At 41.2% G+C, this 72,089-nt stretch overlaps 2 protein-coding genes across 2 annotated transcripts in view; both read left to right on the top strand.

The window, feature by feature from the left end:
• The window catches only part of LOC139461740 (ankyrin homolog), a 3,591-nt gene extending 2,385 nt beyond the window's left edge, over positions 1-1,206 (top strand). The window contains exon 3 of the mRNA XM_071243197.1: positions 345-1,206. Coding sequence (XP_071099298.1) covers positions 345-1,165 — 821 coding nt within the window. The 3' untranslated portion in view covers positions 1,166-1,206. The remainder of the gene's footprint in view (positions 1-344) is intronic.
• A 24,447-nt stretch (positions 1,207-25,653) lies between these two features.
• LOC139462637 (pneumococcal serine-rich repeat protein-like) lies at positions 25,654-70,739 on the top strand. Its single transcript, XM_071244470.1, has 25 exons — positions 25,654-25,783; positions 29,045-29,144; positions 33,179-33,294; positions 33,592-33,667; positions 34,521-34,642; positions 36,312-36,384; positions 37,825-37,946; positions 39,008-39,080; positions 40,438-40,568; positions 41,386-41,458; positions 43,175-43,299; positions 50,691-50,702; positions 51,483-51,530; positions 51,784-51,789; positions 52,615-52,714; positions 55,315-55,430; positions 57,309-57,384; positions 58,084-58,205; positions 59,671-59,743; positions 61,470-61,591; positions 62,804-62,876; positions 65,228-65,358; positions 66,588-66,660; positions 67,971-68,083; positions 70,059-70,739. Exons 1-25 carry the CDS (start codon positions 25,750-25,752, stop codon positions 70,127-70,129), a joined length of 2,181 nt encoding a protein of 726 aa, XP_071100571.1. The 5' UTR covers positions 25,654-25,749; the 3' UTR covers positions 70,130-70,739.
• The last annotated feature ends 1,350 nt before the right edge of the window (positions 70,740-72,089 follow it).

Genomic DNA, 72,089 nt, shown 5'->3' with positions numbered 1-72,089 from the left:
GAGATACCACACGTGTACTTCAATTTGTTATCCTTTTAAAACTACTACTAGATTAACAACGTAACAAGCCATTTTGAGAATTAAAACTGTATTTGTGTGAATGCTAGTTTCTACGTACCATGGGAGGGATAGTGTAGGGGACATGCAGGTATTATAACATATTGTAGCTACGGGATACTATCTGAAGGCGATGATCTGGCAAACTCCTCTCTTTCTCGCCATTACATGATGTCCTGGTACTTCCATCTTGTACCTTTCACATGGTTTACTGATCTAAGAAAGCACTTAGAAAGATGTGTGAAGATGTTGTCCAGTATATGTAGAGAGTAAACCTTGTGTTACAGCAACATCGACTCCATCACCGTGTAAGCCAGGAGCAGACTCAGAACTCTCTGATGCCTGCCATACCGGGGACCTATCAGCTGTGCGACGCATCTTGTCAGAGGGTCGGGCGGACATTAACTGCTGGAAGAACCTTGGTAGTACACCTGTGATGAGGGCAGCAGCGGCGGGACATAGAGACGTGGTGGAGTTACTCGTGAGTAAAGGAGCTGATCTGTCAGTCATGAACAGAGCCGGATGCAACATCCTTCACGTGGCCTGTTGGAGAGGACAGGTGGAGGTGGTGAAGTATGTCCTCTCACAGGGCATGGTGAAAATCAACTGTAGAGGATGGAAGAAGATGACACCAGTGATGATGACAGCACACACGGGACGCAGGGAAGTGATGAAGTTACTCGTGGGTGAAGGAGCTGATGTGTCACTCGTGGATTCAAAAGGTGACAACATCCTTCACTTGGCCTGCTGGAGGGGTAAAATGGAGGTGGTGAAGTATGTCCTGTCACAGGGCTTGGTGAACATCGATGCTAGAGGATGGATGAAGCAGACAGCAGTGATGAGGGCAGCATGGAATAGGCATAGAGAAGTGATGAAGTTATTAGTGAGTAAAGGAGCTGATTTGACACTCGTGGATTCAAAAGGTGAAAACATCCTTCACTTGGCCTGTCGGAGGGGATATGTGGAGGTGGTGAAGTATGTCCTGTCACTGAACATGGTTGACATCAACGTCAGGAATTACAGAGGACATACAGCAACAATGATGGCGGTATTCAGGAAGCATAGAAATGTACATGATCTTCTTGTGTCACCTGGCGCTCGAGTCTAGTTCATGAAATGTTTGCGCAGACATCTCGTTCTTGCAGACATTGACGTGTTGAACACATCGTGTTTAAGTATCTCATGATAAACGTGAGGACATTTCTTCAAGGAAGAAAGAGAAATATAATTTCTTAAATTAGTTTGAATATCTTTGTCATTTGAAATAGTTGCTACTTTGTTCGATGAGGTAGAAATCTTGTAAATTACATCAATACATTATGATTAAAAGAGAAATATAACATCTCCCAATAACATTCTAGTTAATTGTCTGACATAATCATAAGGTCATTGGTGTTAGTTAAAAAGAAACTAGAAGTAATTGTTTACACCAGAGTTTAGCTCACCTGGTTTGAGGTGCTGATACGCTGGGACACATGAACTACTGCCACTCGCAGTGAAAAGTTATACATTCGTTCTGTAGATATAGCAATAAGTGTCGCATGTGTAGAAACTGGACCCAATAGTATAGACGGTATCTGACAGTGGACTACAATGTCTGGACGTCCGGGAGGTCATCACCTAACGACCACGCTGAGGACGCTATCTGACAGTGGACTACAATGCCAGGACGTCCGGAATGTCATCACTAACGACCACGCTGAGGACGCTATCTGACAGTAGACTACAATGCCTGGACGTCCGGGACGTCATCACCTAATGACCACGCTGAGGACGTCATCTGTCAGTAGACTACAATGCCTGGACGTCCGGGAGGTCATCAACAAACGACCACGCTGAGGACGTCATCTGTCTGTAGACTACAATGCCTGGACGTCCGGGAGGTCATCACCTAATGACCACGCTGAGGACGTCATCTGTCAGTAGACTACAATGCCTGGACGTCCGGGAGGTCATCAACAAACGACCACGCCGAGGACGTCATCTGTCAGGAGACTACAATGCCTGGACGTCCGGGAGGTCATCAACAAACGACCACGCTGAGGACGTCATCTGACAGTAGACTACAATGCCTGGACGTCCGGGAGGTCATCACCTAACGACCACGCTGAGGTCGTTTTTTGACAGTAGACTACAATGCCTAGACGTCCGGGAGGTCATCACCTAACGACCACGCCGAGGACGTCATCTGTCAGTAGACTACAATGCCTGGACGTCCGGTAGGTCATCAACAAACGAGTACGCCGAGGACGTCATCTGCCAATAGACTACAACGCCTGGACGTCCGGGAGGTCATCAACTAACGATCGCGTTGTTGACGCTATCTGACAAAGGACTACACTGCTGTATCGGCTATACTGTTGTGTCAGCTACCCATGGTATTGGCTATGCTGTTGCATAAATGATACTGTTGTTTCGGCTATATTGTTGTATCGGGGGGGGGGGGGGGGGGGGGCACGGGTGGCTCAGTCGCTGAAAGCGCCGCGATTCGCTGTGCAGAGTTGCGTCCCTTGGGCTTTCCTCCCACATTAAACTGACACGCCGCGATATAACTGGAATATTGTAAAAAGCGGCGTTAAACCCAACTCAGTCAGTCAAGCAGTGTATCGGCTATACTGTTGTATCGGCTATATTGTTGCATAGATTATACTGCTGTATCGGCTATACTGTTGCCTAGATTATACTGCTGTATCGGCTATATTGTTGCATAGATTATAATGCTGTATCGGCTATACTGTTGTGTCGGCTATATTTAGGAGATAATTATTTCGTTATGTAAGATTTGCGTGATGTTATACGTCGTGTTCAAATGAAATTTCCGTACATCCATTCAGAATAACATCACGCAAATCTTACAAAACGAAATATTTATCGACATTGTAACATGAACGTTAATTAAAATCGATATTTAGGAGGAACTAATTTACTGAGCGCATGACACAACAAGACTGTCGTTAGTAATACGTCTCCTCGTGCTAACCTTCGAAAAGATGCATGATATGGGGTGCCGCGAAACCGATCAATGGTTTCGAGGTACTCCAATAATGATGGTCCATTTTACGAAAGGGGTTGTCACATGTTCAAGCCCATTTCTCAGAAAATAAACAAACAACAGGAAATATCACAAATTCAATTCTTTATCACAGTTCCTTATCTTACTTGTAATTTGTAGTTATGCGTATCATAATACAAATAATCAAAATTAGAAAAGACGTACATACTGTTTGGCCCCTGTACAAGATAGTGTCAACTCGCCTGAAACTGAGGTGGTGACAAGAGACGTCAAACATGTGCGAAATTTCAGACATGCAGCTTAGCTGGGATGGAAAAAGTTGTTTACTGTTACAGTGGAATAACATATGTGAGAGAGACCGTGGGAATGAGCAGAAGAATTAACCTGGAAATTTTTCACGGGAGTAGTGGACAGTGGCAGTATATTTGTATCTTTGACAGGTACCAAATTACGTTCGTTAGCGAGCTGCTGCTGTCCCTGAAAAATGTTCGAATAATGTCGTTTTTGAGCCGAGCTCGAGTCAATGGAATACGACTTCAAAGATTCATCGGTTTTGTGGCCGGTAATTTTGCAAATCTCTCGATTTTCAATACCTGCGTTTGACAGCAAAGTGACGGCAGTTTGCAGTGTGACATTCCCGGTCTTGGATAATGTTTATGCTGCGCTCAAATGGCGGTCCCCTGATGTGCCTGTGTATGGCAGCACGCAACCCAACAAAACTCGATTTTGAGTAAAGGTCTTTCTGACTTCGGCATAAAAGAACCTCAGTCTCTCATTCAGTTGAAAAGCAGGAAGCTCTTCGAACGTGGGTTTAAAACCTCGGAAACCAAGCCATTCTGGAAGTGAAAAGATTTCCTTGTTCAGGGTACAAATGTGACGGTAAGTGGGAGTACTTCGTTATTATTACGGGGGTGTCGTGTTTAAATGAAATTTCTGTATATCCATTTAGTATAACATATCTCAAATCTTACAAAAGGAAATATTTAATTTATGTTAAGATTTTGGTCAAACTCGTTATATTATTGCCATTTTTTGCGATGACAGATTGGTCACGCTTTACATTGCTATCATGGCAATGGTGTAAGGGAGGTAATTCTCGCTCACGTTGATCGAATCTGCGTAGGAAATTTTGGTATGTGTTTCTGTATTCTTTTATGTTTCAATGGCTTACGTCGAAATATTTTAACTCCCTGTAGATTTGGGGAGGTTCCAATCCACGATGTCCTGTACTGCTTTTTCATCAAGGGATGCGAAGCGGTCACTGGACGCTTGAACTTTGGGCTCTACGGAAACGCTGGCTGTATTTCCTAGTTCAGGGGCCATCTCAGAACGGTTTTCAGCTTCAACAGCTGTTATGGGTTATAATAAGAACAAAATTAGATGGGTGTATGAAAGTCATAACTATTATAGAGTTGCAATAAATGTTTTTTACTCTGTTAAAAATTGATATTGTTTTGTTTTTTCCTTTGGCCAAGCCCAAGAAAATTACATTAATCATGATTATGATTTTGTAATTAATGGAAAAAGGTAAATTTCATTTACCTTCAAATTCTTGAATCATCTCAGAAAATCGCTCTTCGTCCCATTCACTCAATATTTCATCGAAATCTCCGGTGTGGAAGTCAGGGTAAATTTCCATCTGTTCTTCCATGTTGATGATTTCAAAAATAGTTCCATTAATTAATGTACACATACACGGTGATGAGACCCCCAAATTCAGCGATTGTTATGCTCATTCGACAACACTTTTTAACCAATGAGATCAGGGAACATACCTACTTTTATGTTACAATGTTGCATAGATTATACTGTTATATCGGCTATACTGTTGTATCGGCTTTATTGTTGTGTCGGCTATAATGTTGTATCGGCTATATTGTTGCATAGATTATACTGCTGTATCAGCTATACTGTTGCATTGGCTATATTGTTGCATAGATTATACTGTTGTATCGGCTGTATCTTGTATCAGCTAAAATGTTGTATCAGTTATACAGTAAGTGATATCGGCTTTTACTGTGGAAATAGATAGTTATTCATTATTTCCCCCAACTAAATGAAGACAATATGCAGAGATAAGAAAGCAACATGTTTAACATGATTTGGGGGTGTATTTAAACATGTTCATAAACATACAAGTTTTTAGCAGGTATCTCCTTATAAAGTGACTTACATTATTAATTATTACTTCTGCTCACATATCACTTTCTAATTCTGCAATACATTCTTTTGAACAACCACCAAGTACAAACGCAAGAGTCGCATGATCATTATATTTCTTCCAAACAAACAAAATTATTTACATCCAGAAAATCACATATGGTGTTGAAGAATAAATTTCGGTCGTTCATATTGATCGTACAAAACATAAACACCGCTGAGAACGCTAAACTGACAGTAGACGACAATGCCTGGATGTCCTGTCGGTCATCAATCAACGGCAACGCTGAGGACGCTATCTACTAATTGACTATAATGTCTGGATGTCGGGGCGGTCATCAACCAACGGCCACGCTGAGGACGCTATCTGACAGTGGACTATAATGTCTGGACGTCGGGGCGGTCATCAACCAACGCTGCGGACGCTATCTGACATTCTACCATGACACTGATGAATGGTTGATTCTGATTTGTTAAAAAGAGGTTTCCTTTTTGCTACGGAAACCCCTTTCAAATATATTAAGCCTTTTCACAAAAAAAACCGTGCGCATGAATACATAGAAAGCCTACATATCGAATCATAAAAAATGGCTGCCGATCGATCATCCCCATATAAACTGTAAAACGACTATATTTATTTCCTCTAATACACGCTGGGTCTCTAATACCAGCCAGGTCTCTAATACACGCCGAGTCAAGGGTTCTCGCGAAATTAATAGACGGCGTAGCGTCGAATAGGGGAAATACGGTAGTTTGATATCGGATGTTTGGAGCGTTCTAGGCCGCAACCCTGACTGTTTCGATGATAAAATTTAACGATTTAACGAAGATATATCTTTTGCATACAAATGACATGTTTATGAAACTGTTACAGAAATGTTCTATGGTGACCAGAATCGGAACACAATTTAAGCTATTTCCTCATTGAAACAACCGACAATGAAAGTAAAATATAACATCATAAAAATTGTTTGAAAAAACTTTATTCATGACAACATGTTGTTAACAAATCTTTATGTGATCGATATTCGTTGCCATCTCCGTCAACCACCACCGTTAGAATTTGGCAGGAGGGGATTTGAAAGTCCATCAGAAAACACCCCCCTTCGAAAGTCCACGAAAACAATGTCCCTGAAGTGACAGCTTATCAAACGTGATGAAATTCATTTGAGAACACGAACAATTAAGAAAATATCTGGGCCACAAATGTCTAAGTTCTGTCACTATCTGGCTTTGGATCCGTGAAATCTTGAAATTGACATCATGCGGATTCCTCGTTTCAAAATATCCGGCTCGTCTGCAGCCTATTAAGCGGCTGTTCAGTCATACTCAGTCACATTGGTCACTCCTACAATAGAAATGATGGCACGAAGGTACCAAATTACGTTCGTTAGCGAGCTGCTGCTGTCCCTGAAAAATGTTCGAATAATGTCGTTTTTGAGCCGAGCTCGAGTCAATGGAATACGACTTCAAAGATTCATCGGTTTTGTGGCCGGTAATTTTGCAAATCTCTCGATTTTCAATACCTGCGTTTGACAGCAAAGTGACGGCAGTTTGCAGTGTGACATTCCCGGTCTTGGATAATGTTTATGCTGCGCTCAAATGGCGGTCCCCTGATGTGCCTGTGTATGGCAGCACGCAACCCAACAAAACTCGATTTTGAGTAAAGGTCTTTCTGACTTCGGCATAAAAGAACCTCAGTCTCTCATTCAGTTGAAAAGCAGGAAGCTCTTCGAACGTGGGTTTAAAACCTCGGAAACCAAGCCATTCTGGAAGTGAAAAGATTTCCTTGTTCAGGGTACAAATGTGACGGTAAGTGGGAGTACTTCGTTATTATTACGGGGGTGTCGTGTTTAAATGAAATTTCTGTATATCCATTTAGTATAACATATCTCAAATCTTACAAAAGGAAATATTTAATTTATGTTAAGATTTTGGTCAAACTCGTTATATTATTGCCATTTTTTGCGATGACAGATTGGTCACGCTTTACATTGCTATCATGGCAATGGTGTAAGGGAGGTAATTCCCGCTCACGTTGATCGAATCTGCGTAGGAAATTTTGGTATGTGTTTCTGTATTCTTTTATGTTTCAATGGCTTACGTCGAAATATTTTAACTCCCTGTAGATTTGGGGAGGTTCCAATCCACGATGTCCTGTACTGCTTTTTCATCAAGGGATGCGAAGCGGTCACTGGACGCTTGAACTTTGGGCTCTACGGAAACGCTGGCTGTATTTCCTAGTTCAGGGGCCATCTCAGAACGGTTTTCAGCTTCAACAGCTGTTATGGGTTATAATAAGAACAAAATTAGATGGGTGTATGAAAGTCATAACTATTATAGAGTTGCAATAAATGTTTTTTACTCTGTTAAAAATTGATATTGTTTTGTTTTTTCCTTTGGCCAAGCCCAAGAAAATTACATTAATCATGATTATGATTTTGTAATTAATGGAAAAAGGTAAATTTCATTTACCTTCAAATTCTTGAATCATCTCAGAAAATCGCTCTTCGTCCCATTCACTCAATATTTCATCGAAATCTCCGGTGTGGAAGTCAGGGTAAATTTCCATCTGTTCTTCCATGTTGATGATTTCAAAAATAGTTCCATTAATTAATGTACACATACACGGTGATGAGACCCCCAAATTCAGCGATTGTTATGCTCATTCGACAACACTTTTTAACCAATGAGATCAGGGAACATACCTACTTTTATGTTACAATGTTGCATAGATTATACTGTTATATCGGCTATACTGTTGTATCGGCTTTATTGTTGTGTCGGCTATAATGTTGTATCGGCTATATTGTTGCATAGATTATACTGCTGTATCAGCTATACTGTTGCATTGGCTATATTGTTGCATAGATTATACTGTTGTATCGGCTGTATCTTGTATCAGCTAAAATGTTGTATCAGTTATACAGTAAGTGATATCGGCTTTTACTGTGGAAATAGATAGTTATTCATTATTTCCCCCAACTAAATGAAGACAATATGCAGAGATAAGAAAGCAACATGTTTAACATGATTTGGGGGTGTATTTAAACATGTTCATAAACATACAAGTTTTTAGCAGGTATCTCCTTATAAAGTGACTTACATTATTAATTATTACTTCTGCTCACATATCACTTTCTAATTCTGCAATACATTCTTTTGAACAACCACCAAGTACAAACGCAAGAGTCGCATGATCATTATATTTCTTCCAAACAAACAAAATTATTTACATCCAGAAAATCACATATGGTGTTGAAGAATAAATTTCGGTCGTTCATATTGATCGTACAAAACATAAACACCGCTGAGAACGCTAAACTGACAGTAGACGACAATGCCTGGATGTCCTGTCGGTCATCAATCAACGGCAACGCTGAGGACGCTATCTACTAATTGACTATAATGTCTGGATGTCGGGGCGGTCATCAACCAACGGCCACGCTGAGGACGCTATCTGACAGTGGACTATAATGTCTGGACGTCGGGGCGGTCATCAACCAACGCTGCGGACGCTATCTGACATTCTACCATGACACTGATGAATGGTTGATTCTGATTTGTTAAAAAGAGGTTTCCTTTTTGCTACGGAAACCCCTTTCAAATATATTAAGCCTTTTCACAAAAAAAAACGTGCGCATGAATACATAGAAAGCCTACATATCGAATCATAAAAAATGGCTGCCGATCGATCATCCCCATATAAACTGTAAAACGACTATATTTATTTCCTCTAATACACGCTGGGTCTCTAATACCAGCCAGGTCTCTAATACACGCCGAGTCAAGGGTTCTCGCGAAATTAATAGACGGCGTAGCGTCGAATAGGGGAAATACGGTAGTTTGATATCGGATGTTTGGAGCGTTCTAGGCCGCAACCCTGACTGTTTCGATGATAAAATTTAACGATTTAACGAAGATATATCTTTTGCATACAAATGACATGTTTATGAAACTGTTACAGAAATGTTCTATGGTGACCAGAATCGGAACACAATTTAAGCTATTTCCTCATTGAAACAACCGACAATGAAAGTAAAATATAACATCATAAAAATTGTTTGAAAAAACTTTATTCATGACAACATGTTGTTAACAAATCTTTATGTGATCGATATTCGTTGCCATCTCCGTCAACCACCACCGTTAGAATTTGGCAGGAGGGGATTTGAAAGTCCATCAGAAAACACCCCCCTTCGAAAGTCCACGAAAACAATGTCCCTGAAGTGACAGCTTATCAAACGTGATGAAATTCATTTGAGAACACGAACAATTAAGAAAATATCTGGGCCACAAATGTCTAAGTTCTGTCACTATCTGGCTTTGGATCCGTGAAATCTTGAAATTGACATCATGCGGATTCCTCGTTTCAAAATATCCGGCTCGTCTGCAGCCTATTAAGCGGCTGTTCAGTCATACTCAGTCACATTGGTCACTCCTACAATAGAAATGATGGCACGAAGGTACCAAATTACGTTCGTTAGCGAGCTGCTGCTGTCCCTGAAAAATGTTCGAATAATGTCGTTTTTGAGCCGAGCTCGAGTCAATGGAATACGACTTCAAAGATTCATCGGTTTTGTGGCCGGTAATTTTGCAAATCTCTCGATTTTCAATACCTGCGTTTGACAGCAAAGTGACGGCAGTTTGCAGTGTGACATTCCCGGTCTTGGATAATGTTTATGCTGCGCTCAAATGGCGGTCCCCTGATGTGCCTGTGTATGGCAGCACGCAACCCAACAAAACTCGATTTTGAGTAAAGGTCTTTCTGACTTCGGCATAAAAGAACCTCAGTCTCTCATTCAGTTGAAAAGCAGGAAGCTCTTCGAACGTGGGTTTAAAACCTCGGAAACCAAGCCATTCTGGAAGTGAAAAGATTTCCTTGTTCAGGGTACAAATGTGACGGTAAGTGGGAGTACTTCGTTATTATTACGGGGGTGTCGTGTTTAAATGAAATTTCTGTATATCCATTTAGTATAACATATCTCAAATCTTACAAAAGGAAATATTTAATTTATGTTAAGATTTTGGTCAAACTCGTTATATTATTGCCATTTTTTGCGATGACAGATTGGTCACGCTTTACATTGCTATCATGGCAATGGTGTAAGGGAGGTAATTCTCGCTCACGTTGATCGAATCTGCGTAGGAAATTTTGGTATGTGTTTCTGTATTCTTTTATGTTTCAATGGCTTACGTCGAAATATTTTAACTCCCTGTAGATTTGGGGAGGTTCCAATCCACGATGTCCTGTACTGCTTTTTCATCAAGGGATGCGAAGCGGTCACTGGACGCTTGAACTTTGGGCTCTACGGAAACGCTGGCTGTATTTCCTAGTTCAGGGGCCATCTCAGAACGGTTTTCAGCTTCAACAGCTGTTATGGGTTATAATAAGAACAAAATTAGATGGGTGTATGAAAGTCATAACTATTATAGAGTTGCAATAAATGTTTTTTACTCTGTTAAAAATTGATATTGTTTTGTTTTTTCCTTTGGCCAAGCCCAAGAAAATTACATTAATCATGATTATGATTTTGTAATTAATGGAAAAAGGTAAATTTCATTTACCTTCAAATTCTTGAATCATCTCAGAAAATCGCTCTTCGTCCCATTCACTCAATATTTCATCGAAATCTCCGGTGTGGAAGTCAGGGTAAATTTCCATCTGTTCTTCCATGTTGATGATTTCAAAAATAGTTCCATTAATTAATGTACACATACACGGTGATGAGACCCCCAAATTCAGCGATTGTTATGCTCATTCGACAACACTTTTTAACCAATGAGATCAGGGAACATACCTACTTTTATGTTACAATGTTGCATAGATTATACTGTTATATCGGCTATACTGTTGTATCGGCTTTATTGTTGTGTCGGCTATAATGTTGTATCGGCTATATTGTTGCATAGATTATACTGCTGTATCAGCTATACTGTTGCATTGGCTATATTGTTGCATAGATTATACTGTTGTATCGGCTGTATCTTGTATCAGCTAAAATGTTGTATCAGTTATACAGTAAGTGATATCGGCTTTTACTGTGGAAATAGATAGTTATTCATTATTTCCCCCAACTAAATGAAGACAATATGCAGAGATAAGAAAGCAACATGTTTAACATGATTTGGGGGTGTATTTAAACATGTTCATAAACATACAAGTTTTTAGCAGGTATCTCCTTATAAAGTGACTTACATTATTAATTATTACTTCTGCTCACATATCACTTTCTAATTCTGCAATACATTCTTTTGAACAACCACCAAGTACAAACGCAAGAGTCGCATGATCATTATATTTCTTCCAAACAAACAAAATTATTTACATCCAGAAAATCACATATGGTGTTGAAGAATAAATTTCGGTCGTTCATATTGATCGTACAAAACATAAACACCGCTGAGAACGCTAAACTGACAGTAGACGACAATGCCTGGATGTCCTGTCGGTCATCAATCAACGGCAACGCTGAGGACGCTATCTACTAATTGACTATAATGTCTGGATGTCGGGGCGGTCATCAACCAACGGCCACGCTGAGGACGCTATCTGACAGTGGACTATAATGTCTGGACGTCGGGGCGGTCATCAACCAACGCTGCGGACGCTATCTGACATTCTACCATGACACTGATGAATGGTTGATTCTGATTTGTTAAAAAGAGGTTTCCTTTTTGCTACGGAAACCCCTTTCAAATATATTAAGCCTTTTCACAAAAAAAAACGTGCGCATGAATACATAGAAAGCCTACATATCGAATCATAAAAAATGGCTGCCGATCGATCATCCCCATATAAACTGTAAAACGACTATATTTATTTCCTCTAATACACGCTGGGTCTCTAATACCAGCCAGGTCTCTAATACACGCCGAGTCAAGGGTTCTCGCGAAATTAATAGACGGCGTAGCGTCGAATAGGGGAAATACGGTAGTTTGATATCGGATGTTTGGAGCGTTCTAGGCCGCAACCCTGACTGTTTCGATGATAAAATTTAACGATTTAACGAAGATATATCTTTTGCATACAAATGACATGTTTATGAAACTGTTACAGAAATGTTCTATGGTGACCAGAATCGGAACACAATTTAAGCTATTTCCTCATTGAAACAACCGACAATGAAAGTAAAATATAACATCATAAAAATTGTTTGAAAAAACTTTATTCATGACAACATGTTGTTAACAAATCTTTATGTGATCGATATTCGTTGCCATCTCCGTCAACCACCACCGTTAGAATTTGGCAGGAGGGGATTTGAAAGTCCATCAGAAAACACCCCCCTTCGAAAGTCCACGAAAACAATGTCCCTGAAGTGACAGCTTATCAAACGTGATGAAATTCATTTGAGAACACGAACAATTAAGAAAATATCTGGGCCACAAATGTCTAAGTTCTGTCACTATCTGGCTTTGGATCCGTGAAATCTTGAAATTGACATCATGCGGATTCCTCGTTTCAAAATATCCGGCTCGTCTGCAGCCTATTAAGCGGCTGTTCAGTCATACTCAGTCACATTGGTCACTCCTACAATAGAAATGATGGCATGTTCGATTTCCAAGAAATGACCTCTCTCGCAAAATTCCGAGAAATGACAGTCAGTCCACAGTGTACAACAGTGTACACTAGTTTGGTAGAAATTAAAACATCTCTCTTTGGACCAAGTTTGGAGTGTTATTTGTCAACTTATTTTGAAAACCTATGTGTTTTGAACACTTATTATGAACTACTAACGACTATGGAGTTTTTAATCTTGAACTTTAGTAATAATTGTTAAATGATGTATAACTACCTGTGACCAATTTTCGGAATGTTCTATGATTGCGGACATGTGCACCTGAGTGGTCATGCGTTGCAAGAGAGCACTGTTATGTCTTCTCAATATACCACAGTATATATAGTTTGAAGATAGCAGGTTCATTGTGCTGAGTGTTGAGTATACAGCCTCCACATGGTCAATGATCTAAGGGGAGCTCACTCTCACATCTCTTCAGTCATGCATAACAGAGCTAGTAATGTTTAGGTGGTAGAGCACCTAACCAGTCATATATAACATAGATAACCCTACAAGCACCGTTTTCAAAGCGTTGTTGCCGTCATGGTAGAATGGAGATAAACCTACCGTGTTTTGAAATTTGATGTAGTCCCACTGTAGAGTAGATACCTCTTTATTTTAATTTTGAACCGAGGCTTTAGGCGCTTAATGCCTCGTCTTGATGTAGTGGTCTTAAGCCTCTTAGCAAATGCAAATAATTCAGTTCACCGTCAGAGATTACTCAGATTACAATATGTTAAAATGATATTTAATGTAAGAATGTTTGTATTGTCAATGCAAATTTAAATAAGAGGTTTATATATTATTTTAATGTCAAGGTTGTTAAATATTTAGGTAGTTGCGAACTAGTTTTCTTAATAACTGATTTCAAATCCACTTTAAAATACTTACTCTGATAGAGTATAACTAATTTGTTATCATTACCGCTGTTGTTGAATTGTCGTCGTGTTTCACTGGACTGCAAACGGGAGCTCTGTTCTATCTAGAGACACTTCTCATTATGATACAGACAGGCCAGGGCAGACTGTGCAACAGTCTGTGTCTCAGAAAGAACAGTATGATACGTTGGTGTCATGTGGTCTTCAACAGGCAAATCAGGACTAGATGGAGGTTTCAAAATATTCAAAACAAAGTCACTGTGCACATTGTACTGATTAGTCAATGCATTGCCTTTAGGAATTTCTTCACGTGCCATTGAAATCAAAGGTATATTTAAGGGAACTGATTTGGAACGGATTTGTCAACAAGGGTTGAATTTACAATACAATTTATGGTTGTGATATGATGTGCAAGATCTAGTAGAAGTGTCCGCGTAGGGTTGTATCATGTAGATTTCAGGGCACTTGACTCTTCTTTCTTGTGTTGATCCCTCATCTCGAAACTGTGGACACTCTGACCTTTGATGTGATCACCACGGGGGACATACCAGGTCTGTGGGATCGATGTCTTGGCCACATCAATAGGAACTCCCACTTTCCAAAGTGTCTTGTAATTAGCCACAACATGACCACATGCACCACTCTTGCCAATAATGCATGAACATGTTGCTCCTTTCACTTGTATGGGAGTGCCATTAACAAAGAATACATGTACCTGAAACAAACCAATGAGGAGTTTTGACAACTTAATCTAATTTTATTTAAACAATCATTTTGCCATCATAATAATGGGCATCATGTATTATGAATTGGGTAGCCACAAAAGACATGTTTGTTCCTGTTAACCCCACGTTAACCCTTCAAGCCTTGTAACAAAGGTTGAGAGGTAAGGATTACAAAAACTGAAATCCACACATTATCTCACTACAACCAAATTCATATGTTCTTTGAATAATCTATCTTTTGTAAGATTGAAACAAATTCTTCGGCTACGATCTAAGGAGTTCCTCTGGGACAACATGTTACCTGATGGTTTTTTATTGTGACCTTGCGCAGAAAATCGTTCGCACTAAACTACTGAGAAATATTTGTTATATACCAACAAGGTCAATTCATCCAATGTTTTTTTTATATCATAAATGCTTTTAGATAACTATACCTCGACAGCATGTGTAGGCTCATTACACTTCTGTGAATGTTAGCATCTTGCTTATATTCTACTCTCAAACAGGTCACATTCCATGTTCTGTAATATTCGTCATATTCTACTCTCAAATAATTCACACAACATAGATCAACATTCCATGTTCTGTAATACACGCTATATTCTACTCACAAACAGGTCACATTCCGCAGAACAACATTCCATGTTCTGTAATACTCGCTATATTCTACTCTCAAACAGGTCACATTCCGTAGAATAACTTTCAATGTTCTGTAATACTCACTATATTCTACTCTCAAACAGGTCACATTCCGCAGAACAACATTCCATGTTCTGTAATACTCGCCATATTCTACTCTCAAACAGGTCACATTCCGCAGAACAACATTCCATGTTCTGTGATACTCGCCATATTCTACTCTCAAACAGGTCACATTCCGCAGAACAACATTCCATGTTCTGTAATACTCGCTATATTCTACTCTCAAACAGGTCACATTCCGCAGAATAACATTCCATGTTCTGTAATACTCGCCATATTCAACTCTCAAACAGGTCATTTTCCGTAGAATAACTTTCTATGTTCTGTAATACTCGCCATATTCTACTCTCAAACAGGTCACAGAATTATTCCGCAGAATAACATTCCATGTTCTGTGATACTCGCCATATTCTACTCTCAAACAGGTCACATTCCGCAGAACAACATTCCATGTCCCAAACTATAAAGTGACATCATGCGATTCAGTAGGTCACGTTATTGAAATAAAACTTCACACTTTGAAACGGAAAAACTCATGCCTGGATATTACCCTTCACATTGTGACAAGTCGCATTAGGTAACAAGACATGCCTGCACTGTCAAAAGTCAGACTCCTCATTGTGACAAGTCACGCCTCTCATTGTGACAAGTCGCGCCTCTCATTGTGACAAGTCGCGCCTCTCCTTGTGACAAGTCGCTCCTCTCATTGTGACAAGTCACGCCTCTCATTGTGACAAGTCGCGTCTCTCCTTGTGACAAGTCACGCCTCTCATTGTGACAAGTCGCGCCTCTCATTGTGACAAGCCACGCCCCTCATTGTGACAAGTCACGCCTCTCATTGTGACAAGTCACGCCATTCATTTTGACACGTCACGCCTCTCATTGTGACTAGTAACGCCTCTCATTGTGAGTAGTAACGCCTCTCACTGTGACAACTCACGCCTCTCATTGTGACAAGTCACGCCTCTCATTGTGACAAGTCACGCCCCTCACTGGGACAAGTCACGCCTTTCATTGTGACAAGTCACGCCTCTCGCTGTGACAAGTCACGCACTCACCCATGTCCGTCTTCACAAAAACTGTCGAAACCAGCTGATGATAACCAGCTAAGGACTACTGAAAGTTGACCATTTGCATAAACTATGACCGCCATGTACACACATACTAGTACGCTGAAGGATATACAAGTAAATTTTCCATCTTATTCTTTTATTTAATATGCACTGACATTGTAATAAATCCTGTATCAAGATAAATGGCCTCCTCACTACCTGAACGATTTCTTGTTGGCGACACTAAACGTAGCACTGATTTCCCTTCATCAAACTACATGAAGTTTGTCGTAGACTTGGCACGCCAAATTAACCCCAACAGAGCAGATTTTTTGTATGTTGTTGTTGTTTTGTTTGTTTTGTTTTTTGTGTGTTTTTGTTGTTGTTGTTGTTGTTGTTTTTTTGTTTTTTTGGGGGGGGGGTGTCATGGGATAAATACATGTCTTTGAAAAGCATTTAGAAGTGATACACATAAGGAAGAGAATATCTGGATGTCAACTTCTTTATTAGGAGGAACACAACGTTTCGGGGTATATGCTTACTCCTTCATCAGGTGAATGGTGATATATTCTCTTCCTTAAATAAATACATGTTGTTAAAACACCAAAAACATATGTGATTGATATTTTTTGAATGTTTGGCTGCACTTCTTTTGAAGCAGTGGAGGATAAAGTATATTGTTTCTAAAACTAAAATCCAGTCCGTTGCCACCAACCCACCCACCGACCAAACTCCACCCATCCGTCCGTTTCAATGGTAGGTCCCAAACTGTTCACAAGATAGTTTTAAGGGCATTCCGTACAACCATCTGCTTCTACGCGAGGCGTGCGTATTCCTGCTACATATTGAAACTCTATATTTCTGTTCATCCCTTTTCATTACTTAGTAATAACACGTTTCTGTTATGCTGTAGACGCAATGGAATTTGTAGGACGTGTTCTGGCGAAGCAACGACATACAATACCATTGAAAGAGCCTGGCTGACGATGATTGATCATGTGATAAGACTTCGGTACAATGCGAACAATGGCTCGGACACGGATCTCTACCATCGCCTTCACCTGAATTTCGATGTGAAATTGGAACCTGTAATCAAAGCACTCGCTGACTCCAAACAAGGACCCCAAACATGTTCGACTACCAGATTCACTCACAGCGAAACCTCGCGTTCCCGTGAATTGTCCGGATTAACGAATACCCGAATTAACGAGAGAGAGAGAGAGAGAAAGAGAGAGAGCGAGAGAGAGAGAGAGAGAGAGAGAGAGAGAGAGAGAGAGAGAGAGAGAGAGAGAGAGAGAGAGAGAGAGAGAGTATTTAAGAACCAAACGACTCGTGGTCGTTGTTTATCGTACACAAAAATCCAGGGAGAATAAACCATTTTAAACCAGTTGATTCTCCCTGCAGTGTTTTTTTATTGTCCGATAAACAACGACCATGAGTCGTTTATTTCCTATTTGGGTATTAACATTATGTACAGCCTCTTTAAGCATGATGATAAAATGTACAAGCTATAAAAATATTTACTCGTATTTTAATAATGATGACTCCCTGAATAGAATCCGACCTCGGTGATGTCGGACACGTCCATGTTATGAACAGGTAGGTTGGTAGTGGTATTTCCCTCATGTTCACACATTCCTCACATCGATTTTCTGTATCTTTTCTCCCAATACCGATTGTCATATCTCTCCCACTTTTGGATTCGTCTATCTGTGTAAATCTATGGGAAACAACCCACTGGACACTTCCCTAACAAAATGACGTCGTACAATATACGACGTCATCAAGTTGCGAGCGAATGTTCGAATCTCCAGAAATGACGTCATGATAAAACAATGTTTTATGGTAAAAGAACTACGTTTCGTTCTTCATTGGTTTTTTTCGCGATTTATCGTGAAGCTATCTTACATATGCATTTTAACCGTACCTTTCAGTGACTTTTCTGGTTTTGCAGTTATAGTTTTGAAATGAATTATTGTTAATGTATCAGGGAGTTATTAGCATTACTTAGTTATCAAAGATTATTCTCCTTTGCCCTTATCCCAGCATTCCATGTGCTCCTATACCCCTGAAACACCCTTGACCTAATGGCCCTGTTTCATCTCTCAGTTTGCACCGATCAGAATTAATTTGCTGATGAACCCTTGAAGCGATGTCTCTTCCAACACACGTTTCTCACACGTAGGATCATGTAAACAAATACATGTTATTCTTTCGGGGTAAAATTACAGATGCAAACTGTTGCGTTAATAAAATATGTGTGGCGTCGTGAAAGAGTATATTTCATATTTATAGTGACCCATACCTGCCGCCTCTGTGGAGCTTCCAGGACAGAATAGGGTCCTAGTTTCCTAGCTTGCCGCCCCCGTCGGGGTTCCAGGGCAGAATAGGACCCTATTTCCCCATACTTGCCGTTATTCTTATGGCGTACAATTGCAGATGCAAAAAGTGAGTTTATAAAATATTTGTGGCTTCGTGAAAGAATATATTTTTATATTTATTTATATTTATTTATACTTGCCGCACAGCGCAATAGAATAGAATAGGTCTCTTGCTCCCCTTACTTACCGCCCCTGTGGGGCTTCAAGGACAAATACATTGTAGGTCGCTAGTTCCCCATACTTGCCGTCCCTGTGGGGCTTCCAAGACAGAATAGGTCCCTCGTTCCCAATACTTGCCGCCCCTGTGGGGCTTCCAAGACAGACTAGGTCCCTTGTTCCCCATACTTGCCGTCCCTGTGGGGCTTCCAGGACAAATAGGTCCCTCGTTCCCCATACTTGCCGTCCCTGTGGGGCTTCCAGGACAGACTAGGTCCCTCCTTTCCCATACTTGCCGTCCCTGTGGGGCTTCCGGGACAAATAGGTCCCTCGTTCCCCATACTTGCCGTCCCTGTGGGGCTTCCAGGACAGAATAGGTCCCTCCTACCCCATACTTGCCGTTCCCGGTCGGACTTCAAGATCAGACTAGAATCCCGCTTCCCCATACTTGCCGCCCCTGTAGGCTTCAAGCACAGACTAGTTACACAGTATTTGTAATAAGAATCTATATACGGATTCCGGCTTACAATACGTGTGAAACCAAGAACCCAAACGTATCACCCGAGCCGCTGCAGGGATCCGCCGGCGTGTATATGATCTGGTTAAATGTGCCCTCGGACGGTTTAGACTGTTACTCAAACTGACACATACTTGTTGCCTAGTAACCAATCGCTCGTTAGAGGTCGCTGTCATATATACCTGAAGTATTGCTGGAACCGCGTTCGCAGTCAATGTATCCCATCACCAGAAACTTTTCACAAAAGGTAAATATTGGAACAGAATGGCGATCATTGTAGGCTGGATTATAATGAGAACGCATTGTGCAACGTATACTCACTCCACTGTCTAGTCTGCGTGACAGTGGTCAGGGTGGATTCATAGATGTTTGCATATTGTGCAACAAATCCTTCGTTAATATCAAATGTACGCGCACTTATCAAAGGAGCACGTTTGCATACAAACATGAAGCACATTCACCTGTTTGACTCCATGAAAACATGTACCGTTCTCATGGGTAATGTTTACCCAATATGAAAATCTCAATACCCTTAGACTTCTAATTGTATTTTACGGCAGAGGGTGTATCAAACTTGACTTGGTTCTTGCATAATAGCACGAAGTTTGTATACCCGAGTCAGACACATGCATGAAGTTACTGAAACGTTTCTTGCTTGGGAAAACTACATGATCAATCAATACAAAGTTTCAAATGCTGAGATAAAATATGTGAAGTGAATAGTGTTGCCAATCTTTTCTTGAAAAGCAAACACAACTGTGTGTTGACATCAAGAAAGCTAGTATCAACTAATTTGAAAACATAACCGTTTACAGAATATATAAGCCATTTGTACTCGCACCGAGTCAAGGAGTGTATTACCGTTCAGGTACGTTTACCTTCACGCAAAAAAACACTGTAACAAACAATGTAAGCAGATTGTTTACACATAACTACAGTAAACTACGGTTTTAACGAACTCAAAGGGAACACTAATTTTAGTTTGTTATAACCGTAGTTCGTTATAAGCATATATACAGCATATACAGCAAATAGTCGGGACAAAAAAGTAAGTTCGTTATATCCGTCAGTTCGTTATAAGCGTGTTCGTCATACACGTAGTTTACTGTTCTGTCAATTTGGAGTTGCTAAGAGAAACCACATGAATTTGAAGCATGGTGATATTTGTTTTACGAATAGACAGTCACTCGGTCATATTCATGTATTTCTTTATATGGCACTTGCTTAATGAGATGCATCCCTTGGGCATGCCAGAGACCTATGATTGTGGGTTCGAATCCCGGCTCGCCCCGATTATGTTTCTAGGTTTGTTAGCACCATACCCGTGCTCGTCGGTTTCACCGATGTGGTAAACGTCTGAGACCTGCATCACTTCGGGCTTTCCTCCCACATAAAGCAGACACGCCGTGATATAACTGGAATACGGTTAAAAGCGGCGATAAACCCAACTCACTCACTCACTTAATGAGATGCACCTGTGACAAAGGTTATGCCCGAGACAAATCTCTATTTCGACCTGTACCATATATTCCCGGGTTTTTCTCTGGTGAACACTTGACTTGCCTCTGCATGCGTTTGTGGCGGGTGCCACCGGTATGGCAGGATACGCTAACGCTCCTTTTTGCGAAACACTTTTTTATAGTGATTCATAAACAGATGCTCATAATTTAGTATGAATTGGACAAGGGACTCTGCTTTCAAAAGACAGTTCATACGATTATGGAAAGAGATTTAGTGCTTATATTTACAAACGATATGAACATAACAATTTGGAATAAGGTCAGTATTGTTTTTATAACCAAACATTTTAAAATCTAAGTAAAAACACATATAATTATCATCTAGATCTACATATGACCTTGTGTACTGCCCCAGCCACACTGGGTAATGCTGTAGTTTATGCGTTAGTTTATTGGTTTACCCACCTCGCTACTTTCAAGTGTAGATATATATGTTACAGTCAATATGTAAAATGATTTTCACTTAGGCAATGTACAAAAAAGCCTTTTCAAATTAACTGAACAAATTCTATCCATTTAATTTCAATATCAAAAGACACAAGGGGTAGATTCTATATATCTTTTTGTCACTAAATATATATTTCATATCAAAAGACACAAGAGGTAGATTCTCTATATCTCTCTGTCAGTAAATATATATTTGGTATCAAAAGACACAAGGGGTAGATTCTATATATCTCTCTGTCAGTAAATATATATTTGGTATCAAAAGACACAAGGGGTAGATTCTATATACCTTTTTGTCAGTAAATATGTATTTGATATCAAAAGACACAAGGGGAAGTTCTATATATCCCTTTGTTAGTAAATATATATTTGATATCAAAAACACAAGGGGTAGATTCTCTCTCTCTCTCTCTCTCTCTCTCTCTCTCTCTCTCTATATATATATATATATATATATATATATATATATATATCTGTCAGTAAATATATATTTGATATCAAAAGACACAAGGGGTAGATTCTATATATCTCTCTGTAAGTAAATATATATTTCATATCAAAAGACACAAGGGGTAGATTCTATATACCTTTTTGTCAGTAAATATATATTTGATATCAAAAGACACAAGGGGTAGATTCTATATATCTCTTTGTCAGTAAATATATATTTGATATCAAAAGACACAAGGGGTAGATTCTATATATCTCTTTGTCAGTAAATATATATTTGATATCAAAAGACACAAGGGGTAGATTCTATATATCTCTTTGTCAGTAAATATATATTTGATATCAAAAGACACAAGGGAGAGATTCTCTTTATCATCCCAAATTATTTTGTCATTTTTTATAGTTTGTAAACAGTAATAACCAGTACCTTGAGTGTAAAGTACAGCAAAACCAGCTTCGATGGAAGAGAGATTAGCGACGTAATATGATTCTGGCGTCATGGTAACCGATGGCGTCACAATGGTCATCAAAGCATTATGATGCAATTTCCTCGTAGCGATATCTCATAAGAAATATCGCTTCATCTCACCTATGCGAAATGCCCTGTGGAAGTCAATATTTTTATACATAATCCTTGAAATTGTTGTAAAAGATTATATTATTTTCTTCAACCGACCACAAATTAGTTTATGTCAGTCGACTGTGGTGAGAGAATTACACTGTTTTGACTGTTATGTCTAATATGCAATGTTGAAGCTACGTATATAGCGACCAGAACACAATAGACAGCATACATACCGAAGGATATCAGATCCTGTATAAAATGAAGGTAACCATTAGAAACAGCAATATACATTGTAGTTGTAGCTAAACAAGACTCGGGTTATGAGTCACAAGTAACCCTATTACCAAATATAATTTGATTTAAAAACTGTAAAATAATATACAACTACTGATGGCTATCTTGGAATCTTATCTTTGAAAATCAATAAATTAGCATTTTTTTAGCAGATATTTACAACAATTCAAACATTATGGGGGCGTTGTGGCTGCAAATACATTTCTTACCCCAAATAAACATACTCAAACTATGGAACAGTTCTTTCAATCACATAAAAATATACTTGGTATACTTTCTTTTGCCCCTCAGTTTAGGTATATGTAATGTTATTGTAGAGTGAGTGAGTGAGTGAGTGAGTGAGTGAGGTTTGACGCCTCATTTACAGCTTCACGTCGGCGGACACCAGATGAGCGGCTTTTTGTCATTTAAGAGAATATGAATAGATATGGATCTTCAGGCAATTATACTTTTCTGCGGATATAACAAACTATAATGCAAAAGATTAACCATCCTAGATTTTCTGCCGAAACAGATTCCATTTGGCGTAAGGGGCAAAATAGCTGTGGAAATTATATAAATGGATCACTGGATTATATTAATTGCCTAACGCAACACAGCAGTAGACCTGCCATGCGACGTCAGCATGTACACAAACCAGACAATCCAGTGACACGATAGTACCACTTCTAATTTTGGTGAAAACTAATCAAAACGATATGTTAATTTTGAATTACGTCTGCTGTGGACATGTGCAGATATTTTGCTGCTTATTAGTAAAGAGAAACGTTCAAGTTACGGCCCAAACATTTTTTTTGTAGTTGACGCAGCATAGAAAATGCTACTGAGCTTATGGAAGTATACACGAATGTTAAATGGTGGCTAAAATTAAAGCAACAAGAAATGGTCGTTCGATGCTGATTTTTTATACGGTTGGATACTCAGTTGTGTTTGGAACCTTACGTTTGCAGTGTTTCGGCGACTGTTTTCAACCTAGTAACGTTTTGATAACGGTTGTTAATGTTCGGTCAAATGCAATTTTCAAGTGTATACTTTCCTTGCCCGGGAAGTCCCCATGGCCCCTAGTATGGTGATCTCCCTTCAGTGACTGACGATCTCTAGCCCATTTTTATATTGTGTTGTTCATTAATACTTACTGCTTTTTAATATTCTCAACTAGTTTTCAATCAAATCTGTGATATTCTAGTTATTGTACTGTCCATCGTTGACAGGGTTTTATTAAGTCTAAATATATGTATCATTAATGTATAACTTCTCGTCACGATATGGCTGAAATACTGCCGATGTGATGTTAAATATTAACTCACTCACTCTTTGCCCGGCAGATTATGTTTAAACATAAACGTACGCGCAATACCATGTTCACGCTCACACCGTGATAATTATACAATGAAATGTTTAAAATAGATTATATAGAATGTTTCATCATATGGGCACTACCTCGCCATGGGAACACGTGGAATCAGGTTCGATTATTAGATTCATGGACCTGTTTGTTCATTCAAGTCTAACAGAAACATCGTCTGTGTCAGTATCAGATAAATCAACTAATTGACCAACTGCCAAGTAAACCGATACGCCCCTTGAGGTTCACATTGTTCGGGAATTGAGAAATCGTTATGGCCGATAACATAAATGCCTGCTTAACACATATTCCTTTATCCATGGGATTAACTGAGAAAGGATTGGCGTGACATCTCCCACAAACTGATTGTAGGTCCCTTACATGCGATACCCATCTGAAACTGCCGAGTCAGTGTCGATGTATCAGCGGAAGGTTTTATTATGCATATACATTGACATCTTCCATGACAAGGGGCTGGGTTCGTTTTGAAACCAATTCAACCATTGCCCTTTTCTGGTGAACCTGTGTTGCAAGACGTTAGCGATGTCACATACCAAAGGTTGGCAAGACACGCAATACACGATACAGCAGATTTAGTCATGTACATTGATATGCCCGTGCATGTATGTGGGTTGGTTAACGGTATCCATATTTCAAACTTTGTCCAATTTATGTACCGTAATGAACAGTGCCAGTGACCGTGTTCTCAGCATATTGTGATCTTTTAGAAACGCAAAACACTAAATTCATCTTTCATTTCAAGGTTTAAAATATACTGGTGATTAATAGCCTTTCAGAAGATTGATATTTTAAGTAGATTTAAATTCTTTAATTTTAAACATCTTTCTACATTAGCAATGTACGTCAGTTTAAAAGACACGAAAAACTGGAGAGTTTGACGCACTTTGTGACCAAACATAATGATTTTAATTTGCAGTTATCCATAAATGTATATGATTATCGTCCGTACTTGTTTCTTGGAGAATACACCGGTCGTGTCCCCCTGTACATTTTAGACGCCAGTCCATAATGATAAATATATGTTCACTACCCATTAACCAGTTACCAGTGAAAAATGTTAATTGGTTGCAATAGCGAACATCAACATACTGGGTATATTGTAACAAAAGCGAACAAAATAATTGCTGAAACAGATAAAAAACAGACTCCATAGTACGATACCAACTATACCATAAGCATGTCAAATATATGATAAATATGTTACGCATTTAAAAAACATGTTAACCTATTCATTTTTTGCTTTTAAAGAACGACTTTCATAGGTCCAATAGGTCCTCTACCTTGTGCAGTTACACACACACACACACACACACACACACACACACACACACACACACACACACACACACACACACACTTTTTAGAATTATATTCAAAATGTCTATGCTCTCAACTAACTCTCATCCCAGGTTCCAAATTTCGTGTGTTGACTACAAGAACACCGACCCAGGTTATTGTCCGCTGTCTACCACCCAGCCAGTTCTTGTGTCCAGCCTGGCAGAACTGACAGAAAAAAAGATTGATGTCAGATCCAGAGGTCAGCTGACAATTAGATGCAATTGTATATGCCTTCTGTTGTGGCAACGGCGCGACTAGTCGGGTATCGGATGGCTTTAATGACCCGATAGAATCTGTTCTGTACATTGGTGGTGATTCCTGTAGCATGTCAAATCCTGCTTTTGTCACAACCACTCAGGAGATGTTAGATGGTGAAATAGTCCGATTCCCTATACGTCACCAACATTGAAAAGGCCTGTGTCGAATTACTTTGTTATTTTCAGCCCATGTGACCCAACATGACAGTGCTATGGGAACGCGGATGACATATAGCGAGGCGCGTTGTTCGCTATTCCAGTATCCGTCCATCCACAAGTTGTAACGGGGTCTCGCTAGCATCGCCCACCATGTTGAATCTGTTCGTCTTTGCTTTGCTTCTGGGTAAGTTTCTTCCTCACAATTATCATTTTATGAAGTTAACTTAATAATAAATACGTTGGAAATGTTGTAAATTTATTAATTTTCAAAGATAAGACGTCTATGACCCATTAACTGTTGTTTATAATGCAAACCGTGTTTTTTTAATTTAAAAATGTACATGCATGAAAAAGTTATGCGCGAGTTGACATTATCGGTGTTTTCGACCTCAAAACACGTTCGAAGTGATCGTGATTTGTCAATAAGGAGACTGTTTTAAATAATATACTACAATAAGAGTGACGGTTTGGATTTTATATCCAGATGATATTCCGCTCACGTCCTGTGTTTCTGTGTTCTTAAATTTATGATGAAAACAACTTTGCGGTAATTGGTATCGAACATTTTTTATTCAACAAACCTTTTTTCGATCAGTTCGTTGTGCAACTTGGGAGACTAGTTATTAGTACTTCGGGTGGTATGTTGTTAATTGTTAAATCTAAATAATAAAATGCATAATCTTAAACAAGAAGTAAGAGTAGACTGTTTTTCTTTACACAGAAAACAACAGCTAGATAACGTGAAAGCAGAGGCATGTGTTATTTTAACATTACAATTATAATTAAAAAATATCAAGATTAAGCGAAAGAGATAATTTTGAAAATACGAATCACTTGAAATAAATTATTGTTAAAACCTTTTAATGTGCTCAACTATCTGAACAAATATGCTACACTACGTCCTCCAGTTAAACATTACTTCTTTGATAGGCATTTAGAAGATGGAGTACAAAGTAAGGATAGGATTTTTGGCTTTATGTAATAGAGTAGTTGTTCAAAAATAAATCCTATCCTTACTTAGATAAAGATTCGTCCTCGCCTTGTACTGCGCACTTGACTGCCTGACGTGGGCATTTCCTTAAGACAAGTCTTTATGACCAGGTCATGAACTTCTCTTTCATGTTTGTTTTTTAGTCCAAGCAACTTTTAAATTATATTAATCTATTTTAAATGTAAGTTAAAAAAAACACTCCATATGATACTTAACAGTTTAAGAGGAAGTAATGACGCTGAAATACTCAACACAGTGAACATGTTTCAATACACGTTTTATTGTCTACAAATTCTATTTATTATTATTTATTTGTTATATTTACTAAATACGTTTATATTCATATGGCATTAAATTATTTGGTAATGTAGATATTAATTAGACATCAACCGCCGTCATATAGCTGGAATATTACGTTAAAAAACAAACAAAACAATATTGCATCAACAGAGGATGCAGGGTAAATGTCTTTAAAAACATCATCACTCAGAAATCAATTATGTATTCTGTGTGTGTTTTCTATATTATGTTATCGAACTATTCGAAATTAATCTGTGTGGCCAAAGCGTACAGAAAGTTTTTTTCGAATTACATCTTTGTTTGATATTTTGGCAATTATATGCACATATGATAATTTTTTAAAGCACATTTCAACATTGGAAAACTGTTTTAAATTCCTTCAGTGTTTATCAAGCGATCGACGGTCTCAAATTACTAGTCGGTCACCGAAGAAATCTCCCAAGTCGTGTTATACTATACGTATTAATCAATCATAGTTTATATCATTATTTGTTTAGAAACTTAAACCACGTGTATCCTTTACGACCACGACAAATATAAGCTGTATCACGTGACGTCATGCACGTCACAACACGCGACGTCAAACTGTCCAGACAACAAATTTACAACGGCGGAAAATCACAGACTGTCTGTTAGCTTATTTGATATAAATGCAGTTGGCAACTTCATTGAACGAAAAGATGAAGCCATTGCTGACATTACAAAAGACACATCATGTAAAGGTTAAAGATTTTCAAAAGAGTATCTTAGATAAATGGAGAGTACACTCCACATAAATAATTTATGAATCTAATATTAATATAATAATACTCATAAATGCATTCACTGTACATAAGTGAATATGAAACTTAAAGTCAGTGAGAGCATTTTTTAAAATCATTTATCAGGTGAGGTGGTGGTGGTGGTGGTGGTGGTGGGTGGGTGGGTGGTAAGGTGTCTTGTTCAAATTGCTGGCGGTCTGGCATAAATCTTCAATTGGGTTCATGTCAGGCGATCGCCATTGCCTCGGGAAGATGGTCACAGTAACCTGATGGCGTACATCTTGATCACTTGCCTGTCCGATCAAGACTCGATTATTTACATACCGCCGTCATACAGCTGGAATATTACTGAGTGCGTCGTCAATTAGAAGACAAGACAAAACAAAACCGAATCTTGAACCACGCTTGTGTACTTCCAGGTTACTTAACGTCATGTCATTCTGTATGTTCCAGTTTACACTTGCAGGTCACTTAACGTCATGTCATTCTGTATGTTCCAGTTTACGCTTGCAGGTCACTTAACGTCATGTCATTCTGTATGTTCCAGTTTACGCTTGCAGATCACTTAACGTCATGTCATTCTGTATGTTCCAGTTTACACTTGCAGGTCACTTAACATCATGCCATTCTGTATGTTCCAGTTTACACTTGCAGGTCACTTAACGTCATGTCATTCTGTATGTTCCAGTTTACGCTTGCAGGTCACTTAACGTCATGTCATTCTGTATGTTCCAGTTTACGCTTGCAGATCACTTAACGTCATGTCATTCTGTATGTTCCAGTTTACACTTGCAGGTCACTTAACATCATGCCATTCTGTATGTTCCAGTTTACACTTGCAGGTCACTTAACGTCATGTCATTCTGTATATTCCAGTTTACACTTGCAGGTCACTTAACATCATGCCATTCTGTATGTTCCAGTTTACACTTGCAGATCACTTAACGTCATGTCATTCTGTATGTTCCAGTTAACACTTGCAGATCACTTAACGTCATGTCATTCTGTATGTTCCAGTGCGTATTGGCAGGTCACTTAACGTCATGTCATTCTGTATGTTCCAGTTAACACTTGCAGATCACTTAACGTCATGTCATTCTGTATGTTCCAGTGCGTATTGGCAGGTCACTTAACGTCATGCCATTCTGTATGTTCCAGTGCGTACTGGCAGGTCACTAAACGTCATGCCATTCTGTACGTTCCAGTGTGTTCTTGCAGATCACTTAACATCATGTCATTCTGTTTGTTCCAGTGCGTACTGGCAGGCCACTTAACGTCATGTCATTCTGCATTTTCCAGTGTGCACTTCTAGGTCACTTAACGTGATGTCATTCTGCATTTTCCAGTGTGCACTTCCAGGTCACTTAACGTCATGTCATTCTGCATTTTCCAGTCTTCTGCCCGAGCACCTCGGCGACTACGTGTACCGCTTGTAAGACCACGTATGAGGCAGCTAGGGACGCTGCGAGCGCCACCGATCCTGAAAAGTGCACGTAAGTCAGCATCATTAAACCTATGTACAGTAAACTACGGTTATAAAGAACTCAAAGGGACCACTAATTTCAGTTCGTTATAACCGTAGTTCGTTACAAGCATATATACAGGATATCCAGCAAATGACCGGGACAAAAAAGGTTCGTTATATCCGTCTGTTCGTTATAAGCGTGTTCGTTATAAACGTAGTTTACTTTATATTGAAACTCCTGTACCCTATGACACCAGTATATCGTTGAATACTCCTTTGAATATTGCTCCAGGGGCACGGGTGGCTAAGTCGTCTAAGGCGCCGCAATTCGCTGTGCAGAGTTGCGTCCCTTGGACACGCCAGAAACCTACGATTGTGGGTTCGAATCCCGGTTAGCCCCGATTATGTTTCTAGGTTTGTCAGCACCATACCCGTGCTCGTGGGTTTCGCCAAAGTGGTAAACGCCGGTGTATTTGCTTGTTGCATTAGGTATTTAGGATATCTGGCTTAAATCATAATGATCAAACTACACGTAAAATATAAGCTGTCAACCGATCTCGAGGGGTATATGCTGTGATATATCCAGTGTATGAGCCAATGTACCCCGAGCGTTAGATGGCAGCGAATTTATCTAACCGAGATTCATTTATACAGGTTCGGAATATATGTCCGCAAGTTTCACGGAGTTAGGAAAACGTGTAGCGGAAGACGCATACGAACGAGTCACTTCCTTTTACCGAGTGATTTCAGATAAACATCGGTTCATTTCAGAAACTCAACGATACTCATGCGAGATAATCTAGTAACCTAAAAAGTGTTCCGAATTGATTTCTCAGCGATCTAATTTTATCTTGTACTTAGAAGTCTCAGAAAGAATCTCTTGAAAACCACATTTGCTACATCTTTAAGATTATCTCAATGCAATGTTATGGAACAGAGGCTAGCCCCGTACCATTATAAGTGGTTGTCAAGGCACCAGCATCCGCTTATGTGAAGAAATGAGGAAACTTTCTGACATCTATTCGACATTTAAAAGATCTGTTCTTCATTATTTTAGAAAATTTCTTGTTTTGACTTTGCATGTGTTTAGTGAGCATTTTTTCAAATATTTGAATTAGGCGTCTGCTTGAATTAGGCGTCTGCTTGAATTAGACGTCCGCTTGAACTGGGCGTCTGCTTGAATTAGGCGTCTGCTTGAATTAGGCGTCTGCTCTGGCAACGGACTTGCTCATGATTTAGTAACATTTTCTCTAAACGTTCGAGAAATCAGCCGAATTGTCGTTTATGCTGCCTATATATTTAAAAAAAAACCCAGAAAAGCAATGGGAACTCGTGTGTGTATGTCCCATCCCTTTTCTGTCCATCTGCCTCCCTCTCTGTCCATCTCTCATTTTCGCACTGTGTGTGTCTCTCTCTATCTGTCCTTGTCTCTCTGTGTGTCTTTCTCCTCTCTGTATGTCTCTCTCCCTGTCTCGCTCTCTCCTATCTCTTTCTTTCTTTCTGTGTCTCTCCCTCTCTCCTCTCTCGGTGTCGCTGTGTCTTTCTCTGTCTCACTCTCTATGTCTCTCTGTCTCACTCTTTCCTCTCTCTGTATCTGTCTCTGTGTGTGTCGCTCTCTGTGTGTGTCTCTCTCTGTGTGTGTCGCTCTCTGTGTGTGTCGCTCTCTGTGTGTATCTCTCTGTGTGTGTATCTCTCTGTGTGTGTATCTCTCTCTGTGTGTGTCGCTCTCTGTGTGTATCTCTCTCTCTGTGTATCTCTCTCTGTGTGTGTCGCTCTCTGTGTGTGTCGCTCTCTGTGTGTATCTCTCTGTGTGTGTATCTCTCTCTGTGTGTGTCGCTCTGTGTGTGTGTCTCTCTGTGTGTGTGTCGCTCTCTGTGTGTGTCACTCTCTGTGTGTATCTCTCTCTGTGTGTATCTCTCTGTGTGTGTATCTCTCTCTGTGTGTGTCGCTCTCTGTGTGTATCTCTCTCTGTGTGTATCTCTCTGTGTGTGTGTCGCTCTCTGTGTGTGTCGCTCTCTGTGTGTGTCGCTCTCTGTGTGTATCTCTCTCTCTGTGTATCTCTCTCTGTGTGTGTCGCTCTCTGTGTGTCGCTCTCTGTGTGTGTCGCTCTCTGTGTGTGTCGCTCTCTGTGTGTATCTCTCTCTGTGTGTATCTCTCTGTGTGTGTGACGCTGTCTGTGTGTGACGCTGTCTGTGTGTGTCGCTCTCTGTGTGTGTCGCTCTCTTTTTCTCCCTCTCTCCCATCTCATTCCTCTCTGTGTCTCTCCCTGTATGTCTGACTCCTCTCCCCCCCCCCCCCCCCCCCCCCCCCCCTCCCCCTCTCTTATATACTGAACCAAATTAAAAACTTCATAATCCTAAAGTTTTAACATTTTGACCAGTTATCATTGTGGGCCCTTATTGTGTATTTAAACAGAAATGGCCACGTATTGTCTCAGATAGCACCTATTTTTGTGCAGGTGAATCGATCAAAATCATGTGCACAGCACTACAGTAGCAAAAGTGTTTTTTCACGTGCAACTGGTCACATGGCCATAATACCGCACGTGTTTTCAGCCATACTTGTTAGCAGTCATTAACAAAAAAAGAAAAACACAAGAAAACAAAAGTCTTTACGGCCATTTGTCATGCAACGCCTTTCAAATGTTCAACGTGAACGTGCCATCGGCATGTTGCAGACGGGAACGTCCGTAGCTGAAGCCGCAAGGACGATGGGTTGTAGTCGACGGACTGTTTATGATTTACAGACGCGTCTACAGCAAACGGGTTCCACCGCTGATCGCCCTCGGCCAGGTCGACCACGTGTGACGTCACATGTAGAGGATCGTCAGATTGTCTTACGTCACCTCCGTAACCGATTTTTGATGGCTACATCAACCAGAAATGAACTGTGTAGGGGTAAACTGAGTGCGCAAACTGTTTGAAACCGTCTGAGAACTGCTCACCTTCATGCACGACGGCCATACTGCGGGCCGATTCTGACTCAATTACACAGACGTCAACATCAATTGTGGGCACAGCGACACTTACGATGGACTCAGAGTGGGTGTGGAGGCGTCGTCATGAACGTTGCGCCCAGTGTTGTGTACAGGAAGTTGACAGATTTCGAGGCGGAAGTTTCATGGGGTGGGGTGCTTTCTGTTGCAATGCACGTTCCAGGCTTCTTGTCATCCGTTGTAACCTCAACACTGCTGCTTACCGCGACCAGGTACTGGCAACGGAACTTCTGCCTTTTATGGCAGCACATGGACCCAGTTTGATCTTCCAGCACGACAATGCCAGACCCCACACAGCAATTTTGACAAGGAATTCCTTCAGAATGCGGGAGTCAACATCATGGACTGGCCGTCAAGGTCTCCCGACCTCAATCCCATCGAACACGTCTGGGATGCTCTTGGCAGAAGTCTGCGCACTCTCCAGAACCAACCACAGAATTTGCAAGATCTTGGCACCATTTTGCAGCAACAATGGCGTCGTCTTCCCAATCATGTATTCACAAGCATCACAAGGTCCAGGCGGAGGCGTTGTGTGGCAGTTGTCAACGCACATGGTGACCATACACGCTACTGAACTTGTGTGCCATCAAATTCTCGTGCTGGCTTGTGTGCCATCAAATTCTCGTGCTGGGGACTTATGATTTAAACTGTTGATGTTATTACCGAATACCGTAGCTGCTTGGAACAAATTATGGTTACCACCGTTAATTAAAATCCTTCTTTGGACATTAATGATTAAAAATTACCTTCTCTGATACATTTGTCCGTTGTATATCATATATGGGATTACTTTTAAAAATGTGAAGTTTTTAATTTGACTCGTCGGAGATATATCATGTCCTTGTACAGTAAAGTACGGTTATAACGAACTCAAAGGGACTACTAATTTTAGTTCGTTATAACCGTAGTTCGTTATAAGCATATATACAGCATAACTACAACAAATAGTCGGGACCAAAAAGTAAGTTCGTTATATCCGTCAGTTCGTTATAAGCGTGTTCGTTATAAACGTAGTTGACTGTATATCATTGAGTGTTCTAGAATGTTTTTATTTTTTGTGTGTGCAGTGCCCTGCAGGAGTACTTGACCTGTCTCGAGACGTCGGCTAAAGATGACGCAGGATGCCCACTGGCCGCAGCAGATGCCACACAGATCGACACCGATTACAGCGGTGCTTCTTGCTGTAAGGAGACAGATATATACCACAACCAACTACCTTGAAACACAAACTAAATCATTGCCGTTTTCATCATATGTGTATTAGGCTGAACATCTCATTTTCCCCTTTTAATCTTTCGTACATCTCTTAATGGGAATAATAACTTTTTAAACAAAATACTTCAGTACTTTGATCTTACCTCCTATATCAAACGTACATGCCGTCATACAACTGAAACACCTTTCGAATCGGCGTTAAACCAAACTCACCCACTTCAATGTAAATAACATGTACTTAATTATTTGTTCAATTTTTGCGTAGCGTTCACGGATACCTGCCTCTGTCAGAAGGTGTTCTGGGAAACTGACCAGAGCGCCGATGCAGCTGCAATTTGCACGTAAGACATTATTGTTTAAACTCAGACTGATGGTGCTACTCTTGAGGAGTCCGGGTTAAAACACGCCTCCGGCAATAACAGGCAATACGATGTCATGGAGTTATGGAAAAGCATCTTTGGTTAGAGTGTATAAACTTCCAACCACGATCATAATAAACACTGATGGGCCTTTCAAATCATCCTATATTTATCGCAGCAACCATGTATGGTTATTGATAATTCTAGCTTGAATTTTGAAACTATTTGATTCTGATCAAAACGACGAGTAGGGGTTTATCGTACAATAAAACACCGCAGGGAGAATAATACATGAGGGGCGCAGCGACGGGTGGTTTATTCTCCCTGCAGTGTTTTATTATATGAGATATCCACCTTATGTTCAGCCTCTTTAAGGATGATGAAGAAAGGTACAAGCTTTACAAATATTTACCCGTATTTTAATAATGGTGACTCCCTCAAAAGAATCCGACCTCGGCAATGTCGTACAAGTCCATTTTATGCACAGGTGGATATTTCTTTCATATTCTCACAATCCTTACGTCGATTACCTGTACCTTTTCTCCCAATGACAACCTTCTCTCCCGTTTTTGGATGAAATCGTTAGGCCATCGGTTTTATCTGCGTTGCCCAGTTACATCTACGGGGAACAACTCACGAGACACTGCCCTCTAAAAAATAACGTCGTACAATTTACGACGTCATCTTATTGCGATCCCAGGTTCGAACCTCCAGAAATGACGTCATGATAGAAGTGTTTATCGTGAAATAAACAACAGTGCATTCTTCATTGTTCTTTGCGATTTACATATGGTGTACTAGTATATGAATGTTAAAAGTTACGCTATTTCCATAGTGCCGCCCAGGCTTACATCGTTTGTCTGAAGGGGAAGACTGCAGCGACCTGTGATGGGTCCGGCGTAATGGCTCTGGCTACTGGTGTCGAGGCAAGGATGACCGTTCTCACAACAGACTGTGGTAAGTTCCCTATTCGTTTCATGCAGATTTCAAGGATGTGATAGGGTAAATTAAAGCGACAGAATGAATCACTAACGAATGGTGATGATACCAGGTCTTCGCTTGAAGGTGAACGAATCCTGCCCCACGAATGTCCCCTGTCACAAACACATGGATTGGCAAGTCAATCGTTCACCTGAAAAATACCACGGGAACATAGGGAATTGCATCAGATATAATTTTTGTCACTGATGCGTCAAATTTTGAAATGTCTTCCTCGTGTCTACCATGAAACGGTTTTGAATACTCTAACCCCATTCGTCACCACTCGCCACTCTCCGTAACCTGCAAGAAGACTTGTCCCCCTATCGATGAATGTTATGTGCGAAAATACGACAAACCAATCAGAATGCGCATATGATTTCAAGTTCTTCGTCAAAGAATCCCTCAGAAATAATTTCTGCTTTTACATATGTCTTGCATCTAAAAATATACCCAAGACACAGTTAAATGTGTTCAATCATACTATATAATTTCGCATGTCCTGATGTGCTTTTAATTGCATCTGAAATATAAATGATATGTGGGGAAATATATGTGAACCATTGCGCAACGAGTTGACAATTGTTTTATTTATGCCCGTTTGCACTAAGACGGAATCCGGTTGCAAAAATGGCCACGAGAGGGGCACGAGTCGCTATTCGGCTTGTCACGGAATAACACGAGTTGGTCACGAATGACTGTAACCCTTATCAAACAACTTTTGAACAAGAGCCGTTTGGCGCCCTTTCGAAATCTTCACATTTGCTGTTCACTTACCTTGCGGTGTTCTTTATTGATGGGTAGCTTAGTGGTTGAAGCTTTCACTCATCACGCCGAAGCCCGGGATTATGCCTCACATGAGAATAAGGTGTGAAGCCTATTTAGGACACAATCGGCTTTCTTTCCTCATCCGAGACGATATGGCATAATTGAAATGCTGTTATGAGCTAACTCATACCATAGTTGGGGGAATTGGCAGCTCAGTCGTCTGAGGTGGTATGGGTTCGAACCTCGGTTTGCTCTGAATATGTTCATAGTTTTTAAGCACCATCCCCCTGCTCGTGGGTTCCGTCAAAGTGTCTAAGACTCCAAACTTTGTAAGCAGTGATATAACTAGAATACCGTTAAAATCAAACTCTACCCGTGAAGATCCAGAGTAGAATAGCAGCCCATGCTTGCCGTAGGAGGCGACTAACGGGATCAGGTAGTCAGGCTCGCTGACTTGGTTAATGCATGTCATCGGATTTCGATTGCGTGGGTCGATGCTCATGATGTCAGTCACTGGATTATCTGGTTCAGACTCGATTAATTGCAGAACGCCGTCACATAGCTAGAATATTGCTGAGCGTGGCGTTAAACAACAAACAAACAAACAATCACTCTAACCTGCATTGTAGTTAATTACTCTGATATTGCACGCCCATGCCCATGGTCCTTTAACGTTGTAGGTATATTGTGAATTGCAGAAAGATTGTACGTACCCCTAAACAATGTAAGGTTGAAAGTGACATATTTTAAGTAGAAGTAACACAGTCAATAAGATATTTCCAGGGTATCGTTTTCTTACCAAAATATCAAACAGTCCATGTCCATTATATTGTATTTACAAAGGAAATGTTATATAAAATTTGGTGTAACTTTTTATCAGTTATCACAACCGCCTGCCAGTGTGAGATCGACGCTGCGAAAGCTGACATCTCCGACGATACTAAGAAATGCACGTGAGTATGCACATGAAGAGATATGATGAAAGCTGGCACTAGAGGATGTCAGGTAACATCGACTAAAACAGCATTCAACGCAAACACAAATACGGCGTGTTTCGAGTGTTTCGGGTTTTTATGAAAGATGTTTTACTATTGCTTTATTTGGAAATATTAATGAAAAATATTGCCTTTATAGCCTCTTCATTGTGTTTGTTTGTTTGTAGTTTGACGCCGCACTCAGCAATATTCCAGCTATACGACGGCGGTCTGTAAATAATCGAGTCTGGACCAGACAAACCTGTTATTGACATCATGAGCATCGATCCATGCAATTGGGATCGATGAAATTCATCAACCAAGTGAGAGAGCCTGACCCCCCGATTCCGTTAGTTGCCTCTTACGACAAGTATAGTCGCCTTTAGCGACAAGCATGGGTTGCTGAAGAGCTATTCTATCCCGGATCTTCACGGGTGCTCTTCATTGTGAAAGGGCGCACGGGTGGCCCAGTCGTCGAAATCGACGCGATTCGCTGTGCAGAGTTGCGTCCCTTGGGCATGCCAGAAACCTATGATTGTGGGTTCGAATCCCAGTTCGCCCCGATTATGTTTCTAGGTTTGTCAGCACCATACCCTCGTGCTCGTGGGTTTCACCGAAGTGGTAAACGTCTAAGACCTGTATCACTTCGGGCTTTCCTCCTACAATTAACTTACACGCCGCGATATAACTGGAATACTGTTAAAAGCGGCGTTTAACCCAGCTCACTCACTCACTCACTCATTGTGAAAAATACCCTAATGTGATGTAGATAGCCACAAGAATCCAACAATGTATAACCTTCCTGTGATTCTGCGCAGAACCTACCAAAACAAGTCTTGAATATGGTCTGGCCTTCTTCATTTCACCTGACCTATCAGGTGATGAACGTATATCAGTGCACGGAAATGCTTTGATTCGATAAGCACTGACGTCATGACAAGTTGTGCCTGTCACTGAATGGATTTAGGGTATTAAGTGTTAAATTGAAAATACCTCGAGATCGTAAAGGTATATCATCTGAGCTAGTTCCCTATCATGCAAACACGCCTCTACTTGAGGCTATACATTCTGTTCACAAGTTGCACATTGTAAGATGTTCACCCACTAACTGCCCACGTTTAGTTGTGTCACTTGCTCAGTGATTTCGTGAAACGTGAAGATCCGGGGTAGAATAGGCCTCCAGCAACCCATGCTTGCTGTAAAAGGTGACAACCGGGATCGGGTGGTCAGGCTCGCTGACTTGGTTGATGCATGTCATCGTATCCCAATTGCGTAGATCGATGATCATGTTGTCAATCACTGGATCGTCTGGTCCAGACTTGATTATTTACAGACCACCGTCATATAGCTTGAATATTGCTGAGTGTGGCGTTAAACAACAAACAAACAAAACAAACAATCACTGCGTTGGTGCTTCAGAGCTTACAAGACCCAGTATGCCTGCGTGTACTCTCTGGCCACGGCTCCGTGTGTGTCAGGAACTACCATCACCACTCTACAGACAACTGCAGCAGCATCTGTAACGGGAGCCACATCATGCGGTAGGTATTGAAAGACCCGGGTTCGATTCCCGACATGGGTACAATGTGTGAAGCCCATTTCTGGTGTCCCCAGCCGTGATATTGCTGGAATATTGCTAAAAGCGGCGTAAAACCATACTCACTCACTCACTCAACTGCATTTAAGTGTCCAAGACAAACTGTTTGAGACCATAACACCATGTCTTTAGAAACATACATCTCAAGTGAACAATTTATATATTTTTGTAAAACATGAGGACAAATTGTTTTTGGAGCATTTTGGGGAAGATATTACTGTATTTTCCTAAATCCCAGAACATCGTTGGAGTATCACGTGGGATTGAGTGAGTGAGTGTTTTGTAACGCCACAGTTGGCAATGGTAAAGGTGTGTCATGGCGGCTTTTCAGAGGTCGATTCTGGACATTGTAAACCGTGATACCACATGCAACGACGCACGCCACGAGGTTATGACGACACGTTGGTTGACAGGTCTGCTTGACCAATCGATTACAATTGTAGTCGGCTGTAATGACGAGAGCGGCTGTCGGTTGGCCTATTGGTTAAAGCGCTCGGTCGTCACGCCGAAGACCCTGGTTCGATTCCCGACATGGGTACAATGTGTGAGCGAGTATGCTTGTCGTAAGAGGCGATTAACAGGATCGGGGGGTCGGGCTCGCTGACTTGGTTGATGCATGTCATCGTATCCCAATTGCGTGGATCGATGCTCATGATGTCAATCACTGGATTGTCTGGCCCAGACTCGATTTTTTTACAGATCGCCGTCATATAGCTGGAATATTTCTGAGTGAGGATCTAGAGAGGGGTCCAAGCGGTCCGTGGTAGGCATTAAATTACCTGAGGGAGAATTTGGATATTGTGGACCCCTCTCTATTACAAATGCAAGATCCGCCCTTGGTGTAGTTGGTTTGTCTATTTTTTTCATTTGTGATTTTCTTCCAATAATATTTCTGTATTTCATTTTTTCATAAATGCATGTCATGTTTCCAATGCTTCATGGCTGTAACAATGCGTCAATTTTACTGGACTTATATGTGTGTGTTCTCTTCTCCCCATTTCACAGCATTTGACGACACGTGTGTGTGTCAAAGAGCATACGACGCCGCCACAAAAACAACTGACGCCGAAAAATGCACGTAAGTGGTCTATTCTGATATCCCAGGCAGTCTAACAACGAGTCATTGACAATTCGTCGAGTTACTGGTGATTGAACGTGAATGATAACAGATGATAAATCCGTTCAGAACATAAGATCTACATTATCCTAATTAGGACAACGTATTTTGATGGTGACCATGGATACCTAGTTTATCCAGTTTCACTTTTTAAAGAAACCAACCACATCCCTTCTGTGCTATATATTCCTTTTCCGTACACCGTAAGTCACTGGGAATATACAACCGTCATTAATATAAGTATTAAATATACTCTATTCCGTTCATCGAGGGGCCGACGGGTAGCCTAGTGGTTAAAGTGTTAGTTCGTCACGCCGAAGACCCGGTTTCGATTCCCGACATGGATACAATGTGTGAAACCCTTTGCTGGACTATTGCTAAAAGCTGCGTAAAAACAAACTCACTCACACAGCGTTGGAGATCTTCAGCGATACTGCCTGTTGCACGTCCCAGGGCGCTCTTATCCGCCTAGAGGCCTCGCAACCTGTCTCCACACTATTCCCATTCTTTGTCGGTGAGGAAGCACGGGTGGCCCAGTCGTCTGAGGCGCCGCAATTCGCTGTGCAGAGTAGCGTCCCTTGCACACTCCAGAAACCCTTGGTCGTGGGTTCGAATTCAGGTTCGCCCCGATTTTGTTTCTTGGTTTATCAGCACCAAGCTCGTTCGTGTGGGTTTCGCCAAAGTTGTAAACGTCTGAGACCTGCATCACTTCCGACTTTCATCACATATTAAGCTGACATGCCACGATATGACTGGATACACAGTTCAAAGCTGTGTGAAAACCCCTTCTCTCACCCTCCCTTTGTGAGTGATCGGTTAGTAATCAGGGGATGTCTCAACGAGATGTCCTTGTTTTATTTGTTGTTGAACGCCGCAATATTCCAACCATAAGACGGCGGTCTGTATCATAAGTTTGGTAGTCGTAAGCTCTGAAAGACTAACGCAGTGTTTGTTTGTTGTTTAACGCCGCGCTCAGCAATATTCCAGCTATATGACGGCGGTCTGTAAATAATCGAATATGGACCAGACAATCCAGTGATTGACATCATTAGCATCGATCGTCGCAACTAGGACACGATGACATGCATCAACCAATTCCATTTGGTTAGTCGCCTCTAACGACAAGCATGGGTTGCTGAAGACCAATTCTAAGGGGTATCGAGATGTTCCCATGACATACAGCAGAAGAGTGGGTACATTTGCGTATCTTAATTAAACTCAGCCACTAGCCGTTTTGTGCTTTAGCGTGTCCTTTATCGATCCTCCAAAATCCAGCTTTATTTACAGATTTGTGTATCATTTTAATGGTTTTCTACAGTGCTCACAAAGATCAGCTGAGTTGCCTGAGAACTTCAAAATCAGCAGGCTGTGACGGCACAACCTCCAAAAGCGCAGTAGCGACGGCTTCAGAAAGTGCACGAGAACTGTTGCCCGTGGCCGACTGCCCAGGTAGGTACTAAGTTCCATTGAGGTAAGTGTGGTGGGGTAGCCCTGTGGGTAAAGTGTTAACTCGTCACGCTGAAGGCCCGGGTTCGATTCTCCACATGGATACAAGGTGTGAAGCCCATTTCGGGTGTCCCTCGCCGTGATATTGCTGGAATATTGCTACAAGCGGCGTAAAACCATACTCACTGAGGTAAAGCTGTCTTGTCATGAATGTAACACCACACAAGATCATGCTCCGTAGTTCATTCGAGGGGGCCTCGGGTGGCTTAGTGTCCAGTGTGAAATAACGTCCTTTGGGGGTGCCAGAAACGTGTGATCGTTGATCGAGTGGTATAATAAATATTATCTCTGTAACATTAAAGACATAGGGAATCTCACCCCAATGTCTTTTGATATCAAATATATCAACACGAGTTTTATATCAACGAGTGTTGATATATTTGATATAAAAAGACACTCGGGTGAGACTTTATTTATCATTTAACATAATTCTTCCAACTTTTTCAGTTTGTTTACAGTAACAAGCAGTGTCTTAAGTATAAAAAGTAGTGCTAACAGCTTCAGTAGCAGAGTCATAAGTGATGTTATTTGATTGTGACGTCATGGTAATGACGTCACAATGGTCTGTAAAGTATTGTGATGCAATTTCATTGCAGCGATATCAACAATGTAGATATCGCTTGATCTCACCTAAGCGATATTTCCTGTGGCAGCCAGTTTTGGATTATAAATTATATTTTCAACTGTAACCTCTGACTGAACCAGTTGGAATTAGAATTTATCGCAGAGCAACGATTTAACAGCTTCTTAATGTTTACAGCTCTGACTGCTTCGTGTCAGTGCGAGGTTGACGCCGCCAAAGGAGACGCCGCTACTGACGCCAAATTCTGCACGTGAGTAGAGCGCCGTGGGTTAGTTAGTTTCCAGTGTGCTAACACGTCATGCTATTTAACACCCTACCGCAGGCGACTCACTCGAATTGTCATCAGTAGCATCTACGCTAAATGTACATGTTAATGTGCAGGTGAGGTGAAATGGAGTTTATTGCACTTATATACCGACGTGCATACACGTGTGTCTGTGTGCGTGTGCGTGTGCGTGTGTGTGCGTGTGTGCGAGAGAAATACCTTGCCGCAGTTTAACATGAATACCCCCCTAAGACACAGTGTACCAACTCCGAGCCGACCAGCCCCTTAATGCAGGGCGCCGAGCGCCGACAGGTTAACTCAAGTGTTCAGATTTACCATGGGAACATGGGAACATATGGTATAAGTAAACGTAGAGAACCTGATATTATTTTGTCACATGTCCACCATGAACATTTTGAAGGATTCACTGAGGCCTTGAGTGTTGTAACGCTGTTCAAACTACTTTTGAGCAAGAATCGTATGATGCTCTTTGAAATCATAGAAATAGCATTTTCGATTGTTCCTCAAAATCTGTGAAATTTGTGCATCAAGAACCGGAGGTGCTGGAATGGTATTTGACATGAGGGGAAAGTTGACTATGACTATGACTATGACCATGAAAGGTTTCATTGGCCTCTTCTATTTCTAGCTCCGCTGGGGAATCAGTGAATGGAACGTGGCTCGTATATAATTATTGAACGGTATCAGGTCGTCGACTTTCCCGAAGCTTAAGTTAAACCTCTTGTCCAAATTGATTTTGCCAATTCGAGCAGAGAGTCCGATGCATAAGCATAAAGACACAGATGACCAAGGAGGGAGCACAGTTGGTGCGACTTGGGATGTCTACGTCTTGCCGAAATGTCCTGTCCCCAGACTGTACATAGATGTTCTTTAAGAGGGATTCCAGCATTTCACACATTGAAAGATGACATTTGCTTTCATTTTTTAAAAATATTGTCCGATTTGTTTCACATCGTAAAACACGAAATGGCATTTTGAATACACCTATGGTCCTCCATGAAGGACCTGGCATATTATAAAGGAATGTGCCTTTGTCGAGGACAGAGACAGCAGAAAACAATGTTGTGGATAGCTGCATTCATCTGTGTTGAGAAAATAGATACGAAATTTGGTAATGTGGTACCGGAGTCAGATTTACCATTTGTCAGTGCTTGCTGTGTTGTTCTCCTGCCAGGACACCTTGGACCGCGTTCCTCAAAGCGACCGTCAATCGCAGATCAAATCATAAGTTAAGACGTCGTAACGCCAAGATAACTATGTTTGTTTGTTTGTTGTTTAACGCCGTGCTCAGCAATATTCCAGCTATATGACGGCGGTCTGTAAATAATCGAATCTGGACCAGACAATCCTGTTAGTGACATCATGAGCATAGATCTTCGCAATTGGGATACGATGACATGCATCAACCAGGTCAGCGAGCCTGACCACCCGATCCCGTTAGCCGCCTCTTGCAACAAACATAGTCGCTTTTTACAGCACGCATGGGTTGCTGAAGACATATTCTAACCCGGATCTTCACGGGTTCCAAGGTATCTCTGAGGAACGTCAGTAATATGTTTCTGCGACTCTTACGTTAACCATGGAGAACATGGATTATATTCTGCCTGGAGTTTCCAACTGGTGTCACTAGTTCCAGATCTTGTGGACAGTTTGTATGATAATGCCATTTGCTTTCTACAGTGTGCTGATGACTTTGAAGACATGCCTTAGTGCGATAACAACTGTAACTGAGGCCGGATGTACCTCTGCTATGGCCCAGGCCGCCCTCGCCACTGACACTGCTGCCAAAATAACCGCAGCAGCGTGTAAGTATCTCTGTGAACATTACGTCATAGCCCTGCATCAATGTCGTATAATTAGCTGTGCAGAGTTGCGTCCCTTATGCGGGCAAGGATCCTATAACTATGGGTTCGAATCCCAGATTCGCCTTGATTAGTAGATTATGTTGCTCATTTGCTCACTTTGCAATGATGATCAAAGCTACCTTTTTTGACGTTTTTCAGGTAGCAGTGCTGCATACGTGACCATTGCGATGACGTCTTTGTTCGTGTCAGTTCTTGCTAGCATTATTCTTTAAACGAAGTCCGTCAAGGTTTGACTGTTAGCGTGCTATCATATTCAACCCTCTGTGCCTATTATAAAGTGTGATGCCTGCTTCATCTGGACACTTTAAACAAGATGTTTCAACTAACCAGGGCTCCGTTTCCCCATCTGATGGAACGCCATGTACACAAGCCTGGAAGTGAGCCCGTGACGTTAGCCCGTGAAGTGATGATCCCTATTTTATATTTTTGATACTTAAATCGTTTCTACACCTTCATTTATGTTGACGTTGCATTGTTAGACGAGTTGACCCATTCAAGTAACCATACATTCTCCAAAATATATTCAAAACCACCAAAATGTGACTGCATGGCCGCTGTGTATGACGTGGGATTAAGCAATTGTTACCACTGACAAACAATTTGTGGTCTTGCAAACGATGAGCGCTGAATTCCCATCAAGTGTATTGCTTTTTATTCAAGATTCGGGACAGCTCTGGTAATACTTTTCTAGTTTTACCAATGTTTGACACTCTTGGCTCACAGAATTATGAACTGTTGGTTTCTTGGAAGATTCAACTCACGTGTTCTGTACCTTAATGACGTGTTGAGTTACTGACGGTACACGTTGGTTATTCCACAGAAATAAACGGTACTGTTCACGAACAATCTGTGTTTATTATTAGTTTCTTCACAAGAAAATCATGTCACAATCTGCATTATATACTTCTCAAAACAGGTTAAAGAACACCCACAATTGAAGGCTGTGTGTTGCAATATCCACGAGGCATGACAGATTGATTATTGTCAAATGAAAGAATCGGGTGTACTTTTATATATTTTGAGTAATATATATCAGCCAAGTAAACATGCTCTCACTCATTACCCTTATAAACAATCAGAGGGACTTAAAAAGGTAAAAAAAATCAGTGTAAATATCCGTTATCACGCGAGTGTATTTTAGGATGGTAAATTTTCTGTATCAGGAATGAAAAAATCATGAAAACATTGTGAGTATTCCTATTACATGATTACCCTTCTCCAAACACCTCTGTATCATATATGACCTCTGTATCATATATGTCATATTTGAATTATAGTATCATCTCTCAAAAACGGTAACTAACATTCCTGGAATGTGCAGATTAATATATTACGTCACAATGTCAGTGATTAGTCAGTCGGACAGTGACAACAGTCAATATATTTTCAACTGAAACTTGTCGTTTAGACAGTGGCGTAACTACCATACAGGCAAAATGACAGTTGCCTACATATAATCTTTCAACTTTGTCAGTGATCGCCTTTCGCGGCAATCCATCGGCCCCGAACCGCTAGAGTACTGCCCCCTTATCAAAGGGAAGCTACTCTAGTACATAAAACGTCACATTTGTTAAAGCCAGCCAGGCCTGGCAAAAGTTTCGTAACGGGGTACAACATGCAGTCAGATATTATCCCAAACCAAATGAAAGAAGGTTAAATTTCGGACATATTACGGGCAAATCTATCATGTTAATTCAGGAAATGTCTTAAGTCCAGGGGCCTACATAAGAGGCATAGGAACTGATATCCCTTCCTCGCTAAATTTCTTCGCAATTTATATTTCCAAAGTTGCCTACACTTGTGAAATGCCCCTTTTAGACACTCATTGTCGGTTTATTAGGGTATTATTTCTGAATTGACAACAATTGCCCAGGACCCTTTTTATCGTAGGTTGTTTGTAAACACCATAGTATCAAAATGTTAGAATCGACCATCGGTGATCCGGACAAATATCTGGGATAATAAATCACAGCTCGCGTAGGAAGTCGTTCTTGGTTCTGATTAATGGGACTGTTTACCCAGCTACCACCTTAGTCCCACGTCCGCCTGTCCCGAAATTTGCTAAACGTTCATTAAAACATAACGTCTTTGTTATCATTATAAATTTAATAAGCATAGAATATCATTATCTAACTAAAAGTTTCAGTTGGAACTACATTGCCTCTTGTCACTGTCCGTCTCACTCACCATGTGACGTAATGTATTAAAACGCACATTCTAAGAATACCCTCACCGTTTGTGAGAGATGAGAATACGCTTTCGATGATAGAATTTAAGAATGATATATGGGGGTTGTCAGGACTGTGGTTTGTGGATGGTAAATATCCTGTTTCAGGAAAAAATCACTATGTTGTAAGCTAACCAATGCTCACAACACTGTTCATTCCTAATACATGAGTTTTTCACTCCATAGCATACATGCGTGATAAACTCTATTCGTGTCTTATATAAGGGACAGTTCTTAGAACCCATCAATTTCATACATATGCAAGTTGCATCGCACATTACTTTCAATATTCAAACAACAGAATGCAACAAAAATATGAATTCAAAACGTAGTTGAAACGTTGGCAATATGTGAAGCCCATTTCTTGTGTCTTCCTTGCTGTGATATTGATGAACCCTACACTGGATACTTAGGTGACACAGTAGTCTAAGGCTAAAGAAGTCGGTGTGAAGACTGACGTGCCTTAGGTGTGCAAATCCTGTGGTTGTGGGTTCGAATCCCGGGTATTCCTAAATATTTTATTCGTAAATATTTTATTCGTCTTCACCATTCCCCATGCTCACGAGTTTGACCCAACGGAAATATTCCCACGTCATTCTGACACGCATTGATATAACTGAAACACCCCAACATGAAGCTGACAGTCGTGAGATAACTGAAATACTCCCACGTCATTCTGACAAGCATTGATATAACTGAAACACCCCAACATGAAGCTGACAGTCGTGAGATAACTGAAATACTCCCACGTCATTCTGACAAGCATTGATATAACTGAAACACCCCAACATGAAGCTGACAGTCGTGAGATAACTGAAGTACTCCCACGTCAGTCTAACACGCATTGATATAACTGAAACACCCCAACATGAAGCTGACAGTCTTGAGATAACTGAAATACTCCCACGTCAGTCTAACACGCATTGATATAACTGAAATGCCCCCACATCAAGCTGACAACCGTGGTATAACTGAAATACCCACACATCAAGCTGACAACCGTGGTATAACTGAAATACCCACACATCAAGCTGACAACCGTGATATAACTGAAATACACCCACATCAAGCTGACAGTCGTGGTATAACTGAAATACCCAAACTGACAACGGTGGTATAACTGAAATACTCCCACATCAAGCTGACAACCGAGATATAACTGAAATACTCCCACATCAAGCTGACAACCGTGGTATAACTGAAATACACCAACATCAAGCTGACAACCGTGGTATAACTGAAATACTCCCATATCAAGCTGACAACCGTGGTATAACTGAAATACCCACACATCAAGCTGACAACCGTGATATAACTGAAATACTCCCACATCAAGCTGACAACCGTGGTATAACTGAAATGCCCCCACATCAAGCTGACAACCGTGGTATAACTGAAATGCTCCACACATCAAGCTGACAACCGTGGTATAACTGAAATACTCCCACATCAAGCTGACAACCGTGGTATAACTGAAATACACCCACATCGAGCTGACAACCGTGATATAACTGAAATACTCCCACATCAAGCTGACAACCGTGGTATACCTGAAATACTCCCACATCAAGCTGACAACCGTGGTATAACTGAAATACCCACACATCAAGCTGACAACCGTGATATAACTGAAATACTCCCACATCAAGCTGACAACCGTGGTATAACTGAAATGCCCCCACATCAAGCTGACAACCGTGGTATAACTGAAATGCTCCACACATCAAGCTGACAACCGTGGTATAACTGAAATACTCCCACATCAAGCTGACAACCGTGGTATAACTGAAATACACCCACATCGAGCTGACAACCGTGATATAACTGAAATACTCCCACATCAAGCTGACAACCGAGATATAACTGAAATACTCCCACATCAAGCTGACAACCGTGGTATAACTGAAATACACCAACATCAAGCTGACAACCGTGGTATAACTGAAATACTCCCATATCAAGCTGACAACCGTGGTATAACTGAAATACCCACACATCAAGCTGACAACCGTGATATAACTGAAATACTCCCACATCAAGCTGACAACCGTGGTATAACTGAAATGCCCCCACATCAAGCTGACAACCGTGGTATAACTGAAATGCTCCACACATCAAGCTGACAACCGTGGTATAACTGAAATACTCCCACATCAAGCTGACAACCGTGGTATAACTGAAATACACCCACATCGAGCTGACAACCGTGATATAACTGAAATACTCCCACATCAAGCTGACAACCGTGGTATACCTGAAATACTCCCACATCAAGCTGACAACTGAAATACTACTCAAAGACGAAACCAAATTCACTCCTTGACGGTCGCGTTTCGGAGGAAGCTAATACTTTACGAAAGTACTTCCTTCTAAAACATTGTTGGAAAATATTTGAAATAATGATATGTACGATTATGGGCAAAAAAATTCAGAGCCAAAAATATAACAATGTTTGAAGTATGTGATTCAATACGTTTCGGGCAGATAATCCATGTAAAACGACAACTCGGTGTATTAACGTTTCAGGGACAACAGAAACCATAGAATTTGGCGCTTTTCTGAAGCCGACCGTGACGTGACGTCTCTTGTGTCACGGTGATAATAACGGTGAGCAATGTAGAATTAACTTTGCACGGCTGGCTTCAGTTTCTTTAATGGTGCACACTTCATAATATGGATGTAAAATACTCTTCGGGTATATAAAGAACCATATTTAATTTGTTTAGAGTCCGTAATCGGTGCTTCCTAAAATCAGACCGTCTTTCCACTCAACACACTGGACTGAAACCATGACCTTGCGGTCATAAAATTCATGGTATTTACTCAAGCTGTATCTTGTGTTGTAATTAATATCTCACCGTCAACACTTCATAGGTTTGGATATACACCACGCTCCGCAATCTCCCCTTGATTATTGGGGGGCGGTCGGGTAGCCTGGTGGTTAAAGCGTTCGCTCGTCACGCCGAAGACCCGGGTTCGATTCCCGACATGGGTACATTGTGTGAAGCCCATTTCCCCTTGATTGCGTACAGCCGAAAATGGCTGAAAATGTCTGGCCCTGATTGTGAAGGATGTATACAACACTAGGATTTTCTTGTATTAAGTACAATACTGTAAATACTTATAGGCCGCATATTAACCGCATACACAACCAGGCAGCATATTACTGCATGCAGATATCAATGTGACAAGTTTTTTGTCTGTTGATGAAATCTGGCTTGTTTCTATAAATAACATTTTACTTTCCACTTGGATGTTTAGCAGTTGTTGTTTTTTCAGCTGAACAATTGACTTGTCTTTGCATGTGTTTGTGACGTGTGCAGGGTACGCTCACCTTTTCACGAATACTTGGTATCATCACTTTTTGTTTGTGATTCATAAACACATGGTCATGATAAGGTCGGAATCGTCTTATAGACTTCGCTTTCCGCAGAGGTTTCTATCGTATATAAAAAAGGTTTTGTCGGGTTAATTAGTTATATATTCCCTGAGTTAAATAAGTTTAAAATCTATCTAAATATTCAAAGTGTCAATACAAATTAGATTACATTGGTACATTAATATCATGGTGTTATGCGCAGGGCATCTGCCGGATATTAACGTAAAAGAGAATGGCCCGTTGGCCACTGAAGCCTTACACCAAATCAGAATCAGTATTTCGACAAGCAGTTTTCGGAGAGCCTTCAGTGAAGATTAAGTCATCTGGCAGCTGTGATTGGATGATTTTGTGTAAGAATTTTATGTTTTTTTAAATGTACATCCATCCAGTAATCTATAGGAAGTGCTGTATTTTAAAAAAATGACATCTTATGTTGAATGCGTCCACAGATATTTTCAAACAAGTGACATTTGGTGCGGAACTAGGGGTGGTGTGTTAAGTTTCCTGTACTCGGAAAAGAAGCTGGCTGAGCTAGTCAGGTTTTTTAGTTTTTTATTGCTTTTTTTTAAGGCCAGACTGTGCACACATGTACATGTAAACGCTCTTGAATTCTTAGTTATTTTGAAAAGAAAAACTAGTATTACGCTACTATAGAAATCTATGGGAAATCATTTCGTTGTGATTAACCTTCACATTTCGGATGAACCCGTGCTTGCCGTAAAAGGCAACTATGCTTGTCGTAAAAGGCGACTAACGGGATCGGGTGGTCAGGCTCGCTGACTTGGTTGATACATGTCATCGATCCCAATTGCGTGGATCGATGCTCATGATGTCAATCACTGGATTGTCTAGTCCAGACTCGATTATTTACAGACCGCCGTCCTATAGCTGGAATATTGCTGGGTGCGGCGTTAAACAACAAAACAACCAACCAACCAACCAACCACTGCGAATGAGGTGCTGGATACTGCAGGCTGACTGTACGTGTTACGTGGCATGATACCTGGCAGTCTGACAGTGATTCACCTGAGGGAGAAATACAGTATGCTTTCTGTTAGTCGGGACTTGTCCCTCGGAACCGCAGATAAGCAGGTTGGCTGACGATAGCCTCCAAGATGCAGCCGAGTGATTGCTCTACTACTGTCTTGTTGAATATGTTTGTTGTTTAACGCCGCACTCAGCAATGTTCCAGCAGTAGGACGGCGGTCTGTAAATAATCGAGTCTGGACCAGAAAATCCAGTGATTGAATTGGGATACGATGACAACAAAGTCAGCGAGCCTGACCACCCGATCCCTTTAGTCGCCTCTTACGCCAAACATAGTCGCCCCTTAGAGCAAACAAACTGTTTTCTCCCCGGATCTTCATGGGTCCCACAGTATTAAGAACTCGTAGTAAAGGGTTGTGGGCCCACTGATGGACTTCTGTGTTTGGACCCGTGAAGATCCGGGGTAGAATAGGTCTTCAGCAAACCATGCTTGCCGTAAAAGACGACTATGCTTGTTGTAAGAGGCGATTAACGGGATTGGGTGGTCAGGCTCAGTGATTTGCTTGATACATGTCATCCAATTGCGTTGATCGATGCTCATGATATCAATCACGTGATTGTCTGGTCCAAACTTGATTACTGACCGCCGTCATATAGATGGAATATTGCTGCGTGCGGCGTTAAACAACAAACAAACAAACAAAACATTTGTTCATCATGTTCATCGTGTTTTTTCAGGGCGCTGGCGAAGTATTTGACATGCTTGGAGACATCTTCTACGAATCTTTGGATTGTCTGGTCCGGACTCGATTTTTCACAGACCGCCGCCATATAGCTGGAATACTGCTGAGTGTGGCGTTAAACAACATGAAACAAACAAAAAACAAACAAAATTTCTGTGTTTGAAGAACAGATATCCAAGACCAAACTAGCCTCGGGATCCCTCGAACCTTGTTAACCTGATTAAACAACATTTGGACAGCTATGAATAATATTCCGCATAATACTTAGGACATTCCCGCTAACATATACACATTCAAGATAGATTGAAATTGAATCATAATACATGGAGATAGTTAATAAGATTGTCAAATAGCAGACTCTCAAACACAGTGCTTTGCTTCAATGACCACCTTTTGTTATCAGAAATTAGAAGCATTCACTCCAACACTACGCACAAATATAATCAGTGAAGCATATTGCATTAAAGTACATGTGTGTACTTTGTAACCTGGTAACGTAATAGGTAGTGTCAAACAATGCCTAGTCAAGCAAAGATAAAGAAGTAAATCAATCTTTGTTCATTGTCGCTTCATGCCCAGACAGATACCTCTTTAATTTACCATGATATTATAATATATAATATTGGTCTTTCAATACTACTAATTGCTCCCCTCGAAACGTCTTTCTCATTGTGACATACACCTTATTTGTTGTGGAAACGCATGTCAATATTTGTTTATTCGATCACACAACTTCGGGGCTTCCTGTCACAGTTTCCAAACCTCTGAAAGTTTGCTGTGAAACCAGGAGAGGAGACTGTCAAGATGCGGCTGAACGTTATGGTTCTCCTCCTGGGTAGGTTGCGTCCCGTCCCCTCGCGGCTTTCATTGCCTATTGTTTCATGTTATGTCATTCTTATTCATTCTGTCTTATGCACCCTTTTTCTCCTACACATTCTCTGACCATGTTCATGTTTTCGTACTAGTGGGAAGCTCTTACGAGCTAATGTCGATTTTTTATACCCAAACCGACGTTATATAAATATTCTTGTATCTTGTATCATTGTCTGTTGTGTCATTCTCTTTATTTGTATTCTGTTGCTCTACAGGTACAGGTAAGGGGTGACATATTTTGGATCGGGTGTCAAATTCAGTGATTTGGTCTTGTCCTCTGAGACACATTGCATCAAGATCTACTATCTATATTGATGTAATCAGAATTTTAAAAGATGTTATTACAGTTTTTAAAAAAAGAGGAATTTCACTAGAGTATATTTCATATTATATTGCTCAAAAGTTGTTTGATCAAGGCTACAACACCCAATGCCTCGTTAAAGCTTTCAAAAGGCTTTTTGGTAGACACGTGAGGGACATGTTGACGTGAGTGAAGTTTGACCCCCATTTTGCATTTTTCCAGCAACATCACGGTGAGAGACATCTGAAATCGGATTCATACATTGTGCTCAAGTAGGGAATTAAACGCGGGTTTCAGAAATCGGCGTGACGAGTGAATGCGTTAACCACTGGGCTATCCAACCGCGTGTAGATCTTGTAAAGCTTGTGGTATAAGGTGCCACAATTCCCTTAACAGATATACGCCCCTTGGGGTGCGGAAACGTGTGATTGTGGGTGGAATGCCAGATTAGGCCTGTTTCTAGGCCTGTCATCACTTGACCCGTGGACGTGGATTTAACCAATGTGGTAATTGTCTAATACCTGATTACCGTCTACAACAGGCTGACACGCCGGGATATAACTTTAATTCTGTGCACGGCGGTATTAAACCCAATTCACTCACTCACTCTTCAGCCACTATCCTTAATTGGCTCCTTAGCACATTCCTTGAGCGCGAATAGTGAACATGACCCGACCTTGCCTCTTCTTTGGCCATTTACTATGACACGAACTGTAAGTAATTAGTTGTTTCTTCCTATTTCTAGTGTATGCCACCCATTCAACGGCGACTAGCTGCAGGGACTGCACAAGAACTTATGAGACCGATAAGTCAAATTCAGGAACAGTTAATGCAGCCAAATGCACGTAAGTATAGTCCCCATTGAGCTGTGAATGATTGATGACTGATCGGTTGATCGGGGAATAATGCATTTGTCAGGAGCTTTGAGCATGGCTATCTTTAACGTGGAGTATGTGACCACATATATTTAAACTATTTATGCAGACTATTTACTATGTATGCTTAAACCCATGTATTGTGGGTATAATTAGGAAAAGTTAGGGGATCAAAAATCAAAATCAAAATGATCTTACAAACAAAAGAGGGCAAGAGTGACCTACTCGTCTGAGGATCCGCGATTCGCTCAACAGAGTTGCGTCCCATAGGCATGATGGGGCAGTCGGGTAGCCTAGTGGTTAAAGCGTTCGCTCGTCACGCCGAAGACCCGGGTTCGATTCCTGACATGGATACAATGTGTGAAGCCTATTTCTTGTGTCTCCCACTGTGATATTGCTGGAATATTGCTTAAAGCGGCGAAAATCCATACTCACTCACTCACCAATGGGAATGCCAGAAAGCTGTGATCGTGGGTTGGAAACCAGACTCCCCTGAATATGTTTCCCGGTTTATAAGCACCACACATATACTCAAAATGGTAAACTTCAACGACCTGCATCACATCAGTTTTCCTTCTATAGACAGCCGCCGATATAGCTGAAATACAGCCTACATTAAGATCAATTATTACACCAGTTGTGAAGTCACAAACTCACTGAAATTTACTGATGAGGCCAGGAACATTTTACAAACTGTCATTTTCTACAGTATAATCACACTCAGACGTTTCAGTAGCATTTGTAATGCAACTTCATCATAGTGCCTCATGGGGCACGTGAAGATCAGGGTAAAATAGGTCTTGAGTAACCCATGCTTGCCGTAAAAGACGACAATACTTGACATATGTCGTAAGAGGCGACTAACGGGATCGGGTGGCCAGGCTCGCTGACTTGGTAGAAGTATATCATCGATCCCAATTGCGTGGATCGATGCTCATGATGTCAATCACTGGATTGTTTTAAGGTTTGATTGGGCATGGTTAGATCTTCAAAATATGCAATAGACTTTCTAGCATTTTTTTTATTCAATCGCAACTGAAAACAAAAAAGTTTACTTGCTTTTGTATATGCCAAATGTATATACCATTAGTTTATGTGAAGTCTAATACACACATGCGCAGTTATGCCTCCTAAGCTCCGGTACAGGTTAGGTGCACGGGTGGACCATTGTCCAAGGTATCGCAACTCGCTGTGCGGAGGTGTGTCCATAAATCATGGGTTCGTGGGTTTGTATCCCAGATCCGCCCTGATTTTGTTTCCATGTTTGTCACCAACCCTTGCGACCCGCGAAGATCCGGGGTAGAATAGTTTAAAGTTCTTGAGACAATTCTGTCAAACTTCTTTCATTCGCGATTCAAACAGTGCATGAAACTGTTTCCTCAAAGCTTCCTTCAAATCAACTATTCTTGCTACAAGTTCCAAAATCATAGCTTAAGACCTTCAACTCCATGTCTTTCAGCGATGCTGTTGCTTCTGTGTGGAACTCAGAGCAAACCACGATTGCCAGTCTTGCAACTTTTGTGCGCTTTGCCCATGCCCCTGTCTGGTGTGGGAATGTAGTGCAATATATATGACATTATTATGAATAACATATTAAATATTAAAAAAATGCAGCAAAGAGGGTTTGGGTGATCCTGGGACTGTCAGGGTGGTTAGGCTCATCATCAGCTCAGGGCCCTTGTCCCCTCTACATGCAGCCCAGACAGTGAATGGGACTTCTCCCAGGAAGCGCTGCCTAGTCAAACCCACCCAGAACGTTTCGGAGAATGTGAAGATTCCCAACATTGCAGCCTTCTGCAATGCCCAGATTGTCAAAAGGGCTGTATTCCTCTAAGAAAACCCGAGAGGTACCAAACCTAAGTCACCGAGAACAATGGAGAGTCGGACAACTTGGTACTTGGGATAAAAGCGTGACATTTCGAAAGCAAGGTCGACATATTTGCCGTGTTTTTCCTGAATCGTTTCAATCTCTTAAGTGTCAAAATTGACAGAAAATTCAATGAACCCACTCACTCAGTCGATATCTTCAATTCGCTGACAGTCTGTTGGAGCCTGATGACATCATCAAACAAACCAAAAAACGCAATAAAGTACTCGAATTTGTACTTTACCAAGAAGGCGTTATCCCAAATATAATATTTGTTACATATTACTAACGTCACAGAACAATGGATTTATGAATCTACAACGACAGAAACAATTCATCACTTATCAGAGACCCGACATAGATCTGAGTCTATGTACATCATGTCTAATCACTTGTATTCATCGACCCGTCAAGATCCGGGGTAGAATAGGTCTTCAGCAACCAGGCTTGCCGTAAAAGGCGTCCATGCTTGTCGTAAGAGGCGACTAACGGGATCGGGTGGTCAGGCTCAGTGCCTTGCTTGATACATGTCATCCAATGGCGTTGATCGATGCTCATGATATCAATCACTGGATTGTCTGGTCCAGTCTCGATTACTGACCGCCGTCATATAGCTGGAATATTGCTGCGTGCGGTGTTAAACAACAAACAAACAAACAAACAAACAAAACTTTTGTTCATCATGTCCATCGTGTTTTTTCAGGGCGCTGGCGAAGTATTTGACATGCCTGGAGACATCTTCTACGACGGACACAGGGTGCCCATTGACAACAGAGCAAGCAGCTGACATTCAGACTGTCTTTACAAGCGCCTCTTGTGGTACATATGGGGAAAGGGTGTTTTTTCAAAGCTTGCTTTTTCTTTAACGCCGCACTCAAAAACAATTCCAGCTATTTAAACCATTCCACTTTGGACTAATCAATCCAGTGATATTGTGAGCTACGACCAATGCCTTCGGTGTAAGATGACACACAATGCGGGGGTGGACGTAAAGGAATGAGTGAGTGAGTGAGTTGGGTTTAACGCCGTTTTAAACAGTATTCCAGTTATATCACGGCGTGTCAGCTTAATGTGGGGGGAAAGCCCGAAGTGATGCAGGTCTCAGACGTTTACCACTTCGGTGAAACCCACGAGCACGGGATTGGTGCTGACAAACCTAGAAACATAATCGGGGCGAACCGGGATTCGAACCCACAATTTCTATCGTGCCCAAGGGACGCAACTCTGCACAGCGAATCTCGGCGCCTCAGACGACTGGGCCACCCGTGCCCCCTGGGCGCAAAGGACCAAACAGCGGTGACACTTATACTTACTGAAACTTACTGATGAGGCCAGGAACATTTTACAAATTGCCACTTTCTACAATACAATCACACTGAGACGTTTCAGTAGCATTTGTAACGTAACTTCATCATAGTGCCTCATGGGGCACATGAAGATCAGGGGTAAAATAGGTCTTGAGCAACCCATGCTTGCCGTAAAAGACGACAATACTTGACATATGTCGTAAAAGGCGACTAACGGGATCGGGTGGCCAGGCCCGCTGACTTGGTAGAAGCATATCATCGATCCAAATTGCGTGGATCGATGCTCATGATGTCACTCACTAGATTGTTTTAAGGTTTGATTGGGCATGGTTAGATCTTCAAAATATGCAATAGACTTTCTCGCATTGTTTTATCCAATCGCAAACGAAAACAAAAAAGTTTACTTGCTTTTGTATATGCCAAATGTATATACCATTAGTATATGTGAAGTCTAATACACACATGCGCAGTTATGCCTCCTAAGCTCCGGTACAGGTTGGGTGCACGGGTGGACCATTTGTCCAAGGTATCGCAACTCGCTGTGCGGAGGTGTGTCCATAAATCATGGGTTCGTGGGTTTGTATCCCAGATTCGCCCTGATTTTGTTTCCATGTTTTCACCAACCCTTGCCACCCTCGAAGATCCGGGGTAGAATAAGTCTTCAGCAACCAATGCTTGCTGTAAAAGGCGACTATGATTGTCGTAAGAGGCAAGTAACGGGACCGGGTGATCAGGCTGGCTGTCTTGGTTGATGTATGTCATCGTATCCCAATTTGCGTGGATTGATACTCATGATGTCAATCACTGGATTGTCTGGTCCAGACTATATTATTACAGACCGCCGTCATATAGCTGAAATATTGCTGAGTTCGACGTTAAATAACAAACAAACAAATACCAACCCTTGTTCGTTGGTTTCACAAAAGTGATAAACGTCCAAGAAATGTATCACTACGGGTTTCCTCCCACATCATACTGACACGCTGTGATACTGAAATACTGTTCACAGTGGCGTTAAACCTAAATCTCTCACGTCGAAGGTCAGCTACAACTAGTGCAGAGTACTCCACCTAGTTGTAGTGAGTGAGGGAGTGGGTGAGTATGGTTTTACCCCGCTTTTAGCAATGTTCCAGCAATATCACGGCAGGGGACTCCAGAAATGGGCTTAATACAGTATAACCATGTGGGGAATCGAGCCCGGGCCTTCGGCGAGACGAACAAAAGCTTTAACCACAAGGCTAACCCCCAAGGCTGATACACAGGACAAACTATGAAGTCATCATTCTTAAAGTGTTTAGTGAGCCTTTGCATGGTGCCGAGGACTCATGAGAACATGTTAGGGTGGATAAATGAAAATATTTCAATTTAATATTTATTGCTTTTCTTGTAGGCGTCACGGGTACCTGCGCTTGTCAGCAAGGCTTCTGGAAGACCGACCCGAATGATAGTTCTACATCAATCTGCAGGTAGTCTTATATTCGTAACGAAAGGTCGTAACGAAAGGGATATTGTCATCAAATATGCTAGTCTCCCCAAGTTTTATACTAGACATGTGGAGGACATTTCCAAATTTGACGTGACAAAAATTATGTCCGATGCTATTCCCTATTTTGACTATATGTTCCCGTGCTTATTTAGGTGAATGATTGACTTGCCTTTGCATGTGTTTGTGAAGGGTGTCATCGGTGGGGCAGGACACGCTAACCTTTTCGTGGAGACCTGGTATCGTTACTTTTTGATAGTGATTCATTAACCCATGCTTATGATAAAGTCGCAATTGTACAATGGAGTCGACTTCGTACGATTATGGAATATTTGTGGTCGCCTACATTTACATCATTTATATTTAATACAAAATTATAATCGCTTCTGTAATTCTTCCTTTATTGTGCTAGGTGCCCAATTGGTATATACTTATAAATGAGCATACACTTGCCGTGCCTTCTATACGTAACGTATTTTCTGATACATGTACAGCAGTGGGTAATGTTTCATAATACTGTCAATTGATCTGACAGTTAGACCAAAACAGAAACACGTTCTCGATTCACCAAATTGAAAATGTCTGTGGCCTTTGTCATGATCGGCTTTCCCCAACATTAAGGGGACACACAGTGATAGAAAAGACACTGCCTTAAACCTCACTCAACACATTACGTTCTCAGCGCTGCCAAGACTTACATATCGTGCCTCAAAGGGAAGACAACTCGGGGCTGTGATGGGTCTTCCAGTGCAGCAACTCTGGCAGCTGGCGTGCAGACAAGGATGTCGACTTTGGCTAACTGCTGTATGTTTATATACCCATTTAGCCTTCGAATATACATTTGAAATGTACTGACCTATGTCAGTTATATTTGATAATTCTGATGTAAGTGTACAATATGGTCCCGTGATTGCTTGATAGTGACAGTCGCTGAAGATGTACGAAAGATGGACAACTGCATATAATTTATATTTGTTTATCTGTGACGACACCTTCATTGGGTAGCAAAGGCTGATATAAGAGCATATCGATCTTGATGTTGCTTTGTTGTTTAACGCCGCACTCAACAATATTCCAGCTATATTCTGTAAAGTGAGTGAGTGAGTATGGTTTTACGCCGCTTTTAGCAATATTCCAGCAATATCACGGCGGGGGGACACCAGAAATGGGCTTCACACATTGTACCCATGTCGGGAATCGAACCCGGGTCTTCGGCGTGACGAGCGACTTTAAACAACATGCTGATTGTAGGTTTCATATAGAAGCGTATTAGTGCCAAAGTCTAAATTTGTTTAACATCTACCTGGATGATACAGAAATATTTCTTCTCTTTACTACGGTTGTAAGAGAGTGGCGGGTGTCATTCTCCTGTAACCTCGACACATTGAAATAAAGATTTTTGTGTCATGTTTTGAAAGGTAGAAAGTCAAACAAGGCGGTCATTACTGAGTGAGTTAATGCTTTACGTCACATCGGCAATGTTTCAGCAATTTCGTGACGAGCGGTCATAATTAATTAAGCCAAAGGTTATACATAACTGACCCGGACTTAGTGTCAATTAATCGAGAAAATATTGTTACCTTAGTCGATAATTTGATAGTAAATGATACTTTCTTCTACGTAGATTTATTTATTATGTACGTAGATGATTTGTCTTCCACGTAGATGTGAGAATTATCATCTATGTAGATTAAAGTATCATCTACGTAGATTGTGGCAATAATCCGCGTCTATAGTTTTCCCATTGCGGTATCCGTTTACCACTTGCACCATTTCGGCATTTTCTCCAACATTCATCTTCCCGAGGCAAGGGAGTTAACTGGCTTTAAAAGTCCAGCTTCCACCTTTGCCGAACTAGGCTGGAAGTCCTGGTCTGTTATGAGTTGTGTCCCTTCTGTGCTTCTCCTATGGACCAATCAGATTCCACCCCTCTTATCACTTGCATTTGCTTCAAACAAACTGGCGGCGCCCAGTCAAGACGATCTGATCAATAATCAAGATATCGATGCTCGACAGATTACGAATCGGATTTCGATTTCATTGCACGATTTTGAATAGACTATGAATAGACTCGTTAGTCCAGCCAAAATCTAACTCCATAATACCAGCCTAGTTCGGCAAGGGTAGAAACTGGGCTTTAATTCTCAGTTAACTCTCTTACCTCATCAAGATGTCCCACATTTAGCTGACATATCGTGATATAACTGTAATACCGTACCAAGCTGTCCTAAACCAAACTCACTCATGATTATATCGTAATTGTTTCCAGCTGTCAATGATGTCTGTCAGTGTGAGATCAACGCTGCGAAAGCTGACATCTCCACCGAGGCCAAGAAATGCAGGTAAGTTTAGAGTATAACGAAGAATGCACATCAATGTGTTTATAGTTAAAAAACAAACAAATGATTTATTGCAGCTATCAAACTTTAAAGTAAGTACCACTATGAAACACAATGTTGGCCAGGGGTGGGTGGGGGTGGGGACGGGGGTAGCGGGGGGGGGGGGGGGGGGGGGTGGGGGGTGGGGGGGGGTGGGGGGGGCTGGGGGGATGGTAGCCTAGTGGTTAAAGCGTTCGCTCGTCACGCCGAAGGCCCGGGTTCGATTCCCCACATGGGTACAAAATGTGAAGCCCATTTCTGGTGTCCCGTGATACGTAGCTCGAATATTGCTAAAAGCAGCGTGAAATCATACCCACTCAAACACAATGTCAATCCATTGTGTCGATATTCACGATTCAAGATGTTTATTGTATTCATGTCCTGTATTACATACGTGAGGTTACATTTCACCTCTAGTTTGGAGAGTACAGAGTAAATATTTTGTTTGTATCTCCCCCATCTTAATACGATAAATATGACATGATTCTCATCTTCAAGAACAAAACCTTCTATACAAAAAGCGTACGTCAGCATCATAAGAAGTGCATATTCCTGTGCGAACATCGTGGAGTCCAAATGAGTTTAACCCGCTGCGAAATTTAAGTAAGGCTGTATCTGTAATGGAACACTTATCTGACTTAGATACGGCTCACATTTAAAGAGAATTAAAATGCATGGAATCGAAGAAATGCCAATCATGTGATGAACAGTCTATAACTCTTTGTTTAAAAACATTGTGTTGATATCTTCATAATGATGCATGGTTAGCTCCTTATGCTGGTCCCATTCTTGACCAACTCGTGTTATTCCGGGACAAGCCGAATGGCGACTCGTGCCTCTCTCATGGCCATTTTGCGACCGTCTTCTGTCTAAGCGCAAACAGGCATACCTAAAACTATTGTCAACTAGTTGCGTAATGGTTCACGTATTATTTACCCATGTATTGTATATATTTCAGATGCAATGTAAAGCACATTGGGACGTGCGGAATTATACAGTATGATTGAACATATTTAACTGTGTCCTTGGTTAGTTTTTAGATGTAAGACATATTTAAAATCAAAAATTATTTCTGAGGGATTCTTTGACGAAGAACTTGAAATCATACGCGCATTCTGATTGGTTTCTTGTATTTTCGCACATAACATTCATCGATAGGGGGCAAGTCATCTTGCAGGTTACGTGAAGGGGCGAGTGGTGGCGAATGATGCTGGTCCATAAGAGGCAGCTAAATGGAACTGGTCGTCAGGCTGGGTGGCTTTAGTGATGGCGTGGATCGTTGCTCATAATATCAGTCATAACATCAATCCGTCATATGAATTTAGCTGAAATATTGCTGAGTGCGGCGTTGAACAACAACCAAATCACAATTATTTTTATTCAAATTTCCAAACCTTTAATTTTTTAAGAGTGTATTGTGTCATTCTATGCAATGCGCAATGAGTTTTTGACGGAATTCTGTATTACACTACATTCTAATTATCATATAGTAAACTACGGTTATAACAAACGCAAAGGGGCCACTAATTTTAGTTCGTTATGACCGTAATTGGTAATATATATATATATCACATATACAGAAAATGTTCGGGAAGAAAACGTTCGTTATATCCGTCAGTTCGTTATAAGCGTTATCGTTATAAACGTAGCTTACTGTACATGTATCCTTATCAGAATTGTTTCATTCCAGTGCCTACAAGGCCCAATATGCTTGCCTCTATTCATTGGAGGCGACTTCCACGTGTAATGATAACAACGTCACCTCTCTGACCGCTGACGCTGTGACATCAGTCACGTCCATCGCATCGTGCAGTGCGTATTTGAATTTAGTCATCATCATCAGACCCTTGAAGATCCGGGGAAGAATAGGTCTTCAGCAACCCATGCTTGCAATAAAAGGCGACTATAATTGTCTTAAGAGGCGACTAACGTGATCGGGTGGTCAGGTTCGCTGACTTGGTTGAAGCATGTCATCGTATCCCAATTGCGTAGATCGATGCTCATGATATCAATCACTAGATTGTCTGGTCCAGACTATATTATTCCCAGACCGCCGTCATATAGCTGGAATATTGCTGAGTGCTGCGTTAAAGATCAAACAAACACCAACCCTTGCTCGTTGGTTTCATAAAAGTGATAAATGTCCAAGAACTTCATCCCAATTGCGTGAATCGAAGTCTGGTTCAGACGCGATTATTTACAGACCGCCGTCAAATAGCTTGAATATTGCTGAGTGCGGCTTAAACAACAATTAAACAAACAAACGAAATCAGCAGCAGCATAACAACACCAGTATGATAACGTATAGAACGCCAACGCCAGAGAACATTATCTCCACTATCCAACGAAAGTCGTCTAAGGCGCCGCGATTCGCTGTGCAGAGTTGCGTCCCTTGGGCACGCCAGAAACCTATGATTGTGGATTCGAATCCCGGTTCCCCCGATTATGTTTCTAGGTTTGTCAGCACCATACCCGTGCTCCTGGTTTAATCGTCTTAGACCTGCATCACTTCGGGCTTTCCTCCCACATTAAGCTGACACACCGTGACATAACTGGAATACTGTTATATAATTTAAAGCGGCGTTAAACCTAACTCACTCACTCACTCACTCACTCACAGTTTTTTGCCCTTTACGCCAAGTGGATAATGTGTCAGCAGAAATTCTAGGCTGGTTATTTTCTTGCATTGACAATTTTTATTTACATGTGGCTCAGGTAATGAGGTTGGTCAATGCTCATGTTTCAATCCCTGGTTTGCAAGGCTGGAATATGTCCGTGTCATCGGGATACAGCAGGAAAATTGCTGACGGTGGCATAAACCAAAAGACACCCACTCACTCATTGTCCTGAGTTAACAAAGAGAATGAAGTTCAAAGATCACCTCCAAATAATTACTTGAGAAAAGAATGAATTTTGAAAGTATAAGTGAAATATGACGCAAATCACAGTAAAATAGTGAAAGATATATAATATGTTCAGAATCAGTGACTCACTAGCTACATTCTATGCTCACCATCTCAACAGCCTTCGACGACACGTGCCTTTGCCAGCGCGCATTTGACAACGCCCAACAGACAAATGATGCAGAAAAGTGCACGTGAGTATTAGCAGTAATCAGTAAAATAGTTTAGCGAGGCTCGGTGAAATGGAGTTTAACGTCGCGTCCAATGTTGCATATATAGCGACGTGCATGCACGCGTGTGTGTGTGTGTGTGTGGCTGCTTGTATTGTCCGGACTAAGTCCGGTTAAACATGAATACCCAACTCAGTCACAGTATACTGACTCCGAGCCGACCAGTCCTTGTTTGAGTCCCTTAATGCCGAGCGCCAGACGGGTAACAACAAGTACCATCTTTAACGTCTTTTGGATGTTCCAGGGATCGAACCCCGGACCTCCCGCTCTCCGGGCGGACGCTCTACCACTAGACCACGGAGGCGGTCAGTAGTTTAGTCGTTAACTGAATTACCTAATCCCCACATTCTGAGGACGACTCTTCGGTGAAGTTCACAAGTTTTCTTTGCCTCTGTGGTGTAGTGGAGAGAGCGTAAGCCCGGAGAGTGGGAGGAAGCCTGATGGATCGGCCTCGTCACACCAAAATACATTAAAAGATGGAACTTGTTGTTACTCTGCCTGGCGCTCGGCATTACGGGGATAATACATGAGCTGATCGGCTCGGAGTGTGTATACTGTGTCTGATCCGGATAGCTGTGTTAAATCTGCAGCGTGGTATTTCAGTGAGCTGACACTATAAAACAGGCATTAATCCGGACTAGCGCACACACACACGTTCCCACGCACGCACGCACGCACGCACGCACGCACACACACACGTGTTAAACCTCATATGTCCTCTGAATTATCAGTTCCATGTGATTTTACGACTTGAATGGGCTTAAACACTACGAGACGATCACACCGCAATCACCACAGTACAGCCCACTATTACCTCATATCGCAGATGTATCATTACAAGAAATATTCGGTGAAATATTTGTGTGTTCTCGTTATTTCAATTATTTTCTCGAAATTACGATTTTTCTCTCGATATTTCGACATAACGAGAACGAAAATCGAAATTTCGAGTTTTTTAAATGAACTTGAAATAACGAGAAAATAATCGAAATTACGTGAAAATAATCGAAGCAACGAGAAAATAATGGCAATAACGAGAAAAGTAATGCTACCAAAGTGGCACCTACCTTATAGCCCCGAATAATGCCACACCATCAGGGCAGTGGGGGAGCTTGGTGGCTAAAGCGCTCGCTAGTCACACCGATGATCTGGATATTGCTGGAATATTGCTAAAGCGACGTAAAACCATACTCACTCACTCACTCGCATCACAGTAGTATGTATTGCATAGGTTGATGTTAACAAGCCAATAAAGATGAGTTTATGACAGGGGAAACCTCATCACTGGAAGGGTGATACAGGTATGCTGGTACCTAATGATCATGTATTTCCAGTTATAACGTTAACAGATATGGCACTAAATGTGAAGTCTTTGTAAAATTGACGGGGCGTTAAACTACATATGTATATATATGTGGGTTGTTTATTTTTAATATCGAGGGCACGGGTGGCCCGGTCGTCTGAGGCGTCGCAATTCGGTATGCAGAGTTGCTTCCCTTTGGCACACCAGGTGCCGTTGTACAAACCGATCTTAATGCTAAGGTGATCGTAACTCCCATACCATAACATAGTCTTACGCCAATCGTAGTGTTTAGGTTGTTTTGTACAACGGCATCCAGAAATCTTGGGATTGTGGGTTCGAATTCCGGTTCGCCCAGATTATGTTTCTAGGTTTGTCAGGACCATACCCGTGGTCGTGGGTTTCATCGAAGTGGTAATCGTCTGAGACCTGCATCACTGCGGGCTTTCCTCCATATTAAGCTGACACGCCTTGATGTAACTGGAATACTGTTAAAACTCACTTATTCACGCACTCAATCAAGACCCTTGAAGATCCGGGGTAGAATAGCTCTTCAGCATCCCATGCTTACCGTAAAAGGCGACTATGCTTGTCGTAAGAGGCGACTAACGGGATCGGGTGGTCAGGCTCGCTGACTTGGTTGATGCATGTCATCGATGCCAATTGCGTGGAACGGTGTTCATGATGTTTTACAGAACATATAATATATAGGGGCGGTCGGGTAACCTAGTGGTAAAAGCGTTCGCTCGTCGCGCCGAAGGCCCGGGTTCGATTCCCGACATGGGTACAATGTGTGAAGCCCATTACTGGTGTCCCCCGCCGTGATTTTGCTGGAATATTGCTAAAAGCGGCGTGAAACCATACTCACTCACTCACTTTACAGAATATAGCTGGAATATTGTTGAGTGCGGCGTTAAACAACAAACAAACAAACAAACAAACACTATTACAAAGTCTGGGATACTTTGGGATAGTTAACTGGAATCTTAACACAGATCTACATGTTTTTTTACAGCGCTTACAAAAACAAACTGAGCTGCTTGGCGACTGCCAGGTCTGTTGGTTGTAACGGCACCATCGCAAAACGAATCATTGGAACAGTAGCTGGATATGAACTGGCCGCACTCAATGTAACTCAGTGTCCAGGTTGGCAATCCAATTACAACATTATTTCCCGTATACGTGTTAGAATTAGTCTTCAGCAACTCCATACTTGTCGTCCGAGGCGACAGAGGATCGGGTGGTCAGGATCGCTGACTTAGTTGATCATCGTATCCCAATTGCTTTGATCGTTGCTATTGATGTCAATCACTGGATTGCCTAGTTCAGACTTGATTACTTACAGACCGCCGTCGTTTAGCTGGACTATTGCTGAGTGCGGCGTTAAACAACAAACAAAAATGGAGTTTAACAGATAATATTGTTATAGCGTATTTATCACACATATACAATGTTACTGTCAGCAGGTTTTAGTAGGAGATATCCTTGACCAACCGTAGTTCTGTTAGATGATGCCATGAAACCTCGTGAACTCAAACTATATTAGCTCGACTGTCCTGTCCTGTCACAAAACACGGTCGCGGAGAGTCCTTGGATGGGTAACCGTGTTCTGCAGCTTGGCTCCTGAGAGTTTCTAGGGCTTCGGTCCTGGCCCACACTGAAGCACATGTAACACATGTGGTGTCTCTTTGGGCAAGTGACTTTGTTCGAAATGTGCGTCTGTTCATCCAGGCAGTGAATGTGCACTTGGTAGGATGTGATGGCAATGTGATTGTTCTAGCGCCTAACAGGCACCTTGGGTTGTATACTCCCCAGGGAGCTGATAATTATTGTTCAGTGTACACTGATCCAGTGACCGGGGTGATAATAGCGTTTTGGGCCTGAGTGGTTAGGAAATATGCGCAATATGAATGGACTATTGTCATCATGTAGCGATAGTCGAGTTAGGGTCAATGTTGTTGACGCCGTCAAGTTGATGGAACGTCTTCGCTAATGACACCTTATCGACACAATGTTCCGTGTTCAAGAGTCACCCTGCTTGTCCCGGCTTAAGGATAACTCAATATTATTAGGACGATCCCTTGACGTGAACTCCAAGGATCTGGAGACCATTGACAAGAATTATGAATCAAGTAGAAACAAACTTAGTTTAATTCAGGACAATCTCAACAACACAATTTGTGTGGACACTTTGTATTTCAGTTTATAGGGAAATCATCAGAATCTATGGAACAAGGTCCGTCTGCCTTCAAGAATTGACAGTTATTGTTATTTGAAAGATTAGGTGATCATTATTATCATAAAAGAGAGGCAATGTAATCAAAGCGAACTCGTATGACATGATGTTTTATTAATTACATGTTCTATATTTTCAGAGTCAACTTCCACTTGCAAATGCGAGATCGCCGCCGCCAAGGGAGACTCTTCGAGCGGCAGTAAATATTGCAAGTAAGGATATTAAGAAAGTGAAATGCAGACATGTGAACGTGGCCACATGTATGTTAATAGTGACCATGAAAGAATATTTGAAGTACGGTTCAAGCAAAGGAGATCAAGATGATTCGAATTACATTGGCTGCTTTTGGGCCTAAAATAGAAAATTAATATTATCTCTGGGAATAAGATAGATTAGGATTTTACAGTGTCATGTTATGATTGTGATGCAAATATATATAAATCGGTCATATAGTCATTCTTATTAGACCTCTAATAATAAACGTATATAATATATGGTAATATAGAGGCAACCAAAGACAATATCAAATATCAATTATTTTGTTTGTTTGTTGTGTAACGCCGCACTTAGCAATATCAATCACTGGTTTGCCTGGTCTAGAATAGAATATGTTCAGACCGCCGTGGTTAAATAACAAACAAACACAACTCTGAACTCGCCTTAAATCTAACGACGACAACCACCAAATTACCTGTACGCATGTTGGTTATACGGCGGTCTGTATCTAATCGAATCTGGACCAGACAACCCAGTGATTGACATCATCAGCATCAATCCACGCAATTGGGATAGTTAGGATGACAAGGGCATACTGACTTTCCAGAGTATTCAATTCCTAACTGCACACACAGCATAGTAGTTGGCGTCGGGCAGGCTGGCTGGATGCGGGTTTGTTTGATGCCCTTTAATGCTCCTTTGGTAAAACAAATAATCAAAGTTTTACCAAACATGTATTTCCAATTCAACAAATGTTATATTTTAGGATTATACTTCCTTAGTACAGATTCTCGTACTCTTTTGGGGTTGATCCCATCCGGGATTCGAACCTACACTGCAAGATTGAGGCACCTCATCGCCATTCAGCCACCGATGCTTCCATAAAATTATAGTATTAGAATCTCAACTTTTCTAAGAAAGTGTTATCCCTAAATATGACAATTGTTACATTTGATCACTTTCTAAATGGCATTGTGTGTTAATTTATTTCCAATTCATTTACCTCTTATCGGGAATGAAATCCAGACAACTAATAGTCTAGATCAAGTACTTTGTGTACCCCTCTGAGAAGTGTAAATTAGCACGGCTCCCATGGGCGAAAACCATGAACACGTAATGCTATTTAGAAAGTGATCAAAGTGATCAATTTCATAGTAAAGTACAGAATCTAGTACTTTATTTTTGTTGATGCCTCGGTGGCTGAGTGGGTTAGATATGAATATGTATTTGTTTGATTCAGTTTACTATTCTATGATAAAAGTAGTCAGGAGAATATAGTACAATGTTACATCTTTATCTCCAAAAGTGTCCTTTCAACACTGAAGACCTGTCTGAGAAATATCACAGGCACCAACGGTTGTAACGACATGACCAAGACCAGCATCGCCACTGACGTCGACATGAAAATACAGGCCAGATGTAAGTCGTAGAGATGTGTCGGTATGTATGGGTGGGTAGATGAGATTGTACGGGGATTTAACATAACAAGGTTGTATCACTACGTGTAGCTTAGCTTAGGGAAAACGTCCAAAGTAACATCAACATTTACCACGGTAGACACAATTTTATGGTTAACAACTTCTTTAATACCGTAAAAAGCGACGTCGGTATAGATCCTTATACCGTTGTCCAGCAAGACTGAATGAGGGTACTTACTTACTTATATTGAAGATTTTACGTGCGCTTTCCGACTGCAGCCTATTTCGCACACGGGACATTGTACAGAATATATATAGTAGGTGGAGGATTAACAGCAGAGGATTAACAGTAACAACAAATGAAGCCAATTAAACAGGATACGTGATTATTGCTTGATGAGGTCTTAGTAGGCGGATGGGATGAAATAGCCTTGATCTCTGTTGATTGATAGCTTGTGGCGGCGAATGTGAACTGCTTCTGTTAGTTTTCTTTTAGTGAAATCAAGGAGGTTGTTGATTAGGATTTGGACGTTGTCCCAGTTGATGTTGTGATTAGGACAGTTGCTGATATGATCCGAGATGGCTGATTTACTGTCTGATTTAATGGTTGAGGTTTTGTGCTCTTTGATTCTGGTGATCTATACCGAAACGTCGCTTTTTACAGAATTAAAGAAGTTGTTATCCATAAAATTGTGTCTACCTTGTCATCCGTCAACTTCTTAGTGATGCCTACCAAACCAAAAACATTTACCACTGAGCAGAAAAACCAAGGATTGTAATCAGTAGAAATCTGGGATTCTATATGTCAATAAAGGCGATGAATATAGATGCTCATTATCCAATATTTTGATCAAATATTCAATTCACATCATAATGCCAATATAATTGTAATCCTGATAACAGTTCAGTCTTGGTGTCACGAAATGTAAATCGAGGCGAGATTAGTGTTGTAGGAATAATACTTAAGAACTGACTTTCACTTTGAGTGAGGTAATTGGAGTATGAACCTTCATAGAGTGAGGGCCAAACTGTATGAACGTTGGTTGTTAATGAACCCATGGCGGTTACATGTTTTAGTCATCATTGATCAATTGGCCGATCATTGAAAGGTGATTAAAGATGTGTCAAATAGACACTAAGGTCAAGTCGTAGATTGCTGTAGAATCACTGCCAGCCTAGACACTACCATAGTTTAGATGTGCATTTCTTCGTTTCGTTCACTAGGATGAGTCGTAGCGAGGATATTCGTGAACGATCGTGCAGTCAAACTCTGACGTTTCCCAATGTATACCAAAACGCTGAGTTCAAGATTAAAGCGTCTAAATGATCAGAAAGGGCGCTTATGTATGTTTTCGTGCTAGGGAATTCCCCAGGAATGTGGATGTAGTGTTTACGTCATTTCAAGAACACGGCCTCGTGAAAAACGTATGAACGTCAAATTGTGTCGTTCATACACTTACGAACGTCAATCTCGCGGTCAGGTGACCGACCTCTCGTCCAATGGAAAAGCCGTATATCGTGTCAACTGCAAATAAAGAAAACATGTCCTTATATTGGAAAATTTTCATACATGATTACACGAGTGAACTGAGACTTGAGTCGGAAGTACTTCAGTCCGTCCCTTGCGCACGCCAGAAACCTATGTTTGTGGGTTCGAATCCCGGTTCGCCCCGAATATGTTTCTGAGTCTGTCATCACCATACCCGTGCTCGTGGGTATCACCGAAGTGGTAAACGTCTGAGACCTGCATTACTTCGGGCTTCCCTCCCACATTAAGCTGACACGCCGTGATATAACTGGAATACTGTTAAAAGCGGCGTTAAACCCAACTCACTCACTACTTCAGTCCGTCTCAATGACACACTGACGACATATTAAGTTGACATTTTCAATCATGGATTATCATGGATAAATCCGGTGTTGATTGAGTTTCAAAAGTTTGGATAATTTGATTTCTCATATTCTTTCTTCCACAGGTGCCTCTTGTCAAGTGACCTTTGCCATGACACCACTGCTACTGCTGTTCTTGCTCACCTTGACCCTGTGAGGGACAAACGCCCCTGGAAGTCCTTTTGTTACCCTTCATTATATGTTTTTTTCGTTATATGTATCGTGTCTACCCGTATTTAACTATAGTCACTGGTCGTTCGAATACAATGTTGGTGCCATGTGTAAGCTAAGCTGTCTTGTCCGTACCATGCTTTTTACTAGCCTCTGTCATCGAAGTGGTAAACGTCTAACACAAGCATCACTTCGGGCTTTCCTCCCACATGAAGCAGACGCGCTCTGATATAACTGGCATACTGTTAAAAGCCGCGTTAAACCCAACTCACTCACTCTTACCATCATCGATTATCCAGTATTTTATCTATTCTATTATGATAAATACCCTGTACTTATGTCTCAATGATTTTATAGAAAATAGTGGTAGGTTTGTAATTGTACATTTTTACAATATGGGTAGTCTTCTTATTATATACGGGGGCACGGGTGGCCCAGTCGTCTAAAGCGCCGCGATTCGCTGTGCAGAGTTGTGTCCCTTGGGCACGCCAGAAACCTATAATTGTGGGTCCGAATCCCGGTTCACCCCGATTATGTTCGTGGGTTTCACCGACGTGGTAAACGTCTAAGACCTGCATCACTTCGGGCTTTCCTCCCACATTCGACATCATTGATTCGTCTCGGAAGTGACGTCGCCCTCTCCACCATCGCTCCTATTCCTAGCTTAGGACGGGATTCTCAGTGTCGTTCGTGAAAATGATTTGATTGGTCGTGCAACTGGAATCAGGTTAAAACGTTTTGGCAGCGACTGGGTCCAGGGTATTTATACTAATAGAATGACGATATACTGCACTGGATCATCGCGGATGGTTTCTCATCGTTTTTGCAATACATCTAATTGAGTTGAATCTTAAAAAGTTTGTTTGTATGACATTTCTGTATGACGTGCACTAAACACTGACAAACAGAAGCTTAGTTGTCATATAAACACTTTTCTCAACGCACAATCTATCGACTGTACAGGGATTTCTCATGCAAGAGCTTGATTCCAGGATTTAAAGCAACTCATGTTTTACCCCCGATTACCGTCGGTCAGAACAGGTCCGCAACAACATGTGCCTGACGTCAGTGGAGTCAACAGGTCGGTGGTCATGTTCGTTGACTTGGTTGATTGTGTGTCATCGTACCCCTCATAATAGCATTGCTCATAATATCAATCACTGGTTTGTCTGGTCTCGAATATGTTCAGACCGCCGTGGATAAATAACAAACAAACTAACAAAGACAGCTCTAACCTCGCCTTAAATCTAGCGATGACAGCCACCCATACGCATGTTTGTTATTTTGTTTGTTATTTTGTTGTTTAAAGCCGCACTCTACAATATTAGAGCTATATGACGGCGGTCTGTAAATAATCGAGTCTTGACTTGACAATCCAGTGATTGATAATATGAGCATCGACTCACGCAACTGGTGTACGATGACAAGCATCAACCAAGTCAGCGAGCCTGACCACCCGATCCCATTAGTCGCCTCTTACAGCAAGCATAGTCACCTTTTACGGCAACCATGGGTTGCTGAAGACCTATTCTATCCCGGATCTTCACAGGTCCTGTACTGATGTTGACGAATGTAGGTCTCCCATGTTTCTTTAAGATTCAACTCACGTGTTCTGTACTCTATTGACGTGTTGAGTTACTGATGTTAAACGTTGGTTGTTCCGCAGATATAAATGGTACAGTTCACAAACAACTTGTTATTTGTTATTTCGGCAGATAAAAACAGTGGTATATATCACAATAGTGTACCAGTTTCGTCTCCCATGGTTACAATGTGTACAGTGCATAAACGTCATACGTTTTGCAGAATACGCTTTAAATAGCATCGGTGGTCAAATGGAAACATGTGGATATAACAAATGTTATATTTGGGATATCACTTTCTTAGTAAAGTACAGATTCTAGTACTTTTTGGGGTTGAGTCCCGTCCGGGATTCGAACCCACAC

This window comes from Haliotis cracherodii, unplaced genomic scaffold (genome assembly GCF_022045235.1).
Source record: "Haliotis cracherodii isolate W230 unplaced genomic scaffold, xgHalCrac1.p SCAF_15, whole genome shotgun sequence".
NCBI lineage: Eukaryota > Metazoa > Mollusca > Gastropoda > Lepetellida > Haliotidae > Haliotis > Haliotis cracherodii.
This window is presented reverse-complemented; position numbering and strand designations above follow the sequence as displayed.

Excerpts from the sequence above, each read along its gene's own strand:
- LOC139462637 (XM_071244470.1), top strand. The coding sequence starts at position 25,750 with ATGTTGAATCTGTTCGTCTTTGCTTTGCTTCTGG. Across the intron at positions 39,081-40,437 it reads ACTGACGCCGAAAAATGCAC|TGCTCACAAAGATCAGCTGA; the intron begins GTAAGTGGTCTA and ends GGTTTTCTACAG. Across the intron at positions 58,206-59,670 it reads GTCGACTTTGGCTAACTGCT|CTGTCAATGATGTCTGTCAG; the intron begins GTATGTTTATAT and ends AATTGTTTCCAG.